General features: G+C 36.6%; 2 protein-coding genes and 1 long non-coding RNA gene across 7 annotated transcripts; all 3 read right to left on the bottom strand.

The window, feature by feature from the left end:
* Positions 1–12363: 12363 nt before the first annotated feature.
* On the bottom strand, positions 12364–31055 carry LOC110451065 (mitoguardin 2-like). The gene is made up of 13 exons (XM_021498913.1): positions 30977–31055; positions 28469–28767; positions 27877–28065; positions 27217–27311; positions 25360–25578; positions 24438–24550; positions 23876–23948; positions 21463–21549; positions 20074–20172; positions 16614–16748; positions 15447–15500; positions 14800–14916; positions 12364–14401 (listed from the first exon to the last, which is right to left on the bottom strand). The coding sequence occupies exons 2-13, from the start codon at positions 28698–28700 to the stop codon at positions 14267–14269; spliced, it is 1548 nt and encodes a 515-aa protein (XP_021354588.1). The 5' UTR covers positions 28701–28767; positions 30977–31055; the 3' UTR covers positions 12364–14266.
* A 3854-nt stretch (positions 31056–34909) lies between these two features.
* On the bottom strand, positions 34910–36027 carry LOC110451063. Its single transcript, XR_002463032.1, has 2 exons — positions 35632–36027; positions 34910–35599 (listed from the first exon to the last, which is right to left on the bottom strand). It is a non-coding gene; the product is annotated as an uncharacterized LOC110451063 (long non-coding RNA).
* A 51-nt stretch (positions 36028–36078) lies between these two features.
* Positions 36079–71156, bottom strand: LOC110451061. 5 transcript variants are annotated; one of them, XM_021498908.1, is made up of 20 exons: positions 71060–71156; positions 54700–54933; positions 48625–48675; positions 48364–48422; positions 48047–48141; positions 45656–45724; positions 42930–42990; positions 42543–42639; positions 42152–42207; positions 41861–41942; positions 41409–41514; positions 40846–41113; positions 40244–40414; positions 39832–39972; positions 39417–39524; positions 39126–39185; positions 38735–38828; positions 37939–38318; positions 37550–37676; positions 36079–37177 (listed from the first exon to the last, which is right to left on the bottom strand). In XM_021498908.1, the coding sequence occupies exons 2-20, from the start codon at positions 54920–54922 to the stop codon at positions 36960–36962; spliced, it is 2466 nt and encodes an 821-aa protein (XP_021354583.1). In that variant the 5' UTR covers positions 54923–54933; positions 71060–71156; the 3' UTR covers positions 36079–36959. The 5 variants fall into 5 exon arrangements, with proteins under 5 accessions (XP_021354583.1, XP_021354585.1, XP_021354582.1 ...); XM_021498910.1 differs by lacking the exon at positions 71060–71156 and adding an exon at positions 61288–61348; XM_021498907.1 differs by lacking the exon at positions 71060–71156 and adding an exon at positions 56598–57121.
* Between the last annotated feature and the right edge of the window lie 933 nt (positions 71157–72089).

The raw sequence follows: 72089 nt of genomic DNA, 5'->3' as shown, positions 1-72089 counted from the left end.
AGACACGTGTATAACTAAAGATAAGACACTTGTATAACTACAGTATCAGCATCGTGTATAACTAAAGATAGGTCAATTGTACAACTACATATCAGACATGTGTATAACTAAAGATAAGACATCTTTGCAACTATGATAAGATACAATTAACATTTGAAACAAGAAAGAATGTGGTCTCTTCTCTCCAGTGATGAACACTATGCATGCATTTTCATTTCATATTTCTGTTTCTTTTATAAAGTATATCACACAACCCTCTATATCCTAGATAAGTAAAATATGAACATATGTTCCATACATATATGATAGCCTCAGTGATGATGATATTTCACTTATATAATAACATACATTAGGTTAAAACATATATACCATTAGACAATAGCATACATGACATTAGGTAGAAGCATACATGGCATTAGGTAGAAGCATACATGACATTAGGGAGAATCATACATGACATTAGGTAGAAGCATACATGACATTAGGTAGAAGCATACATGGCATTAGGTAGAAGCATACATGACATTAGGTAGAAGCATACATGACATTAGGTAGAAACATGCATGACATTAGGTAGAAGCATGCATGACATTAGGTAGAAGCATGCATGACATTAGGTAGAAGCATACATGACATTAGGTAGAAGCATACATGACATTAGGTAAGTACACGGCAAGTGAAATAAATCATTATAAAATAATAAGACAAAATCAGATATACATACAAAATGTGAAACCACTCACCTGGAGTCATTTATGTAGTATCAGTATCCACTAACACACTTACACGTGGTATATATAACACTCACGTTAGTCATGTTTCCGCGATGTATGTAAACATATTAATAAACAGTTAATATTTATATATTGATTTAAGAACAATGGAGACACACTGTAGCAAATAGCAGGCAATGGACTTAAGGTCACGATATCACTCGAACTAACCAACAGGCCTGTTTACATTTGCCATTTGATTGATTAAAGTCGCAGAAAATAGCCGATGTGGTTATGTTGTCAAATAGCCTATGTGGTGATGTTGTCCAGTAGCCTATGTGGTGATGTTGTCCAGTAGCCTATGTGGTGATGTTGTCCAGTAGCCTATGTGGTTATGTTGTCCAGTAGTCTATGTGGTGATGTTTTCCAGTAGCCTATGTGGTTATGTTGTCAAGTAGTCTACGTGGTGATGTTGTCCAGTAGTCTATGTGGTAATGTTGTCCAGTAGCCTATGTTGTGATGTTGTCCAGTAGCCTATGTGGTTATGTTGTCCAGTAGCCTATGTGGTGATGTTGTCCAGTAGTCTATGTGGTGATGTTGTCCAGTAGCCTATGTGGTGATGTTGTCCAGTAGAGGCAAACCATAAGGACGATTACAATCAAACTCTGGTGGAACGATCTAAATTAAACCGGCAAGTTTAAACAAGTTTGTTCTTTTAGCATACTATACAAAAACGAAATTGTAATAGGAAATTGTATGGTCGCCATATACTCGCTTATCACAGATGTATACGAAGGAAGTATGTTGTAAGTTATTTAGCAGTGTGATGTAGACGTACGATGTACCGACGAAATATGATGTTATAATTTTGTTTGAAACAAATAAGTTATGAATAAGAATTGTGAACCTTGAGTGACAATATTAAACGGTACTGAACGCCATACATTCTCCATCTGGACCATTATTTTGTTTACGAAATTTTACATTGACTGATTTATCATGGGATGCAATGTTAGGGGAAATCTTTCCTTGAATTATTTATTTAAGATGTTTAGCGATTCCCTGATGCAATCAACCCGGGTGTCTGTAAATGAAACGAAGCATTTTTGATTTTCTGGCAAAATCAGGTCATGTGTTATTCATTTTGTTAATTTATTTCCGAATTTGGCGCGTTCCTCCTTATTAAAATGGATATGTTTTCTTCAAAGCATATTACTTAATCTGATTTTAAACTTTTTCGATGTTATTGCTTACGCTCTACTGCAGACTCGCGCTAGAGCATGCAGTATTGTTAATTAACACTTTATCTTAAACAAACAGCGAAAACCTGTACACGAGTGACGGGGAAGCCTTTTGAGTGGTAACAGACACCGGCATTAGCTTGTATAGGTTATGCATCGTAAGTCTTAATACCGGGTTAGGGTTCAACAAAGCGCTTAATTGTAACTGAAAAATTACCAGGTATTTTGTACAAATGATGAAATTAGTTTGTTGAGAAAATTGGGCAATTACCTTCAGCAATTTTAACTATATATATATATTCTGATCACGAAATTAAGGACATTTAATGTATTTAACATTTAAGCCCTAGCATGAATAACTTTCGTAGTGGCTCAAGAACATACATGTATTTTGACCTTTTCCTTATGTTAAACATTCAAAAACAGGAAGATAACTTCCATAGGACATAAAATCGATCATTCAGACGGCCACCGCTTCATCCGTGTCTACATGTGCTAGATTGCCTGCAGTCATTATCACTTATTCATTTACAACAGGTGATACTCGATAAACAACTCGTGTGTGAAATGGAACCTGCGCGTGTCTATATCGGAGTGTATGCTATTATAAGAATTGGAGTACTGAAATTTACATGAGAATCAGACTGTCACTATTTCGTTATTGACATACATTGTAAACATGTTGATAAAGTTAACAAAGTTTTCATTTGTTTTCAATAGCATCATAACACAAGATATCTATAGTATAGCATAACAATCGAATTGGTGCCACACAGTAAGTCAAACATTAGATTCACGATTCCTAAATATCCGCACGCCCTTTGTCCGTATAGTTCATCTAACTTAGTGATGCTAGAACCATGATTTACCAAACAAGATGTGTTAGCCACCCTGTATCGCCGTATTGCAAAATGGTTCAATTCATGTATAAACGTGATCTTCTCACATCGAATGTTGATGTAGAATCTACCGGTTAGGAGCGCACATCGTAAGCGTAAGAGTGGTGATGCACAGACATGTATTTTGACGTGTGAAAAGTAAAGGTTAGAACAATAAGTATGGGCGGACGGAATTTCGGGTGTATGGAATAATATGGGAGGCTATTTGACCGACAATCCCTGCCGTGTAACTGTGTACTAGGAAATGCCGGTTTTATTGTTTACGAACACGACCATGAACTGAGCTGAAAGTGAAATCAATATTGCTGACAAACATCTAGCGACTTCAAAGGAACCAAACGTGCACCGACAAGAAGTTCGTTAAACGATGTTAATTGCCAACACCATTGTATCTGCCATCACACGTCCTTCATGAATAATGCAAGTTTACTACGATGTTTGTGAATAGTCACTGTTTTTGTTGTTTTTGTTGAGTGGCTATTTAGCAATCATACCAATATGTTATACAAGCATAAGAAATCAAATAAAATTAGTGTATACTTTATATGAATTAGTATATAAATAAGTATATAAACTAGCATGTAAATTCAGAATATTCGATTCAATAAGCGAAATACAAAGACACGATGCTGAAAAATAAAAATAATAAGACAGAGCCTTCTTTTAAAGAGCATGCAGACAATGCTAGCTTTTGTTATAATTCTTTCGTTTGGGCAGCAATCTTCGGAACAGAGCTTTGCAACACCAACAATAATAATACACGACGCCATTCTTTTGAAGAATATAACTATTCCTTTACTCGTACAAAGATGCTTAGTTTAAACAATATTTTATTGCATCACTTGCACACTACATTACAATACAGTACAGATACAACGAGGATCGGAAAACAATACATTATTTCAAACAGGTGCAAAACATTACCTCCGTGTGAATGCAGTTAAGTAATTCCCTTGTGTAGCGATAAGTTCTTTTTAATCGCTTAGGTCATTGAAAAGCATGCTGGATTACTGCCAACACATTGTCGGCTGGTACTGCTATTGCCATTCTACTGTATACTGTATAACATGAAATGTTCGTTGTGTATAAACATTCGTGATTGCCATTGAACCACGAAAATAATTACAAACGAATTTGAATTATATAGGTGTCTACTGTTTGTTTTTACTGATTTCCACGAAACTTTGCAACACGAAAAGATCTTAATGGCTTAAAACCACGAAGGAAAGTACCCACGAACAGTTCGTGTTATAAAGTATATGTGAAACTACAAATAAAATGAAATGATGTTATTTGATTTGGATGGTTCAAGATTCTGTTACGCGCGAAGTGACAGTGGACAACGGGTTTGTCGACGTCAGAGAACGGCTTACAGGTTTGATGGAAGCAGTGATTTGGTGTCGGATGAAACATTCGATTGAACGAAATCATGAATGTTGTTTGTTATAAGGATGTCGTTTTGTCCTTATTGTTCTCCTTTTGCAGACCATACACAAGGGCACTATTTTCTAGCATCCCATACACAAGTTGGGTCACCGGGGCATTTTATCAGCGGCCGGGTGTGATTTTCAAAAAAAGCTCGGGAAGCCTCCGAGAAATGGAAGAATTCAGCCGGTGAATGTCCATCAACTCACCTAGGTTTGAGGGAGGACATTACACTGTGTTGGATGTTATCTGACGTTGTAACGTCGCAGTGTGAGTTAAGTATAATTAAGGACTGACCGTCAGTATACAGTAGTATGAATGCAGGTGGCAACGAACATGTTCTATGTTGCGCGTTAGCATACCACCGACAGGATCGTAGTGACGCGGTCGAACGTCGCGAAAAGAAGCCGCCATTTTTTACTTTACCGTCAAAGAATTTTGAATGTGCATCTATGGAATAAGAAGATCAGACATAGTGGATCCCGAATATGTGCCATGTTTCTAGATGTTGAAGGAAACAAACAATGGCTGTCATCGAACAGTTATCTGGGCCGAGAACAGCGCCATATTTGAAACAGGCATCAATCCGCCGAGCCTTTTTTTATTGGGTATACGCTTATTTATACGCAGTCATTGTTTACTAAGTTGAAAAAGGGAGGGACGTAAATATTCGAAATTGAGAACTCAAATTCATTAAACAACCCCTTCTGTGTTAAATTCAGGATAAAATCAATCACAATTAAATCACACACAAAACAACTGCTTAATGATAAAAATTAATTCCAAAATGAAATAATACCTAAAAGTATATTAAAACAACATTTTCTTACATAAAGTGTTCTTGTTAATTTTCCTTTTTAGCGAGGTATATCGATGGTGTATATCAAAAGCTCTTCTAACTAAGATGAATAAGATGAAAGGTATGGTAAAAATCAAAAGTCCACCCAAGCATGCATCGGCATATCTTTTAAGTCCACCCAAGCATGCATCGGCATATCTTTTAAGTCCACCCAAGCATGCATCGGCATATCTTTTAAGTCCACCCAAGCATGCATCGGCATATCTTTTAAGTCCACACATACGAGTATACACATAAGAAGTAGTAAAGTGTATCACAAAATCCTATATAAACAAACTGGAATCTATACTTAAATTCGAAATTTTAAACGGCGATAATTACTATGAAATGTTTTGTCTATCTTATTCAACAGAAATACCCTCCAAGAATACATCTTGTATACATAATTACATAAACTACATCGAGAATGAGGTCCAATGTTGCGCTTCCGTAAGAAAAAAATACGCAGAAAATATTGTTTTTGCATTATTTTTTATTTTATTCTAATAATACATCCAAAATAGCACAGACGTACATAACATTTAACATTTCTGATGAATATAAACATGGCACTTCAGAACAATACATTCCCCAACCTCCACTGGCTGTAATTATCTACCAACGCCCTACACAACAGCCGGTCTCAATTCTAATTTTACTGATGCATTTTATTGATTGTTTTCATAATCACACGAACCACCTTACATTTTAACACTAGGATGTCTCAAGTAGCTGATACAAGGAGAGAAAACGCAGTCAACATATGTTTTACCGGTTTTATTTTTCGTAGTAAACCATTTTGCTTTCCCTGAATGGTAAGGTTGGGTAAAGCTAAAGAGGTCTATATGTTAGTGTCGATGCGTCTACTCCTGTTTAGTAACGCACACTTCACATGATGATTGAGAGAACAGCACAGTCAGCAACTTGTTCGTAACAGGTTTGACTTACAAACCACATTTCATCTTAGGAGGTACCTTTGCAACAAAAACACTCCCTTTACAGAACCTTTCAATTTTTGAAGAAATAATAGAACATACATTGGTAGTTTAACTGAACTGTCTCCCGTTTTTCCTGTTCAGGATTTCTTTGTCACCCTTCGACGGTATGACTTTTCCGTCACCCCTAGGGTATGAATCCTCTGTCACCCCTAGAGTTTGATTTCTATGTCACCCCTAGGGTATGATTTCCTATCTCTCTTAGGGTATGATTTCCCTATCATCCCCTAGGCTATGATTTCTATATCATCCCCTAGGCTATGATTTCTCCGGCACCCCATATGGATTGAACGGCGTGGGTTTTTTTTCATGCCGGTATGACCGCAAATCGGTTACATCCAATATAAAGCCTATTGTGCTTCATGCAATACGGATGTAACCGATTTGCGATCATACTGGCTGGATAAATTAAAAACAAAACGCCGAACAGAAGCGACAAGACTCTTATTGAACAAGTTTATCTATGACGTCATAAGTAAACCACGTGTTACGTCACGAGAGGTTTTGCTTTCATACTCAAATGTAATGCATTTCTGCTGGTAATGTTCATATAGTGGGTTGCTGCTTAAATGTAAATATCAGAGTATGATTTCTCTATCGCCCTTGGGGTACGATTTCTTTGTCGCCCCTTGGGTACGATTTCTCAGTCACTCCTAAGGTACGATTCCTTTGTCGCCCCTAGGGTATTATTTCTCCGTCACCCCTAGGGTATGACAATAGAAGGAACAAGAACGTGACATCACGAGAACAATAAATTTCGACATCATAATAAGTTTTCAACGAGAGAGTATATGTAAGAGGAAAGAAAGAAGTCCCGGGTTGGACCATCAAGAATACCCCGCCCTATCCCTGTTTGACATTTTTCTTTCATCCTTTTCTGGACAATTTGACAACAAGTCTGAGCTAAACGCAGTAACATAACCAAATAGCACCCATAAAATGTGAAACAAATAGGTAAAACTCAATGCTAGCCTTTAGTTATGTGGCATATTGTTTAAAGTCGTTCACCAAAGGGATTTCGTGACAGACCTATATAACAACGTTAGTGTTAATATATAATGTGTCATATTCGAGCTCTATGGAGATTTTCCACTCAAACAAGCAGATCCATGTGCAATATTTAACATCACATCGAAACCTCCAAATGAATATTCAAATGAAGCTGATATTCGGGTAGCAAACGCAGTCAATATAGTTAATTATGTGGCTTTTATCTGTTCGTGACATTTGAATCAGATAGTTAACCCCATGCCTATACTATCACGTTAGTGTTAAACTATACACGTGTAACTTACGAGCTCTTTGGAAATTTTCCACTCAAACAGGCAGGTTCATGTGCAATATTTAACATCGCATAGAAACTAAACAACGACAAAGATATTTTAAAAAGGACATCAAACATATAACATCATCAAAAAAAGAGTATGGTCGGAATAAGATGACACAGCACAAGACTTACCAGGGACGAAGGCGGTTAGTGGTGTTGTCTGGCCGGCTACCCAGTGTCAACTGACGCGAAAAGCGGCCAGATGAGACTGCATAAGTGGGCAAACCCGTGCAATTTCAGAATCAATCATGCATGCGCTACACAGTATCACGGGTAGAGAACATGACAATACACTGACAGACATGTAGCACAGATATATATCTGCTTGTGCGTAATACACTTTGCTCCATTCACACGTAACGCCTTTAGGATTCTAAAATTAATACCCAAATTTATATTTATTGACTGACTATAAAGAAAAATTACATGTTTAAATTTAATAGGGATAATTATTCTTTTAGCAAAATATATAAAAATCGATTGCGATGTTTAGACCCCTTGTCCAATAATTCTCGAACACAGAAAAGTCTTAATGCACCATCTTGGACTAACTTCACTACCGTAATGACGAATCCTTACAGCAGACAAGCATCATGTAAACGACCCTCTTTTGTTGACAAAGACCTGACATTACCAACTCATTAAGTAAATATTAGGCGATTGATAAATGCTATAGGGATATGCTGCCTGTCATGTAACGTAGTGCGCAGCTCACCCAGTGTTTCTGGCTAATGACGCCGCCTTGTCATCATTCGGTATGCCTGATTCCAAAGATGTTGGCAACGGCCTTCGGGAAGGTGAGCTCAAAAGGGTCAGAATGATAAAATAATACCTTGATGCACAACTTCATGCGGTAGTTATCATATCTGGAAATTTTCGTTGAAATCGGTCCATTACTGTAGAAGGAGATGTCCAGAAAAAATATTTCTACGGACGGACAAGCTGATTCCAGTATAGTGAGGTTGCGCGTTTGCCTGCTGAAACATAACGCCATTGGCTGCCAGATCTGATTTCTGCACCGTCGTTTGTTTAGCGTTCAATCGTAGCGGCAAGTTCCGTATATTGGTGGCTTGCCCGACCACAGCAATACACTACACCTTCAGGGAAAAGCCTGGGAACCGAAAGCAATTAACTATTTTCAGCAGTTTCTAGACTCATAGTTTGGTCTACCACTTCTACGTTTGGAGAAATAGAGGGAAACCCCACATTGACAGTGCCGCCAGAAATGTCACAACTATGCTTTGCCTTTGCAGCGTCGTTCACAAGCGAGACATAAAACACGTTTTTGTATTTGAGATGTTATCTACCTTGAACATGTTGTTAATTTAGCATTTCTTTTGTTTTCTTGTATATTAAAGTTAGTACATAGGGTTTATGGATAACACCTGTAAACTAACGTATATGATTTGGTGTTAACATTGAATACCTATACTGTATTCACCGACGTAAATAAAAGTGATAACACTTAACACCTATATATAAATATTAACGTTAGAAATTAATTGCTTATCCCTAAACCCCTATGAGTAAATAAATTAAGGTTAACACTTACAAACCATTTTTAGGTGTAAGGTAAGACAACGCTTTGAGAATCTAAAAAAATTACAACTATTGTCCCGATTGAACTTGTTGGGTTAGTATCATTTAAAGACTATAAATTGTGTCAAGTCCATTAATTTGCGTGCAACAAATATGGATGAACAAAACTTCTTTATCGATTCCATTTGCAGCAATATAGTGAATGCTTTGTATTCTTCAGTTGTACGATTTCAAGAACTACACACAAAAGTAGAGTGGCTCACAAAATCACCATTTTAAAATATAGCACTGACTATGAAAATATCAATGAGCCATTGTATGATTAAGGTAATAGATTGGCCTTGAACTGAAGTACTAAATTATGACTTACTAATGTAAGAATGGGCTTTATGACCTATATTAATTACAAGATGACAAATTATAGACAATTTCAAAAAAAAGTTATACAAACTTACACATGTCATTTCAATACAAAACACTCAATCAAATCTTTGAACAGAGAAAACACATCTATTTCTGAACTTCTAAAAGATCTTATCGATTTTACACAACATTAAATCTTTTATCAGAATTGTGTCCCATCAGCCAATCAGTGGAGTGAGAGAACGATCACAGACACTACTAATAATAGTATTAACAAAAAGGCATACTGTCCTCTAAAATGTTAACATCATACTAATGGTATATATATAGATCAGGCCAGTATCCTTCACACAAGTTAACTGTTGGCATGATTCAGTTTCCATTAAATTTCTCTTTAACTTCCCATTAACAACTAACTCATGAACCTGTTAAACCAAATCATTAATCCTGCTCTTTGATTATATAATGGCCATTAAATGAACCACTTAAATGTCTGAGTTTTAATGATGATAAATACGATTGTCATTTAAGTTTGCAAATAACGATGCATGGATACGTTTTTAAAGTCATGATTATTATTGATGCTGTTAATGGGAAATTAATAGTTGATTAATGGCATAAATTAGTGAAGTATTATGGCCATGTAATGGTATATGTATACAACAGTAGATCAAATGGTAATCTACACATCAGTTTAAATAATTCTATAATATCAATGTTCATAAGATTTGAGATCCTAAGTTTACTATTGCAAACAAAAACAATCAAGTAAACAAACAAATTCAAAAAAAAACATTCAGAAGATGACGGAGCATGCTAAAAAGAATAGGCATGAAATGAAAAAATGTCACTATTATTCAGAATATTGGTTACAAGTAATCACATATATATTCATATTGATACCAGTCCTTTAATGAATAAATAATAAATATAATGATAATGTATGCAATTTTGCATTTGTCATGTACTAAATGAACCAATGCAGACAGAGTGGCACAATTTGCTCAGGATGACCAGCTGTTTTAATATATCTTAATGTTCATTCCCACATTCCCGTACCATGTGTAACAAAGTGGCCACAAAACCACATCATTGTATGGTTAAACTCATGGTTACTCTACACTCTCACTAGAAATCCATGGATGTGTCTGTTTTAAATTTTCAAACATTGAGATAAGAACCAGAAGGATTAAGTGACCCACTAGCCAATCAAAACGGCTACAGACCAACATATAATCCCTTTATGAATTTTATGTATTTTCCTTTTTATGCAGAATTAAATTTAAATTATGAGACAGTATGAAAATTGACTAAATTAGAAGTAAATATATTAAAACAAATAACAGATAATGCATCAAAAAGTTTTGAATATGAAGTCTCTCCTATATTATTGTAGATTTATGAAGGCTAAATGAAGTTCACATCATACAAAGTGTTACTACATTTCACCAGGTAATTGGTTGCTTCTATTATGCTTATTGTATTTTTCACATTCACAGTACCTAGTACGGTGTACCTGATATTATACACAATGAAGTCAAACCTGTCAGTAAGTACATTGACATATTTTCTTCCTTAGAGATAACAACTGATCATACACAATACTCAATAGATATCACACACAAAAGTGTATTTTATGGTAACCATAACAGATTCTATTAGCAAATGCTAATGTAATTACATGATCACTTTAATGTTAAATCACACTTATGAAAATTTAATTTTAGTATCAGTTATACAGTACCAGAACGCTTATATACAACACTTAGGTATGAACCATGATGTAAAAATAAAAAGTTAACAGTCTAACAAATCTTTCACAGAATATATTACACACAACACACATTATTTGATAGGTTATAGGTATACAATGTATCTACCTGTGAATATAGAGCCTGTCAACCACTAGTAATTAAGTTCACACCTGTTTTTCAGTGTATCTACCGGTGATTTTAGAGTCCTTTGTCATTTTACACCAATTATGAAATAAGTTTAATCAACTTATATTTGTCACTCTTGCTGTCTTGTTTGGAAGTGGGTAGGGAGTCTTCATATGGAAGGAATCTGGAGTAACCAAAGAAAATGTATGTGGTTGTGCAGCTGACCAAGCGCCTGTCATATCTGACTGGAGAACCAAACCACACCTATCTTAGTGACAGACAACTGTGCTCTCCACTTAGCCACTCTACCACCCCGAGTCTTAATTTACCTACTACCTGTACATTTCTTTTTAAATTGTCTTCCACCCCTTAATTCTGGAACAGTATATTAATAATAATTTCCTATATGAATCTCAAATCAAAAAATCTTTCTAAAAAGAACCGAAATGATCTGGAAATCTGTCTTTCTTATTATATAGACACTAACTTGATGCTAGAGATTCCAAGTCAACACCTGAGGCAACTTTTAATTACCAGACAAATTATTATCTGCTTCCGCATATCACGCCCAGCGGTATAAATGTGTTCATTTCAACAAGAGGCCTAGCGGGCCTGTATCGCTCACCTGGATATCTAAGCAATCATGGCAAAATATTCTCCAAATAAGATCCAAGGGAATGGGCCAGACGCCAGACACCTAGGCCAATCCTTGTAGCATATCTGTATTAGAATTTTCATACCCAGCATTTTTTTGTTTGGTTTTGGGATCGGAATCTCAACTGTTTCCAAGCAGTGACTCAGAAACAAGGTCCCTAGGGGTTTGGTCAGACCCCAGGGTCTATTCTAATATCATGACTGAGTTTGTCTCTTTATGCCAAGCATTTGTATATATAATTTTGGGGTGGGGATCTCAACCGTTTCAAAGAGATGACCAAGGAGTTAAGTCTGCAAGGGTGGGGCAGACCCCAGGGTCAATTCTAATATCATGACTGCATTCATCTCTTTATGCCAAACAATTGTATATATAGTTTTGGGGTGGGGATCTCAACCATTTCAAAGTTGTGACCCAGGGACTATCTCCCGAAGGGTGGGACCAGACTCCAAGGCCATCCTGGAAGCATATGTGCATTCATCTCTTTATACTCAGCATTTATATATATGGTTATAGGGTGGGGATCTCAACCATTTCAAGTAATAACTAATAGCCAAATAATCCTTTTTGGCCCCGCCCCTCGGCCCCCTGGGAAGTCAGCCCAACCATATCTGTACAATTCTGAATTCCCACTACCTAAGGAAGCTTCCAGTCAAATAAGGTTGATATCCATCTCTTAGTCCCAAAGAAGAAGTTGCTTAAAGCAATATAGCCAAATAAACCTTTTTGGCCCGCCCTTCGGCCACCTGGGGGGTCAGCCCGACTATTTGTACAATTTGGAATCCCCACCACCTAGGGATGTTTTCAGTCAAATATGGTTGATATCCATCTCTTAGTTCCAGAAAAGAAGTCGTTTAAAGCAATATAGCCTAATTGACTCCTTTTGCCCCCGCCCCTCAGATTCCTGGGGGGTCAGCCCCACCATTTGTACAATTTGGAATCCCCACCACCTAGGGATATTTCCAGTCAAATTTAGTTAAATTCCAATCAGTGGTTAAGAAGAAGAATCGTTTGAAGAAATTGTTGACGTACATACGACGGATGCCACGGTATGGCATGAGCTCACCTTGGTCCTTCGGACCCGGTGAGCTAAAAATAGGGACAATCCTAGTGATCTGATGTCTAATAATAACAACATGGCAATGATTTTCAAGGCCAGAATATTAAACTTAAATAGTCTGAAAGATTTTGCCTCTACAAATACTGCCTTCAGTTGACATATGGATCAAATACATTATTTAACCAAAGGATTGTAGAACATGCAATGTGGAGGAAGAATTCCCAGTCTATAACTTTTACTGAAGATTGTACTTTGCCTCCTAATTTCTTACCCTTACTGCCGTTTTTATGAATCATTAAAATTAACACATATACATAATAAATAAAAGGCCTAGCAGTTGGATACATTTTTGGGGTAAATGTAAGTCCCCAAATTACTAAGGTCTGACTTCATTAAAATTTTAAATCAGACAAGAACGGTGCCTCGTTGAATGATTTGTTAAAGTTAGAATTTGACAAAAAAAATAAACATTTCTTAACCCTATACACCATCAACAAGAATGCAAATACCAAATACAGGAATTCATTTGAAAGTTTTATCATGATTACAATGGCTTCAGCACATATGTATATAAGGAGGCTAAGCTGCAATTCATTTTATGAGCCCTATTAGTTTAGGTGTAGGCATTTAGTGCCCAAGCATAAAACAAATCACAAAAGGTTTTTTATACAGTGATTGATATTAATATTATAACAGAAAAACATCCAACATCTCTTACTTAAATGAGGAAAAAATGTTTTTCCACTCCTTTTTAAATCTAGAAAATAATTGAAATCATATACTTGACCAATTATGTAATACCAAGTGTAATGCCTAACTCTTGTGAACCAGTGAGTATAGAAAATCAAAAGTATACCAAGAGACAGCAAAAGTTCATCTTAAATTTACCCAAAAAATTGAATGAGAATCATTGCAATGACAAACTATCTATATGAGATAGAAGCAAACTGGTTGGTGGGGCTGATGTGAATCTAAATGTAAATACACATCAAGCGATATGCCCATTTCTGCAACTATAATTTAAAAATAAGGTTAACTAAAGCTTGAAAGTTTATTAAATTGTTGTATGTGAGTGCACCACTTCGAGGAAATGCCATTTACATTAAGATGTATTGACCAACGTGTTCCAGATCTAATGGTGAACACCTCCCATTATATTTTCAAGGAGGTTAAATGCTATAATATCTGGACATGCTATAATATCTGGACATGCTATAATATCTGGACATGCTATAATATCTGGACTATAATTTTCTGATTCGTCAGTGTTGTGTAGACAGTGTGTAGACAGTGTGTAAACAAGTATCACAGACATGTTGATGATGTGGTCATCTTTACGCTAACAACTTGGAAGCATCCTCCATACGCTGTCTTGTCGACTTTACTATGTCTTCACCCAAAGCTTCAACAGTCGTATAACGAGATTTCTCAAAACTAAAAATGTCTCTTATCAATCCTAAAACCAGATCCTGAAATTAAAAAAGCAAAATGTAGGAACATTAATATCTAAAACTTAATAATCTGAAATTTGATAGAGCCAATGTCAGTAAGAAAGGAAAGGGTATATCAGATGGATGCATTATAGAATCAGCATGTATAAATTGATAAGGTAACAGAATCAAAAAGTTGAAATTGGTTGTGTTGGGAAAATTTGTTCCATCCATTGTTCATTATGAACAATGAAATATGTTTAAATAATTTTAATATAATAGTTTTAATAATTCCTAACTTCCTGATATATTACTGTTATTTATTTAACCGTTCTGACCTCTTATTACTCAAAGAAATCAAGGGGTTTCAGGATTGGGGGCCTGAAATCATTCCCCTTACATGAGTTAAGACAATAAAATACATAGTGAGTTCTTACTTTGAAACAGTAACACAGATCTTTGAGTTCCGACTCTGGTCCCAGAAAGCCCCACGCCAATACTGGACTGGTGTGCTCCGTTATGGAGTAAAACTTTGATATAAACCCGTCTGAAAACTGGGAATAAAACAAATCTCATTTAAATTCATTTCTTTCAAGAACAAAACAAGACAAAATTTACACGTAAAAGTATAAAAGTTTGCTGAGAACAAGATTGTACAAAAGATATCTTTTCTTTACACCAGTGATGAGTAAATACATTAAATGGTTTCGACACACTAGTTTAACATCAACCTGAAGTATTTTTTTTGCCATTAAATATTTTGATTAACAGAGCTATTATGTCCTATATGAACCCCCCGGTATTGTTGTTGGGTCTTGTTCATCTTACTGATGTGACAATGTTGTAGTCCCAAAGGCTACCCATCATGCTTCCTGAAGGGAAAATATGATAAGGACAGATACAGGTATATAGGTACACACAAAAGGACTTTTGCTCTCCTTTCATTGCTCTTCAGAAGCCCAGACCTAAGGGATGCTTACCTTTGATTGACAACTGAGTAAAGCATCAGATTTAACTAGTTTACCCTCATGTACATGCTACAATGGCCTCATAGAACTCATACTTTTATGGCCATGCAACTCACCTTCAGTAACCGTCGTTTGGCCTTTAACACTGACCAAACAGCCGTCGCTAGAGCCTACAAAGTAACAAAAAAAATGTTCTTCAATGTTTGAACTGTACTGTTTGAGCTGATTTGGCGATACATTGCGTACAAAAATCATTGCCCACCTGGATATTTAAGCAGTTTGCAAATCTCATGCTGTATAGAACTGATTCTTTAGGTCCAAGGAAGTTTCTGTTGTTCTATTTCTGAGTTTTGATTTAGGGTTTAAGTCACCAGGGGACTGGCCAGCCCTGGGAAAAACTTAGGTAGCAAGCAAGCAGGTATTTAATTACAGAGTGTAGATCTCCCCAAAACTCAAAATTATAACCTCTTTTTGGCCCTGCCCTTCTGTTTGCGTATTTTTTAATTATCAACACCTGAGAATATTTTCAAACTAATATGGTTGGTACCTGTACTATAGTTCCATAGAAGAAGTTGTAAAATGCAATTTGGCCATATGACCCATTTTATTGCCATGCCTTTCTGTCCCTTAGGGGATCAGCACCTATTTTTATACAGCTTAAATCATCATCCCTAGAAAATGCTTCTAATCAAATATGGTTGAAAGCAATTCAACTAATTTACACCTTCCTTGGCCTAGCTCTCATCCGGCAACCCCCCCCCCAGAGGTCAGCCCCTCAATTTTTACAATTGCGAATCCCCACTCTTTAAGGGTGTTTCCATTAGAATTAAATAAAATTCCATTCTGAGGTTCGAACAAGATTTTTGAAGAAATTTGCCAACTGACAATTACAGATGACAGATGTCACATACAGTATAAGCTGACCTTGGTCCATCAGATCAGATGAGCTAATAATACTTTCACAAGAATTGGAAGAGAGGTATTATTATTAATATGTGGTTTTACCAGATAAACCACTTCGCCCAAAAGCACAACTTTTTGCTGAGCTTATCCAATTAGACATTCCTGTTCCAGGAACTTGTTAATGAATTACTATACATTCTGATAAAAAAAAACTTATTTACCATGATATCATTAAACATTTATTATCAATATTTCCAGATGTTTGAAGAGACACTAAATGGTAATTCTATTGCAATATAACTATTTAAAGGTTGTTTTCATCTCTGTTGAAATATGGTTTTATCTACGCCAACAATTATCAGATTCTAAAAGCAATTTACCGTTTCTTTAAAGCCATTTGACAGCCAGCGATTCTGTACCACAGTGATGACAGACGATGGAGGATTGGCAAGGTCATCAAATGCGTCCATCAGGATAAAATCAAGGACAATGTCATAAAAGGAGAAACATTTTACCTGCAATTAAAAAGTAAATAATATAGTATCTTAATTAACTTAAAAGTTTTTCAAACTATGTATTTAGCAGATTTTTTTACAACTGACAAGACACATTGGTGGAATGTAAATTTGCATCAGAACATTTCTTGCTTTATTCCCCTATGCCATTACCTAGTGTTAATAGTTGCCAATTATTATCCCTTGTCTCCTGAAGACCCATCAGTTCTTACTCTTACCCAGTGTAACAATCATTTCCGGAGTTCATAACCTTGCCCCTCAGTCTTTACTTTTTATCTCCTGAGTTCCTATCTCAGCCCCTCAGCCTTTACCCTTTATCACCATAGATCTTACCTCTGCCCTAAGCCTTTACCCTTCATCGCCACAGTGCCTACCCCAGCCCTCAGCCTTTACTCTTTATCTCCACATTCCCTACCCCAGCCCTCAGCTTTTACCCTACATCTCCATAGTTCCTACCCCAGCCCTCAGCCTTTACCCTACATCTCCACAGTTCCTATCTTAGCCCTCAGCCTTTACTCTTTATCTCCACATGCCCTACCCCATCCCTCAGCCTTTACCCTACATCTCCCCAGTTCCTTCCCCAGCCCTCAGACTTTACTCTTTACCTCCACATTCCCTACCCCAGCCCTCAGCTTCTACCCTACATCTCCATAGTTACTTCCTCAGCCCTCAGCCGTTACTCTACATCTCCATAGTTCCTACCTCAGCCCTCAGCCTTTACTCTTTATCTTCACATTCCCTACCCCAGCCCTAAGCCTTTACTCTACATCTCCACATTCCCTACCCCAGCCCTCAGCCTTTACTCTACATCTCCACAGTTCCTTCCCCAGCCCTCAGACTTTACTCTTTATCTCCACATTCCCTACCCCAGCCCTCAGCTTTTACCCTACATCTCCATAGTTACTTCCTCAGCCCTCAGCCGTTACTCTACATCTCCATAGTTCCTACCCCAGCCCTCAGCTTTTACCCATCATCTCCATAGTTCCTGCCCCAGCCCTTAGCTTTTAACCATCTTCTCCACAGTTCCTTCCGCAGCCCTCAGCCTTTACCCTACATCTCCATAGTTCCTAACCCAGTCCCTAAGCCTTTATTATTTATCTCCATAGTTCCTACCCCAGTCCCTAAGCCTTTATTATTTATCTCCACAGTTCCTATCTTAGCCCTCAGCCTTTACTCTACATCTCCACATTCCCTACCCCAGCCCTCAGCCTTTACTCTATATCTCCACAGTTCCTTCCCCAGCCCTCAGCCTTAACTCTTTATCTCCACATTCCCTACCCCAGCCCTCAGCTTTTACCCTACATCTCCATAGTTACTTCCTCAGCCCTCAGCCGTTACTCTACATCTCCATAGTTCCTGCCCCAGCCCTTAGCTTTTAACAATCATCTCCACAGTTCCTTCCTCAGCCCTCAGCCTTTACCCTACATCTCCATAGTTCCTAACCCAGTCCCTAAGCCTTTATTCTTTATCACCACAGTTCCTATCCCAGTCCCTAGGCCTTTATTCTTTATCTCTACAGTTCCTATCCCAGTCCCTAAGCCTTTATTCTTTATCTCCACAGTTCCTATCCCAGTCCCTAAGCCTTTACTCTTTATCTCTGCATTCCCTACCCCAGCCCTCAGCCTTTACTCTACATCTCCACATTCCCTACCCCAGCCCTTAGCCTTTACTCTACATCTCCATAGTTTCTACCCCAACCCTCAGCCTTTACTCTACATCCCATAGTTCCTACCCCAGGCCTCAGCTTTTACCCATCATCTCTATAGTTCCTACCCCAGCCCTCAGCTTTTACCCATCATCTCCATAGTTCCTACCCCAGCACTCAGCCGTTACTCTACATCTCCACAGTTCCTATTCCAGTCCCTAAGCCTTTATTCTTTATCTCTACAGTTCCTATCCCACTCCCTAAGCCTTTGTTATTTATCTCGAAAGTTCCTATCCCAGTCCCTAAGCCTTTATTATTTATCTCCACAGATCCTATCCCAGTCCCTAAGCATTTATTCTTTATCTCTACAGTTCCTATCCCAGTCCCTAAGCCTTTGTTATTTATCTCCAAAGTTCCTATCCCAGTCCCTAGGCCTTTACCCTTTATATCCATAGTTCCTACACCAGCCTCTAAGCCTTTACCGTTTATCTCCACAGTTCCTACCCCAGCCTCTAAGCCTTTACCGTTTATCCCCACATTCCATCCCCCAGCCCCTAAGCCTTTCCCCTTAATATCCATAGTTCCTACACCAGACCCTAAGCCTTTACCCTTTATAGCCACAGTTCCTATCCGAGCCCCTAAGCCTTTACCGTTTATCTCCACAGTTCCCACACCAGCCTCTAAGCCTTTACCGTTTATCCCCACATTCCATCCCCCAGCCCCTAAGCCTTTACCCTTTATCTCCATAGTTCCTACACCAGCCCCTAAGTCTTTACACTTTATATCCACAGTTCCTATCTGAGCCCCTAAGCCTTTACCGTTTATCTCCACAGTTCATACACCAGCCCCTAAGCCTTCACCGTTTATATCCACAGTTCCTACACAAGTCCCTAAGCCTTTACCCTTTATATACATAGTTCCTACACCAGCCCCTAAGCCCTTACCCTTTATATCCACAGTTCCTATCCGAGCCCCTAAGCCTTTACCCTTTATATCCACAGTTCCTACACAAGCCCCTAAGCCTTTACCCTTTATATCCACAGTTCTTACACAAGCCCCTAAGCCTTTACCCTTTATATCCATAGTCCCTACACCAGCCCCTAAGCCTTTACCCTTCATATCCACAGTTCCTACACCAGCCCCTAAGCCCTTACCCTTTATATCCACAGTTCCTATCCGAGCCCCTAAGCCTTTACCCTTTATATCCACAGTTCCTACCCCAGCCCCTAAGCCTTTACCCTTTATATCCACAGTTCCTATCCCAGCCCTTAAGCCTTTACCCTTTATATCCACAGTTCCTACCCCAACCCTCAGCCTTTACCCTTTATCTCCATAGTTCCTACCCCAGCCCTCAGCTTTTACCCATCATCTCCATAGTTCCTACCCCAGCACTCAGCCATTACTCTACATCTCCACAGTTCCTATCCCAGCCCCTAAGCCTTTACCCTTCATCTCCACAGTTACTTCCCCTGTTCCTCAGTCTTAACCTGTAATCCCTTTATCAAGTCAGCATTTACACATTGCCCTCTCAGGGTCACTGATCCCTCAGTATCTAAATCTTGCCCTCTTGCACCCTTTTCTTGTACCCTTTACCCTTTTACCCCTGGTTTCCCAAGCTCTTAAATGATTGTCCCAAATCCCTGTACCCAAATCCCTTACCAGATTGTCCCCAAAGCTTACCCCTCGTCCTCTCAGCTCCTCCTCAATGGTGCCCCAGTTACCTACATCTCCAACAAAGTCCATCATGTTAGCAAAGGCCTGATTGAAGTCATCAGCGTCCTGTTGTGAAGACAGAGAATATAGTAATGTAAAAGATACACCTTTGCACTGCCTAGAAGCTCATCATATAACAATAAAAGGACTGCTTAACAATATGATGGGTTTTTTAAGTTATGAAACAATACAAAAGATCCCAACAGTGGGTATTAAAATCCTGTAATGAAGTTTCAAGTATTTTTTTACCTCTCTTTCTTGAGAAATACTGGAGAAATCTGAAATGAAACGGGAATTAGAAATCTGATCATAACTTACGATCACAGGAGAACCTATGTGAGAAATTTGAGAAATATTCCTCCATTTTTCTCAAGAAAGAGAGATAAAACGAATTACTTCTCCTGGGATCTTGGCACCCACTGTTGTAAGATTTCCATTAACTCTTCATACATTTTATCTGAAGTAGTCTTTTCTGCTATCTGATGGACTGATAGAAATAATGTTACAGTATTAGCATGTGCGATTGGACATTGTCCTTTTAAAGTGAGGTTGTTATTTGGCCTATTTAGAAGAATAGAAATGAGTAGAAAGTAGAACAAGCGAGATTTCTGATAGCCATATTTTTCTTCCAATCAAGCAGTTCCAAGCTCAAAAATGGAACATGCAAATGGGCACTTCCTGTTGAACTTTGTGAGATTTAGTGATAACAGTGTTAACCATCAACATCTAACTACTGCCTGGCACCCATCTTGTCCTGCTGGTCAGTCCAAAAAGGAAACTTTCACAACTCAGGTTCACATGAAACATACATAACAAATTTGAAAAAAAACATATCTCTGTTGAGAAATAACAACAACAAACTTAAACTGTCAACATGTCTGTCTTGCCAACATCTTGTTGTTCTGAACAGTCTTAAAATGAAACTTTCATAGCTAAAGATCACAGGGAACCTACTTAAACTAGAAAATGTCTGTAAGACATAAATGCCCCTACTCATGGATGGGGGACNTGATGCTCTCAGCTTATTAACTGCTGTCTTTAGGGGACTATTGGTTTAATACAATAGCTCTATTTTCAATTATAGTATATCAATTCTATCTTCTTGTAATATGATGTATATGTACATGTAACCGTTCTGTTTCACTGTGTCTTGATGAAGGAGCGGATCGCTGCGAAAATTTGACACCCTAAACTTGTCCACACTGTTGGAATTACTTCTTTGCCCCATATAACATCAGCAGTATACCTATATATTAACTGGTGGAATGTAGAAACAATTTTGTTCAGTAAATAAGTAGCACAGCCAGATGGTTGCACAGGAAAGGAAAAATGGACCTTTCTAATAAGATCACTTACTCTATCAGCTTTTATCAGGAAACTTCCCAAAATCTGCTGACCCATTTGATGAAAGTACCTCCTATTTTCTTGGTTCTGGAATACCACCTAAAATTGAAATAAAAATAAATGAGATTCTTCAAAAATGTACCATCAAAAAAAGGAATTATCTTTTGCAATGAAAGAGTTTTATAGAAACGTTTGGTGTCCAAAAGTGAATGACAGGTAATGACACTCTAACCAAAATGCTTTGGTTTGTCTTTGAACAGGAGCGCTATAATACAAAAGGCCCACAATTTAAAACCTGCTGAGTACCATACAGGTTTATCAAAGGAGTACAATAAACAAAGTTGCAAGAAGAACTACATATAAATCTGTTTTGGAGGGAAAGACACCAAGAAAATGAGTTTCCATGTTTTTATACAAATTAAATAAATTGATTTTTTTGTCCCTAAGCATGCTTCAGACCAAATTTGGTTTAAATCCCTTCATTTGTACAGAAGGGAAAACATTTTTCNACATTTTTCTCTATTTCCTCTATTGGGCCCTGCTTCTCTGCCTGGGGGGGGGGCACATCTTCCATTTATAAATATTAAATTTCCTTTGCCCGAAGATTCTCTAGAACAAGTCTCCTGTATTTCCCCTAATGGACCCATCCATTTGCCACAGAGAAGGGAGCCCATATATAGAAAATTAATTTTGTTTGTCTCTAAGCATGCTTCAGACTGTATTTGGTTTAAATCCCTTCCCTTGTAAAGTAGGGGAAGAAAATCCTCTATTTCCCCTATTGGGCCCCACCCCTCTGCCCTCAGATGGCCCACACCCTCTGTTTATACAAACTTGAGGCTACTTTGTCCAAAGATGCCCTAGAACAAATTTGATCAAAATACTTCTATTGGTTGAGAAGAAGAAGATTTTTAAAGATTTACCTATTTTCCCCCTATTTGGCACAGCCCCTCTGCCCTCAGGGGGGTCATACCCTCTGTTTATACAAAACTGAGAACCCTTTGGCCAATGATTCTCCAGACAAAATTTGAACAAAATCCCTTCATCGGTACAAAAGGAGAAGGATCTTTAATGTTTTCCTCTATTTCCCCCAATGGGCCCCATCCATTTGCCACAAAGAAGGGGCCCACACACCTCAGTTTATACAAAATTGATTCTTTTGTCCCTAAGCATGCTTCAGACTGCAATTGGTTTAAATCCCTTCACTTGTATAGTAGGAGAAAACAAATCCTCTATTTCCCCTATTGGGCCCCGCCCCTCTGCCCCCAGTGGGGCCACACCCTCTGTTTATACAAACTTGAGGCTCCTTTGTCTAAAGATGCTCTAGAACAAATTTGGTCAAAATCCTTCTATTGGTTGAGAAGAAGAAGATTTTTAAAGATTTACCTATTTTTCCCCTATTTGGCCCGCCCCTCTGCCCCCAGGGGGACCATATTCTTCGCTTACACAAAACTGATAACCCTTTGGCCAATGATGCTCCAGACCAAATTTGGTCAAAATCCTCTGAGCCATTAAGGACTAGTAGCGTTTTAAAAGAAAAAGTTGACGGACGAAGGACGACGTACACCCGACGACGGACGCTGCACCATGGCATAAGCTCACTTGGCCCTTCGGGCAAGGTGAGCTAAAAACCAGCATCTGAATCCCAGACTAAAATTATCTGATCAGTTAACAGGTTAGGATGTATACCCTTCTCAAGCATATTAACCTTTCACTGTTAGCCAGGAGTCAATGTGTAGAGTTTAACTAGATTTGAGTGAGCTGGGTGTTTATGGCACAACAACATTTGATATTGAGAACATACAAAGCAGGTCAAAGTTTTAGAGTACAGATGCAAGGATATTTCAGAAAATCAATCTGTTTGTACATTTTTTACTGGAAAGCAACTTTGACACATAAATCAGGGTTATGCCTGTTTAAATATTAACTAACTGAATTACATTTTAAGCGATAGAGAAGGTGACATTATGACTGCGCTATCTAGACACAGTAAAAGCTGTGTGATTACTTACATATTGAGCCGATCTGATGCAAGGAAGTTTCCTTTTGGTATAAACTAGAATTGTCAGTCACAGACTAACCAACACCCCTATTCCTTCGTGAAAAAAATTGTTGAAATGAAGTCTCTTGTAATGAGTAGCAACTCACAAAAGGGGCATAACTCCCATAACAAGAGGCCCAAGGGCCTTAGCGGTCACCTGAGTTATATCANGATCCAAAAAAAACACAGAAAGTGATAATTACATCCATGGAGTTTCAAAGATGAAAACAGTAAGACAAGATGTCCAGACAATATTCTGTCTTTGGACAGATGGACAGACAACCTGATTCCAGTAGGATCATGGACCCCCATCCCCTAAGTACACCCTCCACCTACTACATTTGTTGCAGAGGCATATTACTGGCGAGAAGCTGTGCCATTACTTACATCCAGAGCTAGTCTGATACAGTGAAGCTTGGCCAGGAACTCTGTGTCCGACATACACTGTGTCATCTCTGTCCTGTGGAAGATCATAATCATCATACAGACGATATTAACGTTGTAACATCATAACAGGCAAAAAGGGTTCTTGTAATTGTTTGTAGTTTTCAACAAGTCCCACACATAAAATGAGCTTCTTCAGGACAAAATTGTTGGACCACAATGATATTTAGAACATCTACGACCTCCAGTTCAATACTTGACTTCAGAATTTCGAAGCAGATATAATTTTAATGAGTTGTGGACTGGTCTTTTGATTTAGATATAATTAGGTAAAACAGTTATAAGTAGGTCTTAGATGCGGGAAGAAATGATACATCAACGGAAGGGATTAGGAATCATCTAATTATAATAGTAAAAATAAAGAGATTAGGAATTAGTAGTAAAAAACATCAAGTTGACTAAACAATATTATAATGTCCCATTAACAGAAATGTTCTACCAATCTACAGGCTTAGTGATGTCACCTTCATGTCATCTGTCTACATAGCGTCAACTTGTGTTTTACCTCAGAGTTCTACAAGTGATAGAGCCATGTTTTAGCTCCAGGAGACCAGCTTCATACAATGGTAGGTGGTGAAACATTTCTCTGTGGGTCTCCAAGTCAGACAAGTTGGCCATCTGTAGGTAATACAAAAATACCAGTGTATAAAGAGAAACAACAAGCGATGTATGATTTTTTCGTATTTTGGAGGGGGTGGGTGGGAATTATAAAAATTGTGAAACATTTTTCTTGTGCAAGTCAAGAGTATAGTTATGATAATCTATGCACCAAGTTCAAACAAAATTCCTCACAAATGTTGCCAAAATAAAATCAATTATATAGATGATCAACACAATGGAAACAGCATAACCCTTGCCTTTCCAAAGAACGTAGGATGATAACCAATAAAGACCCATTGGTTCAGATTAACCTCCATTTCACACAATCACCATTACAATTTATGCTGTTCACCATGTAAAAGTGAAATCTGCAATAATCAAATTATCCATCATCTTTTATTAACAGATAATAAACAAAATCAATTGGACAAACAATTGTTCTACAATAGTAAGGTATGTATTGTAGAGATGTGACGTCTAGGAAATCCTTGGACTCTGCTGGACACCCCCTATGTAATCACCAATTCATCAATTTATAGCCTTTCCCTTGTGACTTTAAAATACAATGTGGCAGCAGTTAAAAGGTATGAGGATTTTGGCCGGGGCCAGTTATAATGATGATCCTTACCTACCTAGAAGTACAAGCCATTATGATAATTAAAACTTACTTAAGGGTACACATCATTGATAGTGACTTGTGGCTACAGGTACAAGTTATGATGATGATTTTTGCTGGCCAGGAGAAATAGAAAACAGAAAATTAAATAGATTTCAACAAAATTTGACATCGATGATCAATCTGATCAAACCAAGGAGCCCATCCTTACATCAGTGGCCGACACAAAAGACTCCTGGTCACTGCTGGATGTGGCATCCAAGCTCCTTCTCTCAGACATCCTGTCCACCTCCGTGAATGCAGCAATGGCAGTGTCAAAGGCCACACGATCTGACTGACGCTCACACTGGTGTTCATAACTGTCAATCAGTCTGTACGCGTTCTCCAGGAGTTTGTCGAGTTGATTATGAAGGGCAATATTGTCAGGATCCTAAACATCAGAAATACAAAACTTTGTATTAAACAACAAGTTAAGTTACCAGTGTTTGACAAGCAATACACAATGTGGTCTATAGAGTGACATATTCACAGAGACATACTGACAACCCAGCAAATAAGCATTCCATGTTAATGTCAGTGTGTAGATATTTTACTACCAGTATGACTGATGGTTTGTAAGATCTCCAGTATATATAAAATACTTATCGATATGGCTGTTGGTTTGGGGGGGGCAGGGTATTTACCTGTATCTCCAGTAGATGTAAAATACTTACCAATATGGTTGTTGGTTTGTGAGGGGCAGGGTATTTACCTGTATCTCAAGTAGATGCAAAATACTTATAAATATGGCTGTTGGTTTGTAAGGGACAGGGTATTTACCTGTATCTCCAGTAGATATAAAATACTTATCGATATGGGTGTTGGTTTGTGAGGGGCAGGGTATTTACCTGTATCTCCAGTAGATGTAAGATACTTACCAATATGGTTGTTGGTTTGTGAGGGGCAGGGTATTTACCTGTATCTCAAGTAGATGCAAAATACTTATAAATATGGCTGTTGGTTTGTAAGGGACAGGGTATTTACCTGTATCTCCAGTAGATATAAAATACTTCTAAATATGGATGTTGGTTTGTAAGGGACAGGGTATTTACCTGTATCTCCAGTAAATATAAAATGCTTACCAATATGGCTGTTGGTTTGTGAGGAGCGGGATATTTACCTGTATCTCAAGTAGATGTAGAATATTTACCAATATGGCTGTTGGTTTGTGAGGGGCAGGGTATTTACCTGTATCTCAAGTAGATGTTAAATACTTACCAATATGGCTGTTGGTTTGAGAGGAGCGGGGTATACGTTTTTACCTGTATCTCCAGTAGATGCAAAATACTTATCAATATGGCTGTTGGTTTGTGAGGGGGGGGGGGGGGCAGGGGGGTTTTTACATGTATTTCCAGTAGATATAGAATACTTACCAATATGGCTGTTGGTTTGTGAGGGGCAGGGTATTTACCTGTATCTCCAGTATATATAAAATACTTATCGATATGGCTGTTGGTTAGTTAGGGGCAGGGTATTTACCTATATCTCAAGTAGATGTAAAATACTTACCAATATGGCTGTTAGTTTGAGAGGAGCGGGGTATACATATTTACCTGTATCTCAAGTAGATGCAAAATACTTATAAATATGGCTGTTGGTTTGTAAGGGACAGGGTATTTACCTGTATCTCCAGTAGATATAGAATACTTATCAATATGGCTGTTGGTTTGTGAGGGGGGGGGGGTATTTACCTATATCTCCAGTAGATATAGAAAACTTACCAATATGGCTGTTGGTTTGTGAGGAGCAGGGTATTTACCTGTATCTCCAGTAGATATAGAATACTTATCAAGTTGGCTGTTGGTTTGTGGGGGGGGGGGGGTATTTACCTGTATCTCCAGTAGATATAGAATACTTACCAATATGGCTGTTGGTTTGTAAGGGGGGGGTGGGTATATACCTATATCTCCAGTAGATATAGATTACTTATTAATATGGCTGTTGGTTTGTGAGGGGGGGGGGGGGGGGGGGGGNCGGGGGGGGGCAGGGGTGTATTTACATGTATCTCCAGTAGATATAGAATACTTACCAATATGGCTGTTGGTATACTTGAATCATCAGGACTCTGTAACTTCACCATAGCATCTTCCCAGTACTTGACAGACAGCTGCAGGGTTTCAAACCCTAAAACATTTGACAGAATTCCATTCATTATACACTTCTTTGTCGGTAACAACATGGATTCTTATTGCTACACCAACTCCCCAGCTTGTACTTTTGTGTCAGTAAACAAGGAAAACTGTGCTTTCAGTGTTGTAGAAAGGCTTGGACATACCCAGGTAGCCTATATTTAAGCAATGAATGTTTTAGCAAATGTTGTTATGGTGCTATAACACACATTGCTATTGATGACAAACCTAATAAAGCCTGGTAGGTCTTTATGTGAGTTTGTCAGCAATAGAAATGTGTGATATAGGACCATAACAATATTTGCTATAATATTCATTATTTATATTTACATATCATGCTGTTGTTATGCTGTATTTAGTTATTTTGAACAGTTCTTTGAACAGCAAATAAGTGTTGCCAACAATGAAATTGATGATGCCACAAAAGAGATTGTTGACATTACAATATCAAATGTTGTTATAGTCTCACAACAACATTTGCCCTCTCAATGCATTGCAATGGAAGGATGCAGAGCAAATGTAAGTATACTTCTGTATACCCCTCACTTGTATACCCTTACCTAGAGAACATAGCTGTACCGGCCCATAGTTGGTAGTGTCCACCACAGGATGGGTGATGGTCGAGGTGGTGGATACAGCTCCCAGACTTGAGGTGGATCCTGATAGAGACTTGGTCCGTAATAAGGACAAAGAGCGATTAGAGCTCCCACTTGGACTGTCAGCTCTTCTCAAGCGGCCCATCAGGACATCTGAGACATACAAAGATGAATGAGCAGATTATTTGGGTAAAGAGGCTACCATAGAACAGTTCTCCTTGTATCTGATAACAAGTTTTATAAAAATTAATCTTCAACAAAACTGGTAAACATAACGATGAAATAAGAAACATGATTTATTCTTTCACAAATACGTAACTGAAACAACAGCATACTGGGCAATGTTGAAGCCATGTTTTCTTGAAATATAAGTATACTCAAGCTATTTATTTCATTCCTATATATGCATTTGAAAGGTGTTTTTAATCATTTAAGAAAGAATATTTAATGCTTCAAATACGGTACTGAATTTCGTTTATATACTTCTAGTTAAAGTATTCTATCTAACATGGCTAAATGAGAATAAAACATGTACTGACATGTTTAACTTACTTACCTCCGTTAGGGCTATTTGAATATGAAGATTTGTAAGAAGATTCATTCTGTTCCCTGCTTTCTTCTTTTCGAGATTTATTTTTCCTTTTATCCTTCCATCGGCGGTAGTAAACAATCAATCCAATCACTGCTAGGATACTGATGGTGGTCACACGGGCAGGGGAGGTAACTCTTAGACTTGGAGGCAGAGTAAACTCCGTGAATGGTAAAAACCATAATTTGTTCAAAGACATGATCACTTTTTTTAGACAACCGCTGTATTTTCAATTCATCCTGTAGTCATGTTGCTCCAGAGAAATTCTGAAAGAGCATTAATTTGGAGATCAATTACCCTTCAGGTAGTTACAACCAATCAATGGCATGCTCATTAATAGTAACACATAAGCTACATTAGTACTAACATTTATCCAGCCTTTTTTTACAACGCAATATATAAACAATGTCTCGTCGTCAGAAGCTATATGTTATTGCAGCTAAAGCTACATATGTAGACACTTATACTAGGCTAACACTTGACTGATATTTGAATTATTGGTATTACATGCATGCGTAAACAGAGTTGATTCCCCTTGCTTCACATTGCCTTTAAAAAAAATTCGTCTGGAAGTAGACGTCCAGTGGGGAAACAGGAAGTGTATCCTTGAAGCAAAGACAATTTTGTTTCAACCCATACACGAACATCTTCATATAGTGAAAATAATCCTCATGTTTTATTACTTTTTTATTTAGATAAAAACTAATATACATTCTGAATGAAAAAAATCTATCACATAAATTATGATACAAACAGGCATGAAACTTCGTTCAGAGATTATCATACTATGATGTCACAACCATGTCACACTCCATCGGCCTTCATTGGTTATTTCTGGAATGATGAAAAATAACCCAAAAATGCAACAGACATTAGTTCCAAGTTTTATCTCTCCGTCGGTGCTTCATGACTTTTAAATTTTCGGTTTTTGCCACAGGCACAAAAAATAGAAATGGGGATATTTTCTGAAGCCATTTTTGTCATCAACCAGGTTCTGGTAATATTTCTACCAGGAGATCTCTTCAAAAAGAGCCGCATCAAACCAATGAATAGGTCAACAACGTTAGATGTACATTTATTGTTCATCGTCTAAAATTTCATCAGCTTTTTATTTCCATTTGTTGAGAATATGAAAGGAATAATTGATTTTTTTTAAAGACTGGTTATAGTCTTTATATAATTTACATATGCATCACTAATCATAAAAGAAACAATGGATAATTCATTTATGACGAAATCAACAATAATTGTCCAGACAACCAACCTGAGTTCAACGCTCTTTTTCAGCAACGTATTACTTTTTTTCACAACGCGTGCCGATTTTGCCGAACTAGTTACAGATAGTAACTGCTACATTTTATTTGGCATCATTACCTGTCAAACCTCGGTGAAAGTCACAAAATTTGAAATTCAATCCGGTGTTTCAGGACGGAACAGGAATTGAGATTACATATGAATATAATGACAATCTCAGTTACATCAAAGTATTACAATGTTGTTGTTGTTTTTTTGGGGGGAGTTTAACTAACATCTCAATACATTTTCTAAGATTTATCGTCAAATATGTAATATGTACTTTTTGTGCCCTGACGGAAGCACGCAGAGATTAATGTGGGAGGACGATGAAGTATCCGGAGAACCCCCGCGTGGTCGGGCAGGTGGTCGGGATTGTATCTGGCCATCTACGTTACGCATGCTTTATGACATCATAATTCAGCTGATTCCAATGGGGCCCGAACTTACTCGAACTTATCCCATGGCGGGGCTCGTTTGCTCATCCGATCCGACAGGGAAAATGAAATAATGTTCAAAAAGGACGTGCTGACATACTTCCTAGAACAGACTTTAACAAAAAATGGGCCGAACTCGCCCCGATCACAGGGGCACGGTTCAATTTATCAATTCATATCTTAGGTCTCCTAGTTTACCATACAAAATCCCCTATTGTTATGCCGGTCCTAATCTCATTAGAGCTGATGTTTTATTGTTATTCCTCGACTAGCCAACTTTAAATAAAGTTTATCTTATCTCATTCTGAAAGCAGTATTTTGAATCAGGAAATATCAGAGATCAACAAAAGCTACGCTTTTTTAATGCTTTGCCTTTTCATATTATATCATATATGAATGAGTTTTAGGCGGTTTCAGAACATAGCACAACCGCCACAGGTCAGTGGTTTGAATTGCTTTACAGTCTCACTTTACTGACAACCATCCCTACAAGATACCGATATACACGTGTATGTGTGACAATGTGGGGTGCTTGTCTGGATACCTTACAGCCATCCCTTTCCTGAGACAAGCACTGATTTCTACTAACACTGGAGTTTGAATCAGGCATGTCAGGAGTCTGGTTGAAAGTCAAACAGTCCTACGTGTAAATTGATCTTTGTAATTCCCAAACGTAGGCTTTACAAATGTGTGTTATGACATCATTACTAACTGAGCCTGGTAGAAAGTGTAACTGTCATAATACCTCGGATTTTCCTGTTTCAGCTTCAGCAACATTGTGATGGCCTTCTGTCGTCAGCAAACAAATGCAATGACTGCTCCCTGACAAGTAAAGCTAGAATAAACAGAGTTCTTGATAGTTTCGAATAAATAATGTTTGAATAATAAAAGAACCGGAAGAAAATATCTTCCGGACAGAAGTTATTATATTTTGACAGAGTACTTATATTATATAACTACGGCATGTTTCTATGGATTGAGATTCATGTTGTATTTTTGTCATTTATTTTTACAATTTAAAGAGAGCACATCATTCCCCGACAGTAATTCAAGGTCTCAGTCAAACAGCATTTAACTCATGGCATCTTGCTATATTTATGATTAATATGATTATAAATAGAAGTTAACTTATAATTAATTCTGTTTCTGTGCATGTGAATACACCATAAACACTGTTATGGTATTTTAATGAGGGTCTCAATTAAAGCATCATTATTTCTCTGAATTTCATTTTGCCTTTAATAAAAATTATAAAATGGACTGAAAATCAACAGAGGCCATCTTTAATAGGTTCACCTGAATTTCTATATTTACTTAAAGTTATTTGTTACATCAAGTTATTTGTAATGGATCAAATAGATGTCTGTCTTATCTGAAGCTTTGTCTTGAGCTAATACATTGTATTATAAAATAAGTCTTAATGTTTAGCCGTTTTACTTATTCTAATTACACACTGAGCTGTCACTGGATAAAATCCTGAAGTTAAATTATAATCATTCTTCCTAAAAATTTGTATCAAGGGTTACTTAAATTTAATGGGACTCATGCATTTCTGTTTTGATCCCATTATATAATTAGTAACTTACTTGGAAAAAATAATAACTTTATTTCATCATTATTTTGGAAGCCCTTGAGAAAGAAAAATCTGATACATTACTATACCTTTAAAATCTCTTTCTAAGTGTAGTTGGACGACCAATATCCAAATTATACTTACTGAAATTGTTTTTATTATGGTGAATAACACTGGCATAATTTTCAATTTCAATAAGTTACCCATTTCCATTAGTTTAGTTGTTCGTTTTTTGAAAATGAGAATGAAAAAAGAAAGATATAATTTACTGAAAAAAGTGCATGCTACTCAAAAAAAAACACATTCCCTCAATGTAAGTGTTAAATGTGTATATCAATGGTGCAGTACTAGTAGCCTAGCTAGTGTGAACAATGCTTAAAGGGACATAACTCCATAAATAGGGGAGGTAACTCCCATTTATACTCTATTCACATCCATTTGATGTACATTTAATAGGATCTAATAGGATACATGATAGACACAGGCAATTACTTGCCTCTATGTTCATATTATATAATATAACAATTTAAATTTAAATATCACTCCCGCTGTTAAATTTGTAGCTAGCTATAGGTTACTAAATTTCAGTTTAAGATATTTTCAATGATTTCATGTCCAAACTAATTTCAAAGTCTGTAATTGTTGTAGCCTGTATGACCTGTATGACCTGTATGGCCTGTATGACCTTAGGCAAGGAAGACTGTTCCATATATCAATAGTTCTGTAGCCAAAGGAATGTTTCCTCATATCTAATTTACAATGTTTTTTCTTTAATTTTTGTGTTTGCTCTCTTGTTCTAGATGTTCAATCTTGATCAAAGATGCCAGCAGTAACTTTGTTGTCGTAAAAATTGTTCAAAATTTTACGGACATTAATCATATCTCCCCTCATTCTTCTCTTCAGTATGTCAGTGTTGGTATTCCTAATATCTTAAGATGGTCGCTGTCTAAAGGACAGACCCTTTAGCCCAGATATTAGTTTTGTTGCCCTAAAGGGTTCTGTGTACCAAGTATTATTTAAACTAGGACACTGACAGATCAGAAAGGGTCTTGCTATATTGCTGACCGTACACACATACACCAGGTCATGTTCTAATTTGTTTTAGTAACAGTCACCTTGACCCTGATGTTAGAAACTTTTTGAACTCCCTTTGCAATCACTGGATGTAAGGGTTCTGTGTACAAAGTATCATTCAAATCTGCATTTTTTTTAACAAAGGAGCATAACTATAAATAGAGGAGATACCTCAAATTCATTTCCTTTATTCACGTATCCTTGATGTAAGAGTAGCATGCACCAAGTATCATTCAGTGGTTTGAGAGAAGTAGTGTGGATGTTTAGTCTGTTATGACAAACAAACAACCTGATTCCAATATAACCCCACCCCTTTAACTTCATTGAGATGGTATAACAATGTCAATCAAATGATAATATTTGCAATTGTTCCAAAAATCTAACTATATGGCGAAACATTTGTAAGTTCAATAACAAATAATTTGACAAATCAGTTAATCTTCCCTCATTAAATCATCAATATTGTGATAAATCAAAATCAGGTGTTCATCACTCAAATTGTTAATATTGTCAGAAATCAGGACAAATCTATTTGCCTGTCAAATTTATGTAAAATATCTGGTAACATATATACTGGTCAAGGTCGGGTGTCACATGACCTCCCTAGTGACTACAGAATCCTAATATCAAGGTAAAGATCAAGTGTCAGAGTCCACCCAATAGTGACTGATGAATTGTAATACAAATGTCTTAATAAACATGTCATTACAATTGAAGTAAATGTTAGATCTAGGTCAAGGTCAAGAGTGTCACAGCTCACCCAATAGTGACTGATGAACTGTAATACAAATGTCTTAATAAACATGTCATTACAATTGAAGTAACTGTTAGATCTAGGTCAAGGTCAAGAGTGTCACAGCTCACCCAATAGTGACTGATGAATTGTAATATAAAGGTCATCGTCTTAATAGACAGGTCGTCACTATAGTTGTACATGTTAGATCTAGGTCAAGGTCAAAAGTGTTACAGGCTACCCAATAGTGACTACTAATGTCTTCGTAGACGTGTCATCACAATAGCAGTAAATGTTAGATCAAGGTCAAGGTAAATAGTGTCAGGTCACCCAAAATTGACTGATGAATTATTTGGTCAAAAATTCCTGTCAATTTATATTTCAAGTCTGGCATTCCATTGTTGTTTTTATAACTTTGTCACCCTTCATGATTACATAGTTTGATACTCCCTATGAACAATTCATGTCGAGAAATTGACGAGAGACACTGTTTTCTTGGCGTTTTTAATCAGTAAAGGAGAAATCCTTAATTGTACAGCCGTACGTTTAAGCGACAGCTGTCGGTAAATTTCTAGCTAACTAAAATGTCTATCCAGTCGAGAAAAAAAGGTAACTTCCCGCTTTATCTGCCTAGCCTCTCTGATTACAAATATCTGCATCTATTCTGAATCAAAAACATCGTTTTAAATGAGTGAACTATTTTACTTTTTAACAAATTGATATCATACTTTCTGCTGTTTGAAATTCTCCCTGCGGCACAATCTCAGTGTGTGCATGCTCTTATTGAACCTGTTCTGTTCTATCTGATAAGAGGTATATCTTATGATACGTGTAATTCTTACTCGCAATGTATTTTATAAATTCAAGAATGTGGTATGTGTGAACTCAGACTCATAACTGACGCCGTGTTGTCGGTCAACAGCGTTGTGCTGTACCTGTTTACTTCTCATTTAAAGGCCCGGATATTGTGCTATTTCGGTCGTAGCTATTTTTATCGTCAGCTTTCCCAAAAGATGAAACTGACCACACTGGACATTGGCTTCAGGTCATGTCATTATCAACTACGTAAACTTTTGTTACGAGATATATATATTCAGTATCGACTTGATTTTCAGGTTATCAAAAGAAATAACTTCACTAAATTGTCCCTTTAGCTAATAAGTATATATTCACAAATGATTTTATCAATTTGCATGTTTTGGATACGACTTCCTCTGATAAGAAATGACGATGAAATGACCTTCAATGTCACTGTAAATTGTAATGATATCAACACAAATAACTCAAGTACAAACCAATAGCTTACTGAATTTTTATTGGAGTATTGTTCATATCAGAACATTGCGTTCAATATCCATTTATCTACATTTAACATACTACAAACAAATGATCTAAATTCTACATGATGTGATGAACTGAACTCAATCAAGGACTAGAAAAATAAATAAATAGTAAAACATAGAAAGTGGAAAGATAGTCAGAAGAGAAAAGAGAAGGCATTTCTGTGCAGAGTAGATGTTCAGTAATAGAATCTACAAGACATAAAGCTAACCCAAATATTGCAAAAAAGTAAAAATAAGAATGTCTGAAATCTCCTCCTTAAACTAAATGTATAATATTTGCTGGTAATGTTAAAACCAACTTTTGTATTTCTTATACTTATACATGAAGAAAGCAACTTATCTAAGGTGAGCAATGCTTAAAAGAAGTTTCTATAAATACAATCTTTAAATCAGATGATCAATGATTTTTCTTTTTCTCATTTTGAAATATATCAGGATGATCAACAGTTTTTAGCTAATTAGATCAGAAAATATTCACATGGAGTGGAAATTTCTCAGAAGTTCTTACTTTCTACTTTAATTCATTTTTCGTAGGAAAGGAGGTGGAAGAATCCAGAAATCTTGTAATATTAACAAGAGTACATGAACACTGGATGTAAACCAACAAACATGATACACTTGTGATAAACCTGTCCAGTGATAAACCTGTCCAGTGGTTAACCTGTCCACTGATAAACCTGATCAATGTTATTACACATAGCACTCAATACCTTATATGTACAGCAATTCATTCTCAACTCTCACTCACCCGAGAAAATCAAGTTATCCCAACCTGTTTGACAAACATTATTACTAAACAATGTACTACCCAAATCTTCCCTCAAAACTTGTTTAAATTTTTTTAAAAAGTGACAAAATTAAAAAACATAGCCCAAAACATTTAATAAACTAAGTATAAAAACCAAGTTTAAAATCATTATGTTTAATATCATGATTTGGTTTTGCCTTCGATCCATGATTTCTCTTATTTATTTGATTATAATATTTTGCTAAATGGTTTTTACATAAATAAATGTATCATTAGCTTTCATATAAGAAGTTGTAAATATAACTTTATCTTTGGATTTCAATTATTCAATTATAAAACTCTGTTGATAAAATCTGTTGAAAAAAGGATAACTTAAAACATAAATATAAATCTCAGGATTTTTCTTTTATTCCTAATCCATACTAAAATACTAGTAAACTGTACTAAAATACAAGTAAACTGTATGATATACGATTACAGATATCTTTACAAATAAACATCAATACATTCTGTACTGAGAAATCATTTACATATTTACATAAATGATACAAGTTTTAAATACAATTTGTACATACATATTTACAAATTAAGAAATAAAAGTGCCCATGCCTGAAAACCTTAATTAATAGCACTGTTTTCAGACAAAAGTCAAGCAAACAAAAACAAATCTTCTACCTCAGACAGAGCTGACCATACATCTATAATTTCCAGAGTTTGAAATTTATGTTTAAAAATTGTATCTGTTGATAAAAGACTTTTTTAGAACACCAAATCATGTGCTTACTTCAGATGCCTTAGAATACTGGGTTAGAAAAGCTGCCTTAGAGTACTGGGTTAGAAAAGCTGCCTTAAGTACTGGGTAAATTAAAGCTCTAGTTGTATAACAGGATTGGAACACCAACCCCCAGGGATACTAACAATTGTCAATATGAGTATTACAGGAATTTGTACATAAAAAGCAAAATGAACAGAAGCGGGTACGAAATATTCTGAATGACACCAACCCTCTGTTTGGAGTGTAACTACTATAAAACAGAGTTGTAGGTAATGCCAGTGTCAACATAGTCTTTAAGGTTCCTGTTTAAAGTGTAGTCTGTACACTTATATGAGGGAGTGTCTATTACATTTCTGTTACAAGTGTCAATTTCACAGATTTTTGCCAGAAATGAATCACTCAAAAAGCTGACACAACAACTGTTTTCACAAAAGCACAGAACAGCACACTACGTGAGGAAGCATCTATTGATTTTGTCCATTTCACAAGATGGTGACGGAGGAAGATCCGGAGCAGTCACTGTGCGAGCTGTAGTGGTCCAGGGATCCACGCACATCAAAGACGCGCTGCTCCAGAAGACTCTTCCAGGCGTACTTCTGCTCGGCATCTGGTGCTCTGAACAACATCTTGTCGACCTGGTCGTGACGGTTTCGGCTAGATCCCTTGATGGCGGTGGCAAGGTGGAGGACCAATTCAGTGGCTGTAAAACAAAAACCAAATCAATTAAATAAACATTTTTAACAATAGAAGCTTTGGTTTAATATCTATTTCAGATCCAGGATATCAAGTTATCAGTTTCGACTTTATTTAAATGAGATTTCCTTCACATTAAAACATGATATACTAATGTAACATTTTGTAATATCAATTTCTTAAACATTTTTCATTTCAAAACAAAATCCTTCAATTGCTATTTTTCAGTTCTCATTTGAAAGCGAAGGAAAAGCTTTTCATTTTGCAAGTATAACTATGAGATGATTCCCAATGTTTCCTCTAACTGTACTGTTATCAATCCTGTCAAATGTATTGATTTCTTTAATGGAAACTATTGACTTTTTTTATCTGTACTTACTGTGTTTCCTGTGACCTTCTACTCCAGCGACGTTTCGGAGATATGTAGGGTTCCAACAAACTCTGAGGCGGTTGTCACGGTCTCTCTCAGTCTCAAGGAGCATGTCGGTGAACAGCATCACGTAAACCTGGAAACAAACAAGTATAATGTTATAATTTTATATATCTACATGGACCACATTAAGTAACACAGTATTGATGCTTTTAGGTTTATTATTTGTTTAATATAACATAAATGTGAAAGTATTTTTAAGATATATGTCAATTTCAAAATCATGTGGAAGCAAAATATACCATTTCACTTAAAATAAGTAGACATTACATAAAAATTTGCTTTTTGTTCGTCAGTATTCTCTTCTAATATTTTGTTTCCATCATTTCTTATCTTACCTTGACCCACTGCTTCCCCTCCCATCGGAATAGATCCCCAGCGAAGATGAGGTGTCGATCATCCTGCACAAGCTGGAAAGGCTGGACATTGGATGCAAACACAAGGTTGTCCTGGATACGAGCCACCTGGGAATCGACGGATCGCACTGTTGCCATGGACGCGGAGGTGATGATGTTCGGGCGCTTGGCTCTGCTGGAGGACCTGCCCGATGATGTGGACCCACCGTCACTGCCACTGCTGGAGGCGGAGGAGGCGGAGGATGAGTAGGACAGACGCTGGCCTCCCTGTTGCGAGCTGGATGAAGAAGTCAAAGAGGTCAGGCTCTGGACGCGGGCAACACAGCTGTAGTTGGTGATGTTGGTGGTGCATTCCTGTAACCCTAGAAACAAAAATAAGGTTTAGAAAATGTACATATAGCCAAAAAACTGTTGTATCATTGATATGAAAATTTTAACATGTATTTACTTTCAACGTTATAATTGTTAAACTGTTAATCTTAAGTACGTTGAATATTGACACAATTAACTCACAACATACCGGACACCGACTACTGAACCTACACCGACTACTGAACCTACACCGACTACTGAACCTACACCGACTACTGAACCTACACCGACTACTGAACCGACACCGACTACTGAACCGACACCGACTACTGAATCTGAATCAAAGTGAAAATTACTCCTTAGATGTAAATATAAAAAGTCTCACAATTACCAAATTAACAAGAACATCCAAATGTGTAAATTTATATTCAGTGACCTGGAACTCCCTATAGATGTGTGAACTTACATTCAGTGACCTGCTTGAGCTCCTTGTAGTCGTGGTGGTCAGCAGGTGTGTTGATGAAGATCTCACGCAGAACTTGGTACAGGTCGTTGATATGCTGTAGAAAAAATAAACATTATACATTAAAACATCTATCAGACATACAAAACCATACAATCCGATTCTTCTTACATTGATACTTAACCAGAGACGGGAAATATTTCTTACTCATGATAAAATGAAAGAATTATGTTAAGCATGGGTGGTTTATGTTGAGTTCAGCATTGAATTGTATGTTTCAATGACATTCGATTTCTAAATGTGTATACAAGGGAAGATGATAATGTTTTTGGGGGGGTTTTGTACTCCTCCAACATATCCTAATCTATTTTGTTATCTTGTGCCGTTAACTTACCTGGACTGGTCTGCAGATGAAGGCACTAATAGAAGGTTGTCTGGAGTCTTGGATGGGGTCCTACAAATACAACAAACATTAAATTAGGAACACTGGCAAAAGATTTATTTTTTTCAAATTCCAAAAGCACATTGCATAAATTTGCAAAAGGTTTTAGGTTTATTTATGAGGTTTTGCATAAACATATGAATTTATCTGTTTAGAACAAATGATTTCTTTTAAAATTTAACTTGAAATTTATATTTGAAATTTGTTTATCTATAGCTGAATTTAAACACAATATCAACCTACCTTGAGAAACTTCATGAAGTCAGTGTTCCTCCTGAGGTCTGAAAGGACGTTGTTGGCCTCATCTAGTCCCTTGGCATACAGATCATAGGCTTGGCACAGCATATGCATCTGAATTATGTAAAAACATTCATTAGTTTCATAATAGAGATGCTTGTGAAGAATATTTGGTTTAACATTTTTTGATGAGACATTGTGCAAGAAATTGTATGCATTACCTCCCCTTAGATCATTATAATCCGCAATAAGCAAACCAATTTATTTTGTAGGTAATCTTTCATTATCTATTAAATTATCACATTTGTCAAATGAATCTGAGAAATGATAACCCTATTCGATTTCAGTTCTTATTATCCACTTATAGACCATTCAAATCTGTAAGATTTAAAGAGACCTAATTTTATAACCACTGCCTTACCTTGGACTGGTAGATCATTCCCACGAAGTGCATGAAGTTCTGGCCATCAGCACTGCTCATGGAGCCGTCAGTGTCCGAGGAGAGCATGGAGGGACGGTTGTCGTTGATCTGCTTGACCTGGTACTCGGAAATTGTCACTACCTGTCAATCCAAACAAAATTCAGTTAGTTTATATAAAACCAATGATTTTCTCATTTAAGTGAGCAAACACCAGCCCACATAACAAATAAGGTATTTGCAATAGAAACATTTTTGAAAAGTTAGAGAAAAGTTGCATATGTCTAAGACTTTGTTCAAAATTGTAAATAAAAATTAACTTGGTAATTTTTGGAAAACAGAATGACAGTTTAGCGAATAAATTTTAAGTTGTGAATAGATGATACTCCAATCTTAGTTTAGCTTGCTTTCTTACCTTCTCAATGTTCTGGAAGAGAGCTGTGTGCTGTTTCTTGCTGAGGATGCAGTGGCGAAGTGGTCGGGAGAAGCGCTGCATGCCAGCATGCATGAAGTCGATGAAGTCAAGCTCCAGGGTCAAGAGTCGGTGCATGGCCTCCTGCTTTCGTCGCTCAGCAGTCAGGACAGTCTGAATGAAGAAGGGAAAACATGAAACTTGGAATCTATAACTGGTCGGTAACTTTATATATTCTGATGGTTAAATGAAACTTTAGATATACTGATTGTCCAGTGCTTTTTTGTTCTAAGATTGAAAATATTTGCTCAGACATAAACAAAAAAAATTGCTATCAAGAACCAAGAAATATAAACTTTGTCTATGAAAACTGCAAATCAAGTAAATTGCCATGTTTTTGTTTGTGATGTATAATCATATCAAACAAATCTCATTGTATCACATACTTAAGACGATCTATACATTTTACTCCTTATTTATTGCCATGTTTTTGTTTGTGATGTATAATCATATCAAACAAATCTCATTGTATCACATACTTTAGACGATCTATACATTTTACTCGTTATTTGTTGGTAAGCTTACATATCTTAAGGATGACTTACCTGGTGGCCGTTACAGAACAGTGGGAGAGGGGTACTGGTGATGAGGTTGCTGGGAAGCATAAGCAGGTTCTCGTCGACAGAAATCTCGTTCTCCTTGTACTCCTCGTAGGAATCTGCCTCTGATGACTCTCTGGGGTCCAGGCCGGCACGGATGTCGTGTTGCTCAAAGGTCCCAGCAGGGGTCTGTTTCCATGGTGACTTGTCAAGGGTCTCGATGGAGATCTGACGGGGGCGCTGAATGTCAAGAACTATGGAGTTGCCTGCATGCCTGTAGAAAATAAAAAGAACACTTTAGTTAAGATTTCAAACAATGTGGAAAACTAATTTGAACAAATATTGATTGAAAATTTCTGATGAAAATAATTGCGCTTTCTTTCCAAAATATTTTTCATTATATTTTTCCAAATAGGTTTCTGATAATGAGCCAAAAAATTATTGATTTATTAAAACATTAAATAACAAAGTTCAGTATAACTTTAATGTAGGTAAAAATTTACCTTCTGTTTGATTAAAAAGGTATTCTTTATACAAAACATTTGTCTGTTAGTGTTTGCTAGACTTACTTGACAAGCTTGGCAACGCTCACGGCCTGTGATCGGGACACATTCTGGCTGTTGACACGGACAACACAGTCACCAGGCTGGAGTCCTGCGCTCTCGGCAGGGGAAGCTAAGACAACAAGAAAACATGTTTTAAAAGGATGTTATAAACTTAGGGAAACTGAATTTCCTCAGAATACATAAGTTTCACTTATAAATTAAACAGAATTAATTGATTTATCTACACATTCTGAATGGGTATAAAGATTTCTATATCTAAGCTTCTTAAGATAACTGTTTCTCAGCTAAAGAATATTTCAGAAATGTGTTTACTAAACATTTGATGGAATGTTTTCAATTTCTTTTGAAAATTTCAGTTCATGACTTAATATAAAATATTTTACCATGTCAGAACCATCTTGTAATGAATAAGGATCTATAGGTGTATATTGATGTTAAATCTGTTTTACACTTACCTCTATCAACGCGGCCAACCTTGACAGGACAGGATTCGATCACGGAGAAGCCAAAGCCGTGCTTGCCTCGGTGAACGGTTACCTATAAAAATAATGAAAGATGGTTACAACAAAGTTATTTCCCTTCTACAAATCCAAACTTAATATAATTGGAAAATATATTGTTTTCATCTTACAATTATACTCAACTACTTACCAAGTCAGATTATTTTCTCATCAAAGATTTGTTATTAACATCAAATCTTTTAATTTCTATATTACTTTATTTCTATTTTAGCTGTTGCTACTTACGCTGACGGAATCCATTCCCCATACATCTTTGTTGACCTGTGGAATGTTCTCTGGGTCTGAAAGGAAAAAGATTTATTAAATAAAACGATAGATACATGAATGAGAAATATATTGATGCTTTGATGATACAGAATACATAAATGCTAATATTCTTACATACAGTAAGATTCTAAAAAGCACTTTAGACTCTAGTACTCTGCAGTAACATTTATACATAGAGAAGGGCTCTTGTTCAACTGTATTAAACAACAATTGTGGCCATTTTCAACTCTCAGTCAAATCATTAAGGACCGAAAAAATATCATTATTTACCGACTCCAATTATATTCAAGTTTTGTTGATTAATAGAGTGATGTAACTCTTTTCAGTGTTTTTGGTTTGGGTGACTTACTTCGTAGCTTGAGTTCTGGTTTCTGTTTGTGGGACACCTGTAGATGCTTCTTACGTCCAATCTCCTCAGTCAGAAGGTAGTACCACCCCCCAACATCCTACACAAGGAAAATCACAGGGTTATAGTCTCATTAACATTCTACACAAGGGAAATTACAGGGTTACTGGAAATAGTCTCGTTAACATTCAAATAAGGAAAATTACACGTTAGCTATATATAATTACTGTGTGGATTAAAATCTTAATATGTCTAAAGCTATATCATCTACATGGTACAAATCATTGTTGACAATGTGAGAAGTAGAAAACATTGACAGCAAGTCTAAATTAGTATAATTAATCAGATCTTGGCAATATATGTTGATTTAAATTGAATGCTGTTTCTTACCTTCCTGGGGTTCAGCAGATGACAGATACCAAACGACATACAGCCCAAAAATTCTGTCACACTACAAGATAATCAAATTAACAACATTACTAAGCAATTCTATAACTTCAGTCTAAGTGTTTCTGCGATACATGTAACAACATGGTATGCTAATCTGACTTCACGTTTGAATACATCACAAGTTAAACTTGTACAATTACAATTTAAAATAAAAATGTTTAGATAGAAAAATGTTAAGAAAAACAAGTAGATTAAAATACAAACTTGTTCTTGTGGTTTAAAACCTATTTTTGTAAGTAATTGAGTCTACTTCCATGTCCCTTGACTATCCCGGTAAGAATGCCCAGCCCCTTTGATGTTGTGTTTTATCACAACATTACCCCATTTAACAACCAGGGTACAATGCTACCTGATCCCTAACATCACACACCCCACCTTTTACCTGAACTCCCTAGCCAGGTAAAACCTAATTAGCTAATTGTGTTAGCAGCACAGGGTGTGCTCCACCTTGATTTTTGAGATCACATAAAGTAAGCTGCATGGGACCAGGCCACCAGTTCAAAGCTGATTAAATTAACATACTGATTATGAAAAGTGTTGAGAACCCCGGTTGACTTCAGTTTGACATACTTTTAGTTGAGTACTGGTATAATTAGCAGACATGGTTCAATTGATAAGGTGTCGTAGAAGTCTGACTCGGCTAGATGGAGACATACGGTAACCATTATCTAAACACTGCTTTAGTAAGGTGCCATGGGACTGTTCATAACTTTAACCAATAATGTATCTAATTAACCTCTCCACTTTTCCCTTTATCACACAATAATTCCATGTTAAGTAGAAATTCTAATAAACCTGCAGCCTGACAGAACATCTGCTGTTTGTGGTGCCCGTGATTTATTGGGAAAGTGAAATTAAGTCTCTGAGACAAACGTTCCTTTATACCTAACATGGCTTCTCTTCCTGAGGCAATATTATACACACTTTTAATAGCTGAACCAGAGTCTGTCTATCTCAGATTTATTTTCAAATGATAAAAGCATGAACTTGTAATTATGGAATTTTTCAAAGAAAATTAATGATTATGTTTCACAATATTAAGTGCCCCAACCAAAATCTGTAAACTTCCATTAACAGTCCTAACATTTGTAGTAAGGCAAAAAAAATCGGCATTGGAATGGTCCAAAGAAGTATTCAGTCTGTGAACTCAAATCAGCAATATTTGAGGATACTTCTTTATTTTTTGTGGGAGTAAATTATTTACTTAACAAAGAATGAAGTCTTGAAACAGAAACAGCCATTTCAGAGACTAGGTGTTTCAGTTGTACATAGAAGGGAGGAAGATTTATTTTCAAAAAGATATTTTTAGAAAAAAAATCCCTCTGTATGTTGGTGTGCTAAATCAGTTAATCTTTCAAATTTTCTGAGCATCAAAGGGTTCTATATCCAAAGAGATGGTCACCTGGTCTCGCACCTTCAGGTGTGTGAGGGAGATTTAATCTGAGGTATAATCTGGTTGAATTAGACTTTTCCTGCAGAGTAAACTACTGAGGCTAATAATGGGAGGTGACAATACACCACTGTTCCCCGACATTAAATGGCCGAGTCATCACTGTACCTCTGAGCGACAATGCTCCTATTATCACCATTCCCCACTTCTTATCACTTTAGACAGATCCAGACAAATTCAGACACATTATTCAAACCGCACACTAACTCATCGTCTGTTTTGACACATCTTATTGTATTATATCAGGCTTTTCATACAAAATTACTCAATATTACAAATGTGCATAAAGGGAAGGAACACAAACTGTCGGGCCATAACATATTGTACAAAATTTATCAGATTTCCAGAAGAATTCCTACACATGACTTTAGTTTGATCACCTGTCCTAGATCCTACAGAAACCTACACAATAATTTCAATACATGACTTTGGTGTACCGCAATACATAATGAAGCAGTAACAGCTGCTCAGGTTCCCATGGAAACCAAACAAATATATTTAACAAACAATATATCGGAAAATACATGTTTACCTTGAACCAATAAACTTATGATCACCTGCAGATGTTTTGATCCATATCAAATTTTGAAAATTTTAACAGTTTTAAAAAAAGCTTAAATTCTGTACTAGCTGACTGCATCCAAATACACCTCCCCTATCATCACAGCTTTCTTTCATACTTGAAATTCATATCAAATATAAATAATTACTGTTCAGATGAATATCGTACAACGACTCTCTTAAGCCGTCAAACCTCATTTCAATTCCTACAAAACTTGTACTTAAATGTTGGAAGTAGATCAATGAACAGAATAATTTAAGTGTATGCTGTTTCATTTAAAATATAAAATCAAACTCTATGTTTATCTACTATTAAATCAGTTATACCTGAACAATTTGCACCTGCCCACACTGAAACTCTAGATTCCATTTTTAAAGATTCAAATATTTTCATGACATCTTTCTTTTCCATACATTTAGCAATTACTAAAACTCTCAAATGACCACTTTTAGCATTAGAACCAGTGAATACCAAGGGGAGACCATTCTATTTGAGTCGTAGCAGTTTTTTAATGTCCTACAAAATTCCTTGTGTCATGGCTAATTAAGATGCCATGAAGTGAATAACCTTTTTTTCCATTTCTAGAGGTAATTGTCACAGAATTTTATAAAAAAAACACCGATACATTTAAATAAAAAGTACATGTTTTCCTACCTTGTGCCTTGGTCCCTGTGCCAGACAGATACCATCAGACGTTTGTTGTAATCTTCCTCAGTCAGCTCGCTGTAACAAAGACAAACACATTGTCAAACAAGGGGAAAAAATCATGGACATGAAATCAATTAAAAAATGTAATGCTCTCAGAGCAGAAAGTAATGGTGTGGAACATTTGATCATATCAAAACATTCATATATAGCTTGAAGCCTAACATCCTTTTTGTGTGTAACAACCTTTCTGAAATCCTTGTAAAACAGCGGAATATATGTTAATTATTTAACTGTTTGAAAATAGTTGAGATATTCCAATGGACTAAAAAATCTTACAAATTCTCTTTAACTTTCCTCTTTTTTTTTGTGTGTTTGTGAATAATTTATCGTCTTTCTTAACCCAAAACATTTATAAATCTCTTTCAAATACTACACATCAATCATTTAAAGCAAAAGGTATTGCATGAATTTATTTTAACTGAAATTTTATTACAAATGAGGAAATAATGGTTTAAACGTCCCTTTATACTAATATCATAAGATAAGAGAATCATGTAGTGTTGGAAATATGTAGCAAGCATATGTTTAATCTTTGTTTTAGACATTCATTTCATGATAAGAATAATGAAAAACAACACCCATTATGTAGTTATTTAACTTTCAATAACACACTTTTTTAATTGTATGACTGACTTTATATTATAGTATATTTTCAAGCATCATTATAAACAGTTTTCTACTAAAATTTGTATACCATATGAAAGATTGATATATTGAACGGTGAACTTATTAACAAATATATTTGAAATAATTAAAACAAATAAGTATGTCATACAGTACCAAAGTATCAGTTACTCCACAGGTAGCTAACATATGACACAGGTAAAATTATCAATAAACTGAACAGTATCTAATTAGTGTCAATTATCAATTTGTCTGTACAGGTAGCTGAACAGTGACACAGGTAAATCTCCTACCTGGTACACAGGTAACTAATTAGTGTACTACAGTGACTATGCCAGATAGTCTGAGGAAACAATGGCTTACACCCACACTAATTAGCCTGACAGCACAGGTAGCAGTGTCACCTGTTATCTTGACCTGCTACCTGTAACTGATATCTACTTGTGTCAGCTTCTGCAGCTAAATTGATACACAGGTAACTAAACATGAAATTGGAGGTGGACAGATTTCCAATTGGTACTAATTGTATCACACTTGATGATACCTCTGACATCAATCAAATCTGACAGGCAGAGAGATTGTACAGATAGCAAACTATTCATTTTTTTCTTCAAGCATGTTCCAGTTCAAAAATCAATAATTAACTATGACATAACAGTAACACATTTTAACACATAAATAACAATTTTTCTTTACAGTTTAAATTAAGTCAAACAATCCCACAAACTTAATGACATTTTATAGTAAAAATAGTCAAATATTTGGAGTCCCATCATACTATTTTATCAATTTGATAATTTTTGAGTGGCCTAACATTAAAATTTCCATGTTTTATTTTCATTAACATCCTTTTACAAGTAAGTTACTTTTTTTTAAATGTTGGCAAATTTGTATGCAATGGTGATTAATCAAACATAAAACACTGAGTTGTTTCCCATGAAATCAGTAACATATAATGTGTAGGATTAGGATAATCCCCAGGTGAAAAAGATGTGATTTAACCAATAAAGCCATGAAATAGACACCAGGTAAGCTTCATGGGAAAAATGCACCATGTATAATCTTGAGATGTTTTGAAATTGTCAGAGAAAAAAAATATAAGTAAAAAGGTAACACAATTTACCAAAAACTCATTCAGTTTGATTTAATTTTCAATAAAGTGAAATATTTTATTCCATGAGTATGAGTCATAAAACCAATTTGAAATTATTTTGCTTGCATTTAAAAGCTACTTTAATTCATTCCTTCTAATTTTTAATCTGTTATTTTCTCTGTGAAGTCTATACCTGTTTGACAGGTATTGTTTGTTCATTAGTCAGGTGTATTTATTCACACCTGTTTGATATACACCACCTTACACTACTGACACCTTTACATAACCTAATATTACACCTAGTTATACAGGTATTAACACTGTTTGTCAACAATCCATTATTTTGTCACTAATATTAAGTTAATTCCTTCGATGATAAATATATTTCCTACAAAGGATATGTGAAGTCAGGTTTCATCAAACCTTATCAAATAAAGAAAGCCACAGGAATACCACGGAATGTCTTAAAGTTGTAAAACGGATAAAAGTTCCTACTACATCAAATTTAATTTTGTAAAAATTCTAAGTGTGCAAAAAATGCTTAAAAATACTTTGGTATTTGAATTGAAAACCCTGGAAAAGAAAATATTGTTAATTTGAGTAAGTAAACATTTACTTACAAGGAGAACTTCTCGTCGTAGAGCGGGTTGTTCGAGTCAATCACAGTCTCAGTCTTGCAGCGGGACTTCTTCGTGTCATCCGGAATCAAAGACATCTGGAAAATTAAAAAATAAGAATTTAATTGATATATTTATTAAGAACATTTCAGCATTTTTAACTTTTCGAAATTTAAAAGCAACTAGATACATAACATAAAAATTGAATTTTGATGAGAAAAAATTACAACTTGTTTTAATAAGGAAAATGAAACAGAGTAGAAATACAATCCTTGATTAAACAATTTATAATTTATATACTTTTTAGCAGTAAAACGTACCTTGATGTAGGAGTTACAGAGGGGTTTCCACTTGGACTGCAGATGACGAGCCTGCACAACTGCAAAAACAATAACTCAGTTTTAAACTCATTGGTAAAATTCAGAAAGCATTTTCAGATAAATAAAATATAATATTTGTTTTTTCTTAACAATAAGTAAGTACTGACTGTAACCAATAAAACATATGAAACAAAGAAATTATTTTAACTTCTATGGGAATTTATCAGCTTTGTAAGTATTTTCTTTCTCAGTAAAACTTACCATGAACAGTCAAAAGGCCAAAGTTCATGTAGGCAGAAATCTTCAGCTGTCCTGTAATCATAAAAATAATATTAAAATACAATCAATATCATTTAAAACTTAGTCATCAATTTTCAGTTTTGCATCTACATGTCTTCAATAATTTTAAGAATAATGTTAAGGAGAGGATAGCATGTCTGAAATAATAGGGGACTTTAGGAACTTGATCCTGGTAATTCTAAACAGCTGAAATAGATCATAAAGGATAAGACAAGTCTGTAAGTAACAAAAAAACATAAAACTAGGAATAAAACTATACTTCATTGTGCAAATCATAAAATATAACAAAACTTTTTTCCTGAAAAACAGAGGGAAAAAATAATTAATAATCCTAATTAATTACCTCGAGCAAACATGCCACGCTTGGGAGGTCCCAGACCCAAGGCTGCAGTGCCCAGCATAATGACCATGGTGATACACTTATGATAATTCCAGGAAATAAGTCAGGACACACTGAATGTTACTGCACAATAACTGATGATGAACTACTAACTTCACTTATATAGACAATAGTGAGTACATCCAATTTATCCAGAGCCCACAAAAGTCTGCTGCACCACAAGTTCCTATCCCTATCTGTCACATAAGGTTTATTGAGATGAAATGAGGGGTGTAAGTTATACAGGTGTAAAAATATGGCTTAGGGACAGTCCTACTCTAATTTGGAGTAGAGGTCAAGGAGGTCTCTGATTGGTCAGAATTCCAGGTGTGTACATGCTAGGTACATACAAGCTACCCTGGGAAGGGATAAGTGTATAGGTATGTGCAGCCAGGTGTGAATTTTACAGGTAGTGTGTAATGATAGGTAAGCTACACCTGTTCTAAACAATAGGTATATGTTCTACTGAGCAGCTCAATATAACCAAATAAACATTCTAGGAAAAACACATACATTTTAAGTTATTGCTTAAGATAACAAGAAGTTGAGTATTAACAGGTTCTTTTGAGAGTTAATGGGTTTGTTTATAGAACTGATACAAAATATCTTTAAGGTCAAACTGGGGTGATAAAATCCCAGACTTTTAGCATTAATATAATTTTTAATCTTTCTGACCCCCAAATGTCTGATTTCACCTGAGTATTTTCTCACCTGTATCCTACCTGTGCATATTCTATGAAAAGATGTCAGATTCATGACACTTCACAAAATAAATATTGCCGAGTTTTATTATCAGAATTTGTTTATCCATTGGATATTGCTATCCTGGTCATGTGCCAACAGCCTGTATAGGGCATTAGGGAGATAGGTCCTGATAAAACCTCTACCCTGGGCAGAGACGTATAAATACATTATTATACGTCTCTGCCCTGGGTGATACTCTAAATGCAGTGTAATCTGCTAGTTTCACTAACTTCCACTTTCTTCTTTCAAACTTCATTTATTTTTTAATAAGAAACAACACAGCAATCATTTCACATAGTAATTGTGTGCAAGTCATTGGAAATCTTTTCATGTTTCAACATCTGTAATTGTATAACATAAAATTTTAGATTTATTTTTTAACAGAAGCTGTAATATATTAATATTGTCTCGGTTAAACGGTGTGTAATGATTATCAACCTGAAGCTTGCTATCTTCAAACTTTTGAAGTTAACAATTTATGGCTTTAAACATTTATTCCTAGATTAAGTCCCCACCACTGTCCTAACACCTCTTATAGACATAGTGACCTCATAACCAAATGTCTTTATATAACTACACTTTAATGCTCGAATGATCTAACCAAAATAATTAAATGTTATCATATTCCTAGATTTTCCAAGAGACAAGATAGGTTGTGAATTTGAAACAATCTTGGATCATATTTTTTAAAATTAATACCGCAGAAAAAAACCAAAATAACAATGATGCCAAAATCAGCAGATCATTTGTATATATATTATTTAATGTTATTTTACTAAACTGTGCTTTTTCTCCTTTGTAGCATTGCTTACCTCAGTCACCCAAACTAGGCCTCATCAATTGTTGGTTTCAATTTGTTGTTTGTTAACAAAGATTTTTTTTAATTTGATTTTTCCCCCTATAAAAGTTTAACTGAATATGGCAGGTGTATACTTTTGTAAAATGTATGAATTCCCCTTGTTTGCCCCATGCTCTACCTGGATTCCGATACAGCAGGTGTGTGGAACAATGCTTTATGCGTATGACAGGGCACGTGGATATTGGATAAATAGGGAGCCTATTGACAGATTTGAAACTTGTCAACTGTGTGCCAGGAGAGACAACGGAGGCTAAAATCAAACACTCCAGATGAGATATACTTGAAAAGAAGATTAATAATCACTCTGGTCCCCTAGAGTACACATTTAAAAAGTGAGCAGTTACCCATTATCAAATCCTTTATCAAATCTAACTTGGTGTAAAATAGGTTGCTGAAGGGTATAGAGTTGAGAATAAGGATACATCACGCGTCAATGTTTAGGATACCACGCGCCTAACGTCTATCGGTTAACTTCGACATGAGGTCGCTCACACTTATACAGAGTATAACATGTCTTTGTTTGAGGTTATAGCAAGGTATTTATGAGTAACCATTGAATGTCAAGGTAGTATAACAAGTGTAAAAGTAAAAGTACACACAAAATTGGAGAAGTAGTGTTGGAATGAATTGGAAACATTTTAAACTTTAGAAATTATTTCAAACAAATCTTATGTAAGTGATTACACAACTATTGGAGACCTACATTTCTTATTTGGTATGTATACATCAGATTGTTAAATGATGAACAGGTTTTTTATTTACACAATAAATGTAAGAATAAAAAGTGATGGAGTTATTTTGAGTGCCACACATTAAATTGTAATTGACACACATAATAAAGAAACATTCATATTAATTGTAAAGTTAAATCATCTGCACTGCTGTCCATCGTCCCTGTGTTGGTACCCCTGGGTTGGTACCCCCAACCCCCATCCCACCTATGCCCATCCCTCGTCTCTGTGTACATGTTAGAACCCCTGGGTTGGTACAATCATACCCTTAAACCAACTTGCCCCCAACTCAAACGTTAATCCCCCCTCCTTTTGTTGGAACCCCTGGGTTGCCCCCCCCAAGTCCCCACCTTTTACATCCCACCTCGGGTCACAGTTAAGTGTGACCTTACATAAATCCTCTAATACTGACAGACAACCACCTGACTACAATGACATCACAATTTGACCACCCTGGGGTCAGAGCAGTGACTCTGTCCATAACACCACACATACCTACACATCACGGCCATTGATAGCTCTCAAAATGTTCATTTGAAAGACCATCACCCCATAAAAACCACATTGCCCTAAATTTCATTTTGTTATGAAGACCCTAAAATGGTACTTATATGGCGTTTTATGGTGGTGTAAACATGGCTAGGCACTGCCTGCTGGTCCTAATTGAGGTCCAATAGCCTCTCTTTGTTCATCACATAAGGGGCACCTGCTATGTCTATCAACTACAACTCTATGAGGGGTCTGGTGCTGGCCCCAACAGCTTCAGATTGGATATCAGTCAGAAGTCAGACAAAAATAACACGAAATTGACAAATAATGAGAGTCATTCATTAGACAGTTGTTCTCTTCAGGTGTTGATTTCAAATTACCCATTGTGTTTTGAGGTCACCTTTCAGAAGTGTCCCGCTCTATACAACAGTAATCATATTGTGTAGTCTAAAAACATTTTTCCTCACAAAAAGTTATCATCCCATCACGATTCCTATTGATGTTGAGGATACATCTGTCTTTAAAAACAAAATATAAAGACCAGTCTGCACAGAAACATGTCAAATTGCAGGAGCTTTAAAATATTAATGAGAAAATGAGATAGTGTTGGTCAAGTGACACAAAAAACTATGGATCACAGTTAGTGGCAGTGCTCTCTGCTGATAGCCAATAGGTTCTCCAATTAGTGAACAAAGAGAATCAGCCATTTCTTAATGCCATATTATCTACAACTGTGATTCTGAAGGTTCAACAAGTATTGTGATGCAATGATTAAGATACAAATTCTGTTACATTTTATTTCTGAATCTATGATACCCAAAGACTTTACGTATGTACAAATGGGAGCTCCTAGCCAGGGACAGACTAATTTACCGATGTTGGCTACCACAGCTAACAACATTGCAAGGCCACAAATCCTCCTGGGAATTTTACCTTACCTAAATCAAATCAGTTTCTGACAAAGTTTAATTTGATTAGCAGACTTAATTAAAACAAGCACCTGTTGCTGACTTCCTTAAACATAAATTAGGTTGGAATTTATTTAACATACCCATCTGATTACTGTCAAACTCTGTCCAATTAAATTGGGTGGAGAACAATTTACTGATATTGGTATTGTGAACCTGTATCTCAACCTTATCTGTGGCCCTTCATTATACTCCCAGTACAAATCACTTCTAACAAATTGCATTTGAAAACAATTTAATGATAAACTGAAATATCCCTGTCCCCCCCTCCCCCCAGCTAGCTTATCCATTTTTACAAATTAAATTTGAAAAACAATTAAGTGATAAGTGCACTCAGCCGTCCCTCTATATTAGATGCAATTAGGTGGAGTATTTCCTTGGTATACCACTGAGAATTCTCACTGGGACCGAGTGTCACCCAGCACCCCTCCCACCAATCAGGGATCAGATTCAGTGGCTGGGAGCTCAAGATGCAGGGAACCTTCCACTCAATCTGGTCTTAATAAATATAAATGTTCTGGAACAAATTACACACAGACATTTCTGCACTAATGGTGTGCATTTTTAACATTTCTGTCATGAATAATTTTTCAATGTTCTGTGACACTGTGAAGATTTCAACAAGGTTTTATTCACAGTTGTGGTCAAATAAGTAAAATGGTTAACACTTTTCAAGTTGTAGTGACAAACTAATTAATGATGATGATTAGATCTGATCCAGCCAACATTCTCGCAGTGATAGAGTTCTGACACCTCGCCCTCCTTACTAGATTCCCATCAGCAACTTGACATGTTCACCTAAGTGTATACTATTTTTTAATTCTTTAAACTCAAAAGAGAAAGGTTCATTAAATATCTTGAAATTTGAAACTGGCAAGACACTGACAACAAGATTTATTGCTGGATTGTAAAGGTTCAAGCCTCCTGTGGTGGCATTCAACCATGTACATTGTAATACAGATGTGACTGTCAGTCAGTAGGAAGCCAGGCAAGTGTAGTGACAAACATGAATATGGATCATATACCATAAATAGATGATGATATTTAAAGATAATAATTACTAATATGTAAGTTGCCAATGATGAGCTGCTGAGTAAATAATGGCCTATTTGTCTATTGGCGGTGTGAGGACTCTGACATAACCCATTAGTGCTCGATCAGATTAGACATAGGTCATGAAGATGTGCTCAAATAGACATTTACTGGGGAAGGCTCATTGTGGAAAATTGACTGACAACAATTAGGACATTGTACATTGGCTGTCCTGGTCATCTACGGTTACATCACTGGTCAGATCTTTTCAGAGCTGACCACAGGCTTGGTCAAAATTGGAGTGTTCTGTCATTTAATAGTGACTAGTTTGACCAGAACTAATCAGGGGCTGGCCAGAATGACCTTGACAAAACCTTGTGGCCTATCAGAACTTATCTGAGTATCTAAATGAGGTTTTCTAGTACCAAACTGTGTTAATCCTGGCAGTAAAACTCTAACTTCTGACATCCTTGGTGTTGTTATCTTTTAATAAGTACCTGCTCAAACACCAACCTGTCATTTAGCTGCACTAAGGGCAGTTAGGGTAATTGTCGGGCAGTAAAACCATTACCTAATTGGCCTTGTTTCCTGGCAAAAACCTGAACTAATCAGCAAAAATCTTCAATTCAAATATTTAAACAGCTGATAATGTATCCAAACTTACCATCAAACATAGGAAAATGTTGTTGTTTTACACCAATAACTTGTTTGAATATTACATCAATCTTATTAAGAAATGTCAATTAGTTTAGTTTTTCACCAGAAAACAAGGCACTTATACACTCTATACAGTTTTGATAGTGTCCTCAGTAATGTTATAAAGTTTGTACTGACCTTCACTTTGTAGAACCTTGAGTGGTTTGGACTTGGGGCCAGGTTTTACTACTGGAGTACTGGTTGGGTAGGAATCATCAGGTTGGAGGGAGGAACTTCTCTCTTCTGTACTCCCTGTCACCTTCAGACGCTTACATGGGCTGATGATCTGGGCAATGCTTTCGATCTCCTCATAAACATGTATACTCTCCATTGCGGGCTGGTTTGGGTGCATGGCATTCATCGGCAACCGTTCTGAAAATATACATACAAACCAATTAACTAAGATAAATACATTTTTGGTAGAAGAGTTGATTTTTTTGTGGGTTGTGTGCAGTATTGATGATCTTTTGATATTCAAAACAATAAGAAGCTGTCCTTGAAATGTCTATGTTCATAGTTCAAATAATCTCATTTGATGTCATTACAATTGGAGGGAATGTACAAGGTAGCCGAAAGTGGGAATAAAATTAACATGTTCTGTCCACTACCATAGAGAAAACGAAGTATTACTGCTCCACATAATTGATGCATTAAGTCCAGAAAATGATCATTCAAAAAACTATCAATAAATCCAAACACAGTACACTCTAGCAGCATGGGGGCATGTAGTGTATTTCAAACCAAGCCTTCTGTCAAAGGTCGGACGGGACATTTGAACCGTGAAGGATACATGGCGTAAAATGGTCAAAGGTTGAAAGTAACTTCCGTTGACCACATGACAAATCACGCTGTTATTTAGAGTACAAATGACCAGTGGTCTAACCCCAATTTCTAATGTTTGGTTAACAAACATGAACACGAGACCTGTCGTAAATCAAATCCACACCACCCATCACTTCAAAGGGCGGAGCGGCGAGCTCAGTCAGCCTCCGGGCAGGCAAAGCACGGCTACAACGGTCCGTCCGTTTTTACCGTTTTGAACCTTAAAAATAGTCTACATTATAAACTGACCAAAGAATTCACTTCCTACTTGGAGTTGATTAATTGCGGAGAGTTTTCCGATAGTAAGACGTACGTTTCTGGTCCGACTTTTATGTTGGTCTATGGAAAAGTCTACTATCGAGGTTTGGGGTTAATATGTCAAATAGTGCAAAGTAACCGTTTTTACTTTTGGTGATTACTTTTACTTACTACATATATATAAATGATAATTCCACTTTTCTTTCCTGGTTTGACAGTATTTGTTTTATAAACTATCTACGTGCAGGTTTCCCCTCTCGATACCGATATAGAACTGGAATCATCGGTCCTCGTCATCAATTATTACCCTGAACCGTTTTAGTACCTTATTTTCACGGCCGAGGAGTGAAAGCGAAAGTAGGAGGTGTAAAGACTAGATAAGATCTCGCGCCGGTGACACCTGAATTACAGACCCTCGGGCCTAATGTACCGTGACAGTGATCGACGTAACACAATTACCCTTGGGTGTACAAATCTATCGACCAATTACAAATATCGAATATTTTTATAACATCCTCTATTCCTTTAGTAATAATAGATTTTTTTTTTCAATTTTTGAGTAATTGAATTTTGTTCAAAAATGAAAAAAATTCTTTATTCCCTTTACCAATAACAAGCGAATGTACACAAAATAACCGCATAAAGAAAAATTAAAGACGCGTATTATTGATAGCAAATCATTTAATGTTTTAGTAATTTTACAATTAACCAACGTGTGATAAGTACATTATTGCCATTCCGATAGTATAGATCGGAATCTTCTGAATATCCTAAACTTGCCTAAGATGCTACCAATAAAGACATTCATAAAATGAATGACGGCAATTTACATTGAAATCTCGTATCAATCCACAAATGTTTTATGCGCAACTTTTAACCAGCACAAAAAAAAAAATGAATCTTTAAAAACTTTTCAAAGACAGTAACGACATTAAGATCTAGAAGATGGACCATACCTGGAAACTGGGAGTAGATATTCTCCTTACATTCCCTCCGCGTTCTCAGCAAGTCATAGATAGACTGATACATTGTGTTACTGGTAATGACACGAAACGTAAACACACAAATCCGATTTATTCCGCGACACAGTCCAACTGGTCAAGTGGTCATGATTTGTACACAAGGGGTCAAAGAATACTAGCTAAGTCCTTCATTTACTGGGATCTGACTGTATTAAATGCCCGTCACCAATTGTAGAGTTGTTGGTAATCCTCTTTTCCAGCGTCCGTTTTCAATTAAAATCCCGTTTTTGTCACTAACACATTAAGATGATGCTGTTCGATAAATCTAAGTGTCCGCCTCAGCATCAGGGGGTCAAAGTTGAAATATCGGGAAGTCCATTCACTACTGTAGAAACCCCACTGTCTATTAAATTCCTCACGAATGTTGACAGAGAGCCTAATGCTTGTTGAGATTAATCCGTAAGTATTTACTTTGCAATGGTCACAATCACTATAAGGCCAAGACTGACAAACGCCTAGATGTGCTCTGCCGTAGTTACCATTTAATAATGTCACAATAATACAGAACGAAACGACTATATCCCTATCCGAATGCTCTGAGGGCATTATGTATTTATTTTTTAAATCACAATGGTCAATTTTTATACATCGAGGCAACAGGCCAGTTATAATAACTTGCTTGACCACAACAATAAGACTACATAGTATAATAGAGGGATGACAATGGGTCGTTTGAGTCAGTGAAAGCAGTTTGACCACAGGGGATAGATAGGGCTGGTATGACATGATCTTATCTGTGACTCTACACGATCCCGGGGGTCGGGGTCAGTGCCATAAAAATGACATCCTTACCCTACTGGTCAGTTATGACTAAGGGTCATCATGCGTTGATTGTACTTAAGCCCTGATTAATTCATTCGTAATCCGATACCAATCTTATATGTGTAACCATGATCAGTTCAAATCACAATTAATTTTCGGGTGATTATGATGTCACAATTATTTTTACTAAATACATATTTGTACATCCTTTGTCATTAAAAAAGACCACAACAGAAAGACGTGATGATACCTCAATATATATTTGTAAACAGTAACGGGAACTAGACCTGCTTTACAGAAACCGATGACATGTCTTTCATGACGTCTCAACAGCATCGCAGATTCACGTTAAACCAAAACGTCACTTTTAACTTTAAACTCTTAACAGCTAATTATAAATAATACTTTATTTTTCAATATTTTTCAACTCAAACTATTCTTCAAATGTCTGTTAAATTGACATTTAATAAATCACTTCAATTCAATGTATACTATTATATTTTAACACATATTTTAACTTCTCACAATATGAGTTACTATCTAACTACATGTATAAATGAGCAAAACATTTTTTTAATTGAATTTACTATTACAAATTAATTTGAAGGAAAATAAATCAACGTATTCAAATGAACGTGTACACGTAAACGTCGTCTTTTTATTGGTTCTACTGACTGTCAAAATATGAATTTCATTTTCATCTAGTGCCAATGATCTAGTGGCTATTCTCTCTGTATACAATAGTACAACTGTTCAATTAAAGGCAATGACTGTCATCAGCTGAGATCTGGACGTATTCCCTAGAAGATGGTTACTAACATAGTATTGTGTAGAAGATATTAACATACTTCTGGTAAATCGTCTGTAACATTTTAATGATGTATAAGCAGAAAAGATCCGTCTAGCAATTTACTGGCTCAGCACCCATAAAGCCAGCTCGAGTGTTTTTTAAGCACTTGGAATGGTTTAATTCTTTGATCCGATCTGTCTGGCTTGAGGATGTCTACCACGTGTACGCGTTGTCAAACATTGTAAATAAATAACATCGTAAAGAGATACGTCTGTACGTTGTTAATTTCAGTTCTTGTTGCTTTGAGCTTTGGGGGTCATCATTGTGTGATATAGTGTAAATTATGTCCTGTGCAGAAATACAGAAAACATAACATAAACACACAATACAATCACAGAATTTCAAGTAAAACCGGAGTTAGATGTGTATGTAATAAGCACCAGTCCTTCTCTTATAAGCAAATTTTGAATACTTGGATAGGTTTGCAGTTTTTGTATTATTTGACGGCAGTGTTTCTGACTTGAACTTGAATTTGGACTTGACTTGGGCTAAAAGTTTCAAATAAATTTCTTTCTCGGGTACGAATAAAAGGTTTTAATACAAAATTGAAATTATCTTCGCTGTCTCTGACTATGCTCAATAGCTAATGGCTGTATCTCGATTTATAATGTGGTCATGATTCATATTTATCAATCATTAGTCCTTATTGTTGATAATTTAAAATGCCATGTAACAAGCCTAACGGAATTCTCAGACTTTTTAGAACATATATCTGATATACACTCACAGTCAGTCGTTGTTGAACAATGATCCCGACTTCATTATTAATGACGTAAAAAACACTATTATGACCAGTTCTTTAATAAATATAGCGAACTGAATTTAAACGGTCATTTTGCGACCACCGAATTTTGTAGCAATAGTGATTTAAGTCTCGTTTTTAAATTGAGCACGCGCCAACACGTCTATCCCTTTCCCTCTGTGTGATTTATCGGTCCATTACGCGTGGCGAAAATGACCATTTTTTAAAGTTCAAAGAAATGTAATTGAAATCCTTGACTAATTTCCACATTTTCGCCTGTTGGACGAAATATGTGCGCAAGCTGTTTGTCGTTTTAGCAAAAAGGAACCGTACAAATTGATGACATATTGAAGGACGACCTGAATCTGCTCCGGTGGGCAGGGTTACCGGAAAATGGGCAGATTACCTCAGTCAATTAGCGAACCCTCGCAGCAGGTGCGAGTAGAGAAATGGTCTATAGACTGTAATTGTGACATTCGTGATGGATTTCAGCTAACCGATAGGTCTTCATCAACGACGGATTTTAAATTCTTGGTTCAATAAATCGTTTGTAGTGACATCACCCCTAACCAAACCCCTAACCTTTAATTACACAACTGACGTTGTAGTGACATCACCCCTAACCAAACCCCTAACGTTTAATTACACCACTGAAGTTGTAGTTACATCACCCCTACCTAAACCCCTAACGTTAAATTACACAACTGAAGTTGTAGTTACATTACCCCTAACTAAACCCCTAACCTTTAATTACACAACTTAAGTTGTAGTGACATCACCCCTAACCAAACCCCTAACGTTTAATTACACAACTGACGTTGTAGTCACATCACCCCTAACCAAACCCCTAACGTTTAATTACACCACTGAAGTTGTAGTTACATCACCCCTAACCTTTAATTACACAACTGAAGTTGTAGTTACATCTCCCCTAACTAAACCCCTAACGTTTAATTATACAACTGAAGTTCTAGTTACATCACCCCTAACCTTTAATTACACAACTGACGTTGTAGTGACATCACCCCTAACCAAACCCCTAACGTTTAATTACACCACTGAAGTTGTAGTTACATCACCCCTAACGTTTAATTACACAACTGACGGTGTAGTCACATCACCCCTAACCAAACCCCTAACGTTTAATTACACAACTGAAGTTGTAGTTGCATCACCCCTAACCAAACCCCTAACGTTTAATTACACCACTGAAGTTGTAGTTACATCACCCCTAACTAAACCCCTAACGTTTAATTACACAACTGAATTTAGTTAGAAAGCTGCATTGGTCCATTGTGACGTAACTATACCAAAATGTTATCAGCTAATGCTAGAGTACATATAGAATTATCCACTCATTTTGACCTTGACATTTGATTTTGACCCAACCCGAATGAACCCATACGATTCAGTTTAAAAGGAGAAATCGACTTTGACCTTTGTAACTGTTTTTGAGCAGTTTGACCTAGGTGATCTTGACCACTGACGACACAATACCTGGTATATGGCCGTTACGATCTTGTTGTTTAACTTGACCCTACTCTAGTGGAATCTTTGTATCCTTTCCAACAAAATGCCTCACCAATGAACTATTAGTATACATCCCTATACAATAATGCTTCAAAGTATTGCCATTATGGAATGTAAACCGAAAGACATATCTTCGGGACCTTGACCTTTTTGAGTAAACACAACCAGTACCCAAAGGAACCCACTATAACAAGTGTCAAGATGCTCACTCAACTAGTTCCAGAGAAATAGCGATAAAACAGTTTCGTTTTGGGTTTTTTCAGTCTCAAAATGAAACTTGCATAACAATGTACCAAGGTATATTTGCTTGTGCAATTTGAGAAAGAACCCAGACAAAATTGAGATATAGAAATAACAAAGGCCACCATCCAAGATGGTCGCCTTTGCTTGAAGCCATCTTGTTATTCCAATTAGTGTGAAAATAGAACTTGCACAACTGAGGACCACTTAACAGATACAGAATCTGAATTTGTCGTTCCAAACCAAACTCTACCCACAGTTGTCGTCCCCTATAGTGGCTGTTAGGGACGACAACTCTAGATAGAGTTTGTTAGCAAACATAACTGAAGGAATCACTAAGACCACGGACTTAGATAACAAAATCTAATCTAATTCCGTGCTAAGACTTCCCGTTTTAGGTTTGAACAAAAAAACATAAATTAGGGCGGCTTCCCCAGTTGCCAATAAGGAAGACGTTAATGTTACCAAAGTACGGGCAAGCCCTGTATAACGGTACGTACCTGTCCGGGACACACCCTGTCCTTACATCGTGTTGATGTCCAGATCTACAATTTCAAACCTGAACATCGCAAGAGGACCCAAGAAGGACATAGAAACGCGGAATTTTGGCCAGAAATAAGTTTTAATTGTAAGGTAATAAAGTGCACACGTTTGTCGCCGATATATCTATAGCTGGATAAAGTATAATAGGAGAAAGAATGTACCTTTCACACGTAAACCGGTCACACGTGTCTGGGACAAGTCTACCTGTGTGTACGATCATTTGTCATGGTCACTGGACAGTTACGCTGACCCCTCAGGGCTAAAAAACAGTAAATCGTTTGTAGGGGTCTGACCAGTTACATGGCTTGGAAAAAACCTACTCGCTACTAAACTGGTCTACATTTTATGCAGACGATTATTTTTGACAAATAACTAAGTTTCATATATATCACTCCTCTGTATACTGTCGATGGATATTGAACTGAAAATGTATAACGTGTATCGATAAACTTGTATCACTGTTTCAGGACAGACGTAATATAAGTTAATATACAGTTCTTAAAACGGTGACATTCGCGTCATCACTCGGCCCTGAAATTATTAATTAAAGGAAGTGATCGGTGATGCTCGGATAAGCAAAGATGGAGTTCACAGTATTTTTGGCGATATAACCGATTAAAGAACCATTTCCCTAATGACGATGTACATTTGAATAAGTACAAACGAACTTATAGACTGCACCCCTACTGAAACACAGCCGTACTTCAAAAGTAATATGTACAGGGGAAAGTCGGTTGGCCTGCTAAATGCTTAAGCTTGAATTCTTTATTTATCTACTTTTCAATATTTGGCATGTGTTGTAAGCTATTAGTGTGACAATTTGTATGTACCGGAACGATTGAATTTTTCAAAATGCCTACCGAGACAAGAATTGTTGGTATTATGAAACGGACTATAGTTTACACACTTGCACACTAAAAAGCTGTAAGTGTGCGTGAGATTGTATACCACTTAAAATTAACGGACCTTCAAAAATACGTAAAGACACTATCTACCCGAATCATCAAACAACATAGGCATTTATCAAATGGCTGGCTTCATTTCACTTATAACAGTCAACTGGGTTATCAGTAGCGCGTGTACTTTTTTTTAACTGAAAAATTCAAGTTTACCCTGAAGTCGGCGATTCGTTGTCCGGGAGAACAGCTGTCATATGTATATTCTGGATGTATTTCAAATTTAACACCTGTTTCCAGGTGATGTATATTTCAAAATGTTGCGTCGTGTTACACCTGTCCTATAGGTATGCAAAAGTGATACGGTAACCTATACCTGACTTAAGATACCCATCGTTATTCTCATAAAATAATTTAATGTCGTTTGAATTGACCCCGGAATTATTAGATGGCGATATTCGTTGGATAACGACCAGTTATAAAGTACCTAGTGTCCTAGGTGTCTACATCTCTGTAAGATAGTCGGTACCTTGGTCCTAAGGCTCGTCAACTTGATACATTGACTTGTTCGATTGTTATTATTGGTATTACCTATTTCTCTTACATTATGGTCACCCTGGATATAACTATTATGGTCACCCTGGATATAAATACAGACATGCACACGGTTAATTGAGATATATAATAATTACTTGTAAATGTCGTTATACAGATAGTGCTAACTATTACCATACATTAATCCGAATTGTCCAATGCTTCATCATCTTAACGAAAATAGAATTTGAACTTTCAATATAACTCGTCTATATTTGTATGTATATGGGACTTTTTTATAAATTGAAAGAAAGGTTTTATTTCATGCCGCGTTATTTTCTAGCATCTAAAATGCGGAGAGTGGGTAAGGACATATCCTCTCAAAGCGTCAAACTTAGGAGATTTGACACAACTTGCTTTAAAAGTTCATTTCTTTTGATAGCATTCAAACTTTCGTTGTATGTTACATGTATTTAATTGTCTCCCCTTTTAAATAGCTCTCACTGACCTTATACACTACGATTCTTGTTGTTGTTGGTAAATATATATTAAATAGACAAATTTCTAATTAAAGAAAGCTTGGCCACAGACGTGTCCCGATATCTCAAACCTGGGACTCCGTGATCTTAAGCACATAAATAGATCTCTAGACATATATGGACAGGTACCTGTCCCTTCAGAGGCGTGTGTAAATATTTGGCCTCGTTTCGCATGATACAATCAGAAGGCGGAATATGATAATGAGTGTAAAGTATGGTACTTAACTGCTAGACTGATAACAAAACAGGTCTGAAAGGACTTGTTTGTCATTGTAAAGCCCACTAATACATACGTACACGACCCTTCAATATTTCGTCTCATAGTCTTTCTGCAGACAATAAACTCGACAAGCACTAGCCGTTTAAAAGTTATATATGCTTAACAATAGCTAAAATGTCCAGGTCTTTATTATACAAGGACATGGAGATTTTTATTCTTCGCTCAAAGTTTATTTGGCTCAACATTTTGACGTTTGACGTGTCGATGACGCTGCAGTCCAGTGAGCGACTTGTAAACAGTTACCTTTAATGGGTTATGAAATAGTCTTTGTCCGCGCCATCATTATTTGAACAGTTCGTTCGTTTGTGATTTATGTATATGGATTCATTACATGACTAGAAAAGTCTTAAATTGATCAGATTTCAGATTCGTGAAGGTTCAGCGGGTCAAGCGGGTCAAAGGTCAAAGGACCGTTTTCAATTGCACAGGGTCCGTCAGGAGTACCAACACTCCAGTTCCCTTCGCTAATATAATACAAGGGACCCACTCGTTTGATGGTTAGTTCAGACAACCTCATCAATGTTAGGTATAAATTTGATCATTTCATCTGTTTACAAATAAACAGTATTTATTTAAACCAAACAATCTATGGAAAGCGATCCCCTCGAAACGTGTCAGATGCCACAGTGATGTAATGTGTCTATTGAATCAAGAGGTCATAGTCGACCCTTGACTATAGGGTCAGTGGATCGCAGTGTCCGTATACCATCACGCTTCAAAACAGTCGAGTGGTCTTGTACTCACTTGCTTTCAACGGTCAACAAAACTTATTTAAATTTCTCAGTGACATTCGACAATTGACAAGGTCTAAAATTCTAAATCAATACCATCACCGTCTGTTCGATGAATCGTCGAGACCTGCTTTTACAAGTGGCGATGGAGGATAATGGAGGCAATCTGTTATCTATGTGTAACAGTATTTAATTTCTACAAGTCTAACATATTCCTGTTTACACACTCTTCTTTCTATAAACTGTCATTTATTCTCAACAGTAAATTAATGCTGAAGATTTACACAGAGAACACTGCACGCCGATATGTCACATTCCCATTTATTATATATAGTTTTATCGTGTACTGTTTGTACCTTGAAACATAACTACTAATATACGCCTCCGTAGAAGAACCGTTAATTATAAGAGTAATAAAGAGAGGATTAGTATAGTTGGTGCTCAGAACATGAAACCCTTTCGATTTGGGAGCTACAGGCCAGAACCGAATTTTGTGGTAAGGGTTTTGTATCTACAGACTTTAATGGTTAGAAGATGGTTTATTGTCCATTTCAGTTTAATATATTCGGTTATTAGTATATAAAGCCACAGTTACTAGTATATAAACCCAAGTCTTACATGGATAAGTTTTTATAAAAACTTTTCTGACAAAAGCAAATTGACAACTGTGCTACCAAATTCTAAGTAAACAGTTTTTGAAATGCAATTTCCCTTGAATGATGTTAAGAGGAGGCGGTCACCCATTTCTGCCCTATTGTATGGAGGACAAGAACTCACACCCCCGTTTTACGACCTGGTGGATTTGAATGGCATTAATACTGGGCTAGTGGTCAGTTTTATCGAGTCTGACCCCGTCTGCCCTGTATTGTGTGTACGCGCCTGTAGTTTTAGCGCTATTACTACACTGCTATGATCTCGCCACAGAACAGCCAATTTAAGGAGCCAATATTAGTATTTTATATGAACTTCTTAGAGCAATAACTTTCTTAGAGCCATATTTTCATTTGAGCTAACAATTTTATTAATTTTCATCTTTTGAATAAGGCTGACGCGACTGGTCGCCTTACATTATCTGTGAACCCTTGTGCTGTCCCTGAATCTACCCACTCAACCTGCAACTCCGATCATATGCTTTCATCCAAATTTATATACACGTCATCTCACTAAACATTATTGTGTTTGCTTTCCTTCCGGTCTACAGACAATTTTCTGCGATAAGTGTCCAGACAATGTATGTAGTGTGTACATGACCTCATCTTCCAACTGAGCGAAAACCGAATCTTGGTCATTTGCAGTACATGTATATGATGAAATCCATTTATGTTCCTTGACACCAGCTTTTTTTTTTATCTAGAAAGGTACTATACTTTGAAGCGACAATTAGACCATGACGTCACAATTTATTGACGTCACTGAAAACAAAACTCGTGTTCGTAGGGTAGGGAACGATATGAAGCATGCACTTGTATTTTCAAACCTTAGCGGATTTCTACAGTTACTGTCCAGTTTCGTGAGAAGGAAGGTATGGATAAATAAATAGTGCTTTAAAACCACCGTCAGCTGTTGTTGGCGTAGTATCATGCGATGCATTGCACCATCAGGACAGAAACTGGATCTTCTGATTAATGTTTATAGTCGTCTACTAGATTAAAATCACAATCACCGAAGCTGCCTATACTATCAGTGTCAGTGGGTGAACGACTCTAGTGTTTGCTAACCGATCAGTTATTGTATTTGCGGTTCTGTGGCCACGAAGGTCCAGTATTGATGTGCCGGTGGTACAGATGGCAGGGGACATGTTCAAACGACAATACGCGTAAAATTGATCATGTTCCATTTAATTGGATCATAAAAAGGTGACCCTCCTTTTGGCTTTGGTCTGTTATGTCAGGACCTTTGACTACCTATCATTCAGTGTTCATTCGCGCCAACCCACTGGACAACTGGACATATTGAGTATATGAATAGGAAGTGTCAAACAGCCTAAGCATCAAGCTGCGCTCCCTCTACATTTACTATCATCAGTGGACGGACGACTGGCTAGAACAGCATACTAGTAACCAAGTTCTTTACAGACGTTGGACTGACCAGATCGGGGAGCGTGTAGTATATCTACATTCCGTTTCACATATTGGGTAAAAGTACCATTTGGTCAGGTGGGAAAAGTTCAGATTGCTGTACGTTAGATTAAGCCGAAAGTAAAGTAAGTCGAATTAATAATGTTAATGGTATAGGTATAATTCATCGCAAATATTTATTAATTTCTTTCGAAGATGGTAAATTTTTAGTACACAGATTAATTAATTGAAATTTAAGTCAATCATCATAAGTCTGCATGTGTCAATGTCGGATTAAGATTCTTTATAAATGTATTAAATATGAAATCATTTCCTGCTCCGCACTTAAATAACCATTTCTGAAGGGAAGTCCTTGATCCGTGTTCTAATTTCAGAATTCATATCACAGGTCCCAGGCTTTGTGGTATGATAAGCATTACATAATTTCCGATAGTACATAATCAAATATCGACTGTATTACCAGTAGTCCAGGTGCGCCATCTTCTACGATAATATAAACATTTACTGTCAACAAATCATAGAAGATTATAATACCTCGCTCCTCAGTTACCTGAGTCCAGACAATGAGAGCTTCGCTAAAGAATGTGCATTGTTATCGGTTGAAAATGAACATTTCTGCACTTATTTTGAGTTCTATAATTTTGAAACAAAATATAATTAATTTACTTTCAGATCACAAGATTAAATGAATTTTGATTAATAAATTTAGCGAAAGAATTTTAACGATTTTTAAGTTAGTCACACTTGGAACATCAGCTTCACTGTCGTTACCGGAAACGTCAAAGACTTAAAACAGACTTTGGAATAAGTTAAACTAAGGACTATTTTTTAAATTTGGAATATATTTGAAATTATTTCACAATGAAAAGCATATTTTAAGTAGTCAAAAATGATTAATAGGGTGTTCAAGAAGCACTTGGACGGGGATTAGAACTGAGGGAGCGTTTGAAGTACCGTCATCGTGTTTACAGAACGACTGTACAAGGCTTGTTCAGAGTCGTTTAGATAAGGCTATATTGACTCGAGGTCTACACATGTAGCCACAGCGGGGTGATGGACAGGTCTCCATTGTCCAGATCTAATCTCCGGCCATTCGGTGGGCAGTAGTGGTCAACCACTTGTCAGCAAAGACTCAAGATTCTTGTTTGTAAAACAACGCACATGGCCAGTAAACTTGTAGTGGATGTTTACTGGTCATATAATATTAGAACTAGCATTTGTTGTCATCTGCTATAACACACATGGCCAGTAGAGTATTGGCGATGGTCAAGATAATCATTAACGTTACGTATGCTGCAGCAGATAACATACTCACATCTTAAATATCACCTTGATGACTTGAGATGAAACGCAACTCAAAAAGAATTGTCATTCATATGTTGAAGGTCCATTGAAATATAATTATATAAGTAGTTCACTATGAAATTAGTCCTACTGTTTGGCTTACCACCTTATTCGGATAACTTATATATGAACAGACACCTGCTTTCCAGAGGGAATCCATGCTGTGACCATACGCCCTTACTCAGTAGTAGCAGCCTCTGTACCACACTCCGGTCTATAGAACTAGGAGGAGAATGAACCTTTCTTTGTGGTATTGAGTTTAAATTGTTTATACGTGTTTTATGTTTGTTCCGTCTTTTGTTATTTCCCTACAAGTTACTATGTAATTGAAAATGGGCACTAAGATGACCTGAAATAGTAAACTCCATCAGGCTAAACATAATATCGGACTAGCTAAAATCAACGTATGTTCCAAATTACCAAGGGTTGGGCCCGTATGGACCTCAACATACACAGATTTCGTTGTAATAAAATTATCGGACCTTTCTGACACGACCATTCTTTGGGATGATAATAAACGACGTGGACCAGGCCAACACCCAGATAACCTAGCGCACTTTATCGGAGATAAATTCGGTAATGGTAAGTTTCACCGGTGTCTGTGATTTATGCCGACTTCGTCCCATCCCATTTCATTTCCTATGCGGCTTGTTTTTGTAAACACATAAGCTATAATTACTGAACGTTTCCGACACAAGTAGACATGGCCTTTATATTTTATTTTGAATTTATCTACTATAATGTTTTATTTTGTTCGAAATTCTCTTGATTCTATTGAAAATGGTTACCGCTAATTGTACCGTTCCTATCTAAAGACACTGACCCTAATTTTGCGGGTGACGATATTGACTGTTGTTGGGGTTTACAACCAGAGTAACTGCTTTTGTCAATACTCCTTTACGACTCGAGGCAAGCGCGAGAGACTTTACCTTAAAATTACAAGACCTCCACACGTCAATGGGTGTTAAAATACGGACACAAAACCCGAACAACGCAATAAAACATTCATGAATCATAAAAAAAATTGTGAGCGAAACAACATTGTGAAACTACTTGCTATTAAGTCAAACTTATCATCCGATAAAATGGTCACTTTATACATTGCCGGACACTGGTCATTACTTCCGTGTTCAGTTTCAATAGCAACCGAGCGTGTCCGAACAGGCTATACCACCTTTTACATGGTAACGTTGTTAGCTTGTTGACCACATACAGACCAGCAAGTGTTAACCGGCTATTAGGTTATTGAAACTCCTGTATACCGGACAATGGACGTTATACCCTAGACTGTCCAACCAACATATAGTGGACAATGGGCAGTACGTACTAGACACTGACCACACAGGATCAGAGAGAACGGGGCAGGGGCTCTTGCTGAGAAGCTTTAGTGTAGTCAAAAACTCCAACGTAGCCGGAAAGAAGTGTAAGCTGAGAGACGGGAGGTGATGGGGTACCTGATGACCGCCATCTCCTACAGACAATCACCTATACAACATGGGTTAATCTTGAGGGTTAACGTTAAATAATCCGAATCAATTCAATTTTGTTATATTTTGTATCAAAAAAAAAAAGATGACATGATCGAACTACAAATAAACACAACAAAAACATACACGTTAGGCACCAATCAACCATTATACAATTTTGTAAGTTGGTCCAGGAATTTAATAGTTAAATTTTATCTGGCAACTCAACCAGAACAGGTGAAACCATGTGCTTGTCCGAGCAATGATATATAGGTGAGGGAGTACCTGTTATTGTGATAATGGCACGGTAAGGTAGAGCAAGACCTCTTACTAAAGTGGTGGCCTGTCTTTCATTTCAACATATAGCTATACCCGGGAACAGATCACTATATTTATCGTATATTTTATCCTGGACACATACCAATCATGTGTAGTTTAATTAGGTACTATTTTGGTAGATATGTCGTCAACGTTTTATTATAACTCCTGTTGAAATGTGACCGTGTGAAATTACGGTCTACAGATGACCGTTCTACCCAAACAAACTAACTGAGCCTTGGAAAAATATGGTCAGAAACTAACAAAACTGGAGTTGTTATCACTATAAGTTAAACATCAGCTGAATGAAATAGTCTGAAATAGATAATGATGTACACACTTCATCATCTGACTATTCATATTAAACAGTGGATAACTGCACCGACCTCCTTGCAGCTGTCCTATATTTCATTTTTAAATCGATTCAAGAACCTGTGTCGGACTGGAGACTAGAGTACACATGCCAACATGGGATGTCAGTCCTCATACATTTGTATGAAAATAAATTTTGTTTTCTGTTGATGAATTCATTTTCAATGAATGATAGAAGATCTATTATAGATATATATTTAAACTATACTTTTAACAGAAATATACACATATATATGTATGTATATGTGATAACCGTAAAATAAAGAAGAAGAAGAAGAAGAAGAAGAAGAAGAAGAAGAAGAAGAAGAAGAAGAAAAAGAAGAAGAAGAAGAAGAAGAAGAAGAAGAAGAAGAAGAAGAGAAGAAGAAGATTTCATTGAGGAAGGGGCGTACATAACATCATATGATAAAGTATTAGCTTGTGTTCAAATGGTATCCTAACAATTCAATTGTAACTAACGTATCTTACCGAATCACATTTTTAAGGTGAAATGCGTTTTTTACAACGTCGTACAAAAATGCATTTATGACACACATTCTAGTACAGTTACCTAACCGTAAATATCTGTGAGAAATAAAACAGACTCTGAGCACACACCCCTTTAAAGATCTAGATCGGGGCTAGAGATATGGACTTCCGAAGTTAAAATTATAATCCTTACAAATTAATGGGGGCGGGTGTAAGATTTAAACTCTACTTATCTGACGGGAAGCATGTTCAAATAAAATCTTCAAAGATAAGTAAGACACATGTCCACCTGAGAAGTGTGATGTACATATTATTATTTGTAAACAACGCTAGCTGTCACCACACACGTTTAGGATTGAGCCTCGGTGGGCGTTCTCTCTCCGTGTATTATGTACACATGCACATTAATTGTAGGGGTTCTTGTTCAAAATATATTCTCACAACATCAAAGCGTGTCGAGAACATTTCCAAATCGAAATAATTGTAACCAGACGTACCATGTCGGTCGAGTTTACAGCCCCGAATCCCAGCAGGCGTACGGCCTTATAACTCAACCCCGATACATTCGAAACCTTAGGCGAGACATCTGCTTGGCCTATGTCAGTATTTGATATCGGCTACAGCGATGGTAGCAGACACTGTTTTACACTAATCTAGCATGCACATTCAATATTTTTACATTAGGATGTACGTAAAAACTTACCATATCTTCGACAATTTCATAAATCCAGTGAAAATTGACCCGTTCTTTTGATTTCAGTCATAAACATGCCCCGAAGGAACCTTCACACGTTCGCCGAGTGTTGTCAATTTGTTGTTGAATAGAGCGCCAGGCCGTGACGTCACCGATTTGAGCTACTCTGAGTGGACGGTTCGTTGCAGGTGCTCGTATTACCAGTCTATAGCCTGTTTCAACATTCTAGTTTCCTTAATGGCATAAATAATAACGACTAATCTCGGGTCAGAATTCAATTACGTTTAGGACACGAATGTGCTAAATAAGACGAACGACATGGTAAATTTGCTGAGTGTCACGGAATATTTACTTGTTTTATCCCATCAACAAAGAGCTCCTACATGCTCAGTGTAAGCAGAAGCCAGTAAACTTCCTCAACTGTCGATTTGTTTTTGTCAAATTGTGAAGGGTCGTAACAGCTGGTTTTTGATCATACAAGTCACACGACAATAATAGTCAAGCGTAACAAAATCCATTGAAATTATGCATTTGTAGCCACACTTCAAAATTAATAATTTAAACTTGAATCATTGACAAGTTTGAAAATTATGTTTTATCGAGTGTTTAATTATGACGTTTATGGTATTTTTAAAAGGAAGAATGTATGATTAAGGGTACATGAAACTGGCATCCTATCCAATATCCTCTTTCGTTCGCTCCTCTATCAGTAACATTATAGTATATAATACCAGCGTAATAGAAATAGGAAATTACGCTGATATGTTAAGCTGTCTTTTCCAATGGCTGAACAGATTATAACTGATTGTTCCAGGTTTTAACAATTTTAACACTGTATAGAAACTTATTGATAAATAAGGTTGTATGAGAGACGTATATATTACGTCTCTGGTTGTATTAACGAATAGCTATAGTGTCTCGTAAGCCTTGATAGGCTGGGTGTGAAGCATATATTTTTGGTTCATTTTAGATCATGCTTGCTGCTTGCATGTATGTATTTTATGCAAAATTAACATGTGACACTTTTAATAAAATAAAT

This window comes from Mizuhopecten yessoensis, unplaced genomic scaffold, assembly GCF_002113885.1.
Source record: "Mizuhopecten yessoensis strain PY_sf001 unplaced genomic scaffold, ASM211388v2 scaffold5789, whole genome shotgun sequence".
NCBI classification, from domain to species: domain Eukaryota; kingdom Metazoa; phylum Mollusca; class Bivalvia; order Pectinida; family Pectinidae; genus Mizuhopecten; species Mizuhopecten yessoensis.
This window is presented reverse-complemented; position numbering and strand designations above follow the sequence as displayed.

Bases quoted from the DNA above. Each gene is read 5' to 3' on its own strand.
- LOC110451061 (XM_021498907.1), bottom strand. From the start codon at position 56,670: ATGTATCAGTCTATCTATGACTTGCTGAGAACGCGGAGGGAATGTAAG. The intron at 39,973-40,243 runs GTAAGAAAGCAA...TTGGATTGACAG, and splicing joins TCTTCCAGAACATTGAGAAG to GTAGTGACAATTTCCGAGTA. The intron at 37,178-37,549 runs GTAAGTACAGAT...TTTGTTTTACAG, and splicing joins AGAAGGTCACAGGAAACACA to CCACTGAATTGGTCCTCCAC.
- LOC110451065 (XM_021498913.1), bottom strand. From the start codon at position 28,700: ATGTCTTTGAACAAATTATGGTTTTTACCATTCACGGAGTTTACTCTG. The intron at 21,550-23,875 runs GTAAGTAATGGC...TTTCAATTTTAG, and splicing joins GTATCAGACTAGCTCTGGAT to GTGGTATTCCAGAACCAAGA. The intron at 16,749-20,073 runs GTAAGCTTTGGG...TTTTAATTGCAG, and splicing joins AGGAGCTGAGAGGACGAGGG to GTAAAATGTTTCTCCTTTTA.